The 60,948-nt window shown below is 33.1% G+C and overlaps 3 protein-coding genes across 6 annotated transcripts; 2 read left to right on the top strand and 1 right to left on the bottom strand.

The window, feature by feature from the left end:
• Positions 1–29,894: 29,894 nt before the first annotated feature.
• On the top strand, positions 29,895–34,698 carry LOC112697086 (LRR receptor-like serine/threonine-protein kinase RPK2). Its single transcript, XM_025750088.3, has 2 exons — positions 29,895–33,527; positions 33,998–34,698. Exon 1 carries the CDS (start codon positions 30,275–30,277, stop codon positions 33,458–33,460), a length of 3,186 nt encoding a protein of 1,061 aa, XP_025605873.1. The 5' UTR covers positions 29,895–30,274; the 3' UTR covers positions 33,461–33,527; positions 33,998–34,698.
• Positions 34,699–38,451: 3,753 nt separating this feature from the next.
• On the top strand, positions 38,452–51,110 carry LOC112697087 (AUGMIN subunit 3). Its single transcript, XM_025750090.3, has 17 exons — positions 38,452–38,932; positions 39,026–39,132; positions 39,979–40,174; positions 40,767–40,833; positions 41,910–42,013; positions 42,845–42,929; positions 43,576–43,630; positions 43,975–44,106; positions 44,759–44,828; positions 45,943–46,000; positions 46,123–46,178; positions 47,929–48,081; positions 49,012–49,123; positions 49,230–49,371; positions 49,777–49,852; positions 50,084–50,179; positions 50,761–51,110. Exons 1-17 carry the CDS (start codon positions 38,720–38,722, stop codon positions 50,890–50,892), a joined length of 1,854 nt encoding a protein of 617 aa, XP_025605875.1. The 5' UTR covers positions 38,452–38,719; the 3' UTR covers positions 50,893–51,110.
• A 163-nt stretch (positions 51,111–51,273) lies between these two features.
• On the bottom strand, positions 51,274–59,708 carry LOC112697088 (uncharacterized). 4 transcript variants are annotated; one of them, XM_025750092.3, is made up of 16 exons: positions 59,590–59,708; positions 59,175–59,309; positions 58,415–58,509; positions 58,204–58,317; positions 57,469–57,573; positions 57,286–57,357; positions 56,135–56,247; positions 55,084–55,215; positions 54,385–54,453; positions 54,231–54,318; positions 54,051–54,122; positions 53,851–53,951; positions 53,361–53,478; positions 52,685–52,744; positions 52,198–52,308; positions 51,274–51,568 (listed from the first exon to the last, which is right to left on the bottom strand). In XM_025750092.3, the coding sequence occupies exons 2-16, from the start codon at positions 59,290–59,292 to the stop codon at positions 51,458–51,460; spliced, it is 1,479 nt and encodes a 492-aa protein (XP_025605877.1). In that variant the 5' UTR covers positions 59,293–59,309; positions 59,590–59,708; the 3' UTR covers positions 51,274–51,457. The 4 variants fall into 4 exon arrangements, with proteins under 4 accessions (XP_025605877.1, XP_072053472.1, XP_025605876.1 ...); XM_072197371.1 differs by lacking the exon at positions 54,385–54,453; XM_025750091.3 differs by lacking the exon at positions 59,590–59,708 and having other exon boundaries at positions 59,175–59,577.
• Between the last annotated feature and the right edge of the window lie 1,240 nt (positions 59,709–60,948).

Consider the following 60,948-nt stretch of genomic DNA (forward strand, 5'->3'; position numbering starts at 1 on the left):
TTAAATTGTGAAATTGGGCCGGAGGCCGTAAATTTTGGGCCGGAGGCCGAAAAGAGGTAAGGGAGGTAAGTTGATGTGTGCATTGTATGATGACACAAGTGATTGGATGAATTTCATGTAATGAATATATGAATGATTGGGTTGGTTATTGGATAATGAGGTTTGAGGAGTTGAAGTGTGGAAATTGGTAATTTTGGGTGAAATTGTATAGATGAGGTATGTTTGATTTTGGTTGAGATATATTATGTGGTCATATATGTGAGTATGATTATTGATGCCTTGATGGTATGATAATGCATGAGAGATATGTATGTTGTGATATATGCTTGAGAAATGATTAAGGTTTATTTGGGGGTGAAACCACGTGATAGTGAGTATGATATTGGTTATGTATAGTGATGGTTGGTTGGAAATAATATTGTTGGAAAATTTGGATGAGGAAGGATGTATGGCATGTTGATATGTTTGTAATTTAGCCATTCGTTTGAAATAGGTAAAGATGGTTATATGGCGGTTTGTGAATTGTGGCAAGGTATTAATGTATGAGTTGAGGAGGCTTGATGTTGATTTTGGTATATTTTGATTGGTTTCAAAAAGGGTTGAAATTGGCATGTTTTGGTTGATTTTGAAAAGAGTTGAAAATGGCTTGTTTTGAAAATGGCACTTTGTGGTTTTATATGAAAACATAGTTTTTGGGTATACTTTGACGGGACATAGCTTGGACTACGGATCTTTGTTTTGTGCCAAATCTGTTTAGAAATGAAATTGGATCCGGGATGTCCATGCCGTTCGAAGAACGGGTGAAAAACGATTTAAAATGAGGAAGTTATGTCCGTCGGAAGATTGGGGGTTGAATCTGTGAATTCTGCAGTTTTTTTAACTTAGAAAATTTTTAGCAGAATAACCCCTTGCGCGTGGGCGCACTTGGCGCGTATGCGCCGATCTTCCAGAAAACGCCATCCACGCGTGCGCGTGATGTGCGCGGGCGCGCCGATAGTGCTGCACCCAATGCCCAGCCATTTTCCAGAGAGTTGTGCCAGAACTGTGCCAGTTTTGTGCCTGGGGCACGAGAGTATCTACGCGTACGCGTGGTTGACGCGTGCGCGTCGATTTGGCAGATTTTTAAATACACGCGTTAGCGTGCATGATGCTTGCGCGTCGATGAGTTTTTAAGGACATCCACGCGTGCGCGTGGAGTACGCGTACGCGTGGCATTGTCTTCATGCCAAAGTTGATATTTGAGTTTTAAAAGCCAAATCTCATACTTCTAAGCCTCCGATCTCACCACTTATATCTTAAATCTTTATGATATGCCTAGCTATTAGAAAAGGGCTAGTGAATGAGATAACTTGCGAGTGAAGCAAGGGGAAAATGAATAATCAATGAGGATCATTGAGGATTATGTGAGATGGGGAGGATGATGGTGGAAGTGCTTGTTATGCCATTGGCCGAAGGGCCGTAATTGTTTATGAATTGGCTGGTTCTAGATTGAACCGTGAGCCGGAATAGCTGTGTATGCTATGAATATTGGCTGGTTATGGATTTAACCGTGAGCCGGATGGCTGATATGGATGTTGATCCATGGATGAGAATTCATGCATGTTTATGCTGAATTATTGATAATTGTGATTTGCACTTCCACTATCTGAGTTACGAGTTTCCCTGGGTAGTAGCAGTGGCTAGTCCACTTGCTCCGGGTATGAGACGAAAAATGATGTTTATGATAAATGAATTAATTATGGAGTTTTGAATGAATGTAACTCAGATACCTGGGTAGTAGCAAGGGTTGTGGTTCGTCCCGCTTGCTCCGGGTCAATGCTTGTGTTTTCTCTCTGGTTATAAGGGTGACAGGGCACCGATACCCTCTAATGGCGACAGGGCGCAGATACCCTCTAATGGCGACAGGGCGCAGATACCCTCTAATGGTGACAGGGCACATATTCCCTCTAATGATATTAATACGCAACAGAGAGACTGTGCCCGGGTTAGCTACCGGACACGTCGGGTTGGCTTGATAACCGACAGATGATATCATCAGCCATAGGGCAGGCATACATCATTTGCATATGTTTGAATTGTTTGGGTTTGCCTATTTGTTTTGGATTTCTATATCATATATGCTATATTACCTGATTACATGCTACTTGTTCTACTTGTACCTTAGTTGTGTATTACTTGTCTGCATTGATTGTGTTTGTACAACTGAGAGATCCCTCATGATGGTGTTGGTGGATGTTGGGGGCTGTTCTTGATGAGATGAATTGATAATGCGATTGCATAATGATGATGATTTTTGAATGAGATCATTTGAGCCCCCTGGGTAGACGCAGTGATGTGATTTCACTAGCTCCAGGCGAGGGTATGATGTATTGATATAAAGTTGCTGAGGCAGAACAACTGGTAATGGTTTTGCTTATGATTCTAAGTCTGATTTGTGAAAGAATCAGCGAGTTGGGAAACATGTGTAACATGAACTAGATTTAGTATCCCCTTACAACAGATGCCTATTTATGGATTAGTGAGAATCTAGGCTGGATACTTGGTGAAAAGGAGTTTAGGATGCTTAGTGAGTTTTTGTTGCAGTGCATTGTATTTATTTGGCACTTTTACCGTACTGGGAACCCATGGGCCCGGGGTTCTCATTCCGTATATATCTCTTGTTTTTCAGATACAGGTCCAAGTGCTCAGAAGTGAGCTGCGGTTCGTCTGAGAGCCGGCGAAGATCTTCATTTTCTCTACTTTGTGTTTTGCTTAGAATCTCTCCACCTTTGTTTTGAAGATATTATGTTATGTGTTGAACTCTTTTGGAACTTGCCTATAGAGGCTCTTATGTTTCCTTTGGGAGAGATTAGGATGCACTGTTGTCAACTACTTTCATATTGTACCCTAGCCGGCCTAAACTTCGCGGGTCGCGACTAGTGGCTATTTACTTATGTTATATATATCTATCTGTTATCTATCTCTTAATCTCCTTTATGCCTTGTCCGTATATCGCTTTCGGCTTCGCGGTTTAACTTTTCGTTGTCGAAACGTGAGTGATACGTCTTCGCGATTTTATTTCTACTCCTTTCAGGCTTCTCGATTAATACTCCTTTCGAAATTACCTATATTTTATATATTAAAAATTCACCTGAGAGTCGTACCACCGTAATATCATTGACTTATGACTCAAGCATAAGGATTTGAATATTAGGGTGTTACACGTGACCCCCTGAAGACACTCAAAATGCTAGCATTTCTTCGGATACTACACTAAATTCTAGTATAGAGATGAGTGAGAATGATAGTATTATGATTGAAGACCCTATGAGCAAGTAGAAACAAACTCAAAGGATAAAACAAAGTGAGTTGAAGAAAAATAAAATGGATAGGTATTTGGAAGATAAAGTGGCGGAAGATTTTAATGAATTTGATATATTGAGGTGGTGGAGAGGAAAGACTTTGAGGTATTGTGTTCTCTCTTATATAGCTAGAAATATATTAGTCATTCCTGTTTCTACTGTGGCTTCTGAGTTAGTTTTTATCACGGGAGATTGTGTTCTTGACCTTTATCGCAGTTGTTTGAGTCCCATTACTATAGAGGCTTTAATTTGGACTCAAAATTGGTTGAAGCCTGCTAAGATATTGGTTGAGCTTGACGAAGGAGATGCAGTTGTTGATTCAGGTATATAATAAATTAGTTCATTTATATATTTTATTATTCGTTTTTTGTCTTTCATTTTAGAGCATTGGCATACCATGACATATTTTGTTATTGTTGAATTGAATAGAATTTTCTAGAGTTACTAGTGTTAGTGTCGGAGATCCTGAAGTTCAAAATGGAATGCAACCTCATCAACCATCTTAGGTATTCACTAGTGCTTGTATTGGTATATAATAATTTATTATTCTAACATATTTTACTAATTTTTCTCATTTGCTAAAGAATGAATGGTTACTAATATAATGTCAATTGGAAGATATATGTCAATTGGAACTTGTTGAGTTGCTGTTTTAGTATGTTTTAATATGCTGAGTTGCTGTTTTAATATGTTTTAGTATGTTGAATTGCTGAGTTGCTATTTTAGTATGTTTCAGTATGTTGAATCGCTGATTTAGTGTGTTGTTTCACCAAGTGTTGTGTCATGAAATTTTAGTGTGTTGTCATAAATTTTATGATATCTTATTTTTAATTTTTTATATTGTACTTTAACTTAGAATAATTAAACTTAGATCTTGTGTTATTATTTTTTTTGTTATTCAAGTGAACTTTTATTTATAATACTTTAGGAATAAATAGGTTAAAACAGGTGAAAAAATGATTTTTTTGGACATTTTTTTGTAAAAACAGCCAAACAAGGCCTTAAACAATTTTCTGAATTATGCAGATATACCCGATATCTGATCTGCAAGTATGCGAATTAGATCCGACCTGAAAAAACGCGAATATCGTATCCGATCCGATGGGAGTAGTGCGGATCGAATAGAATTTTAGGCTATGTCCGATCCGATCCGTGTGTAGCCCTACTTAGCAATTAATATTGGAAAGCTATAACAAGACTTTTTAGTTATCTCAAAAAAAATTATAAACTTGGAATTATATTATAGTAATTATCCCGCATTTTTGGAAGGTTACTCCGACGCAAGTTGGATTACAAATCTAAGTGACTACAAATTCACTTTAAAATGGATTTTCACTACAGAAGAAGAAGAAGGATGACTTAGAAATTTGTTATATGATATAAAACTATGGTCGTAGCAGTCAACAACCATTTCAATTTTCTGTGATAGTGAATCAACCATGTCTCAAACATATAATAAGGTTTATAATGAAAAGTCTAGACATATAAGTTTGAGACATAAATTTGTGAGGCAACTAATAGATGATGGTATCATTACCATCACTTATGTAAAATCTCAAGGGAATTTAGCGGATCTTTTGACTAAAGATTTTTTAAGGGATAAAATTAAAGAAACTACTGCTAAAATAGGATTAAAATTTACTGTTGTTAAATGATAAAAATTCAACTTTATTTTAGTAGATTACTAGTTTCAAGATTTAATGGGTAATAACAAGTTATTTAATAATTGGAGCACTAAAATATAGAATTTAGTGCTATGTACAATAAATTAGGAGGATGAGTTAAAAATTTTAATAAAATGATAATATTATTTATTAAAAGATTTTATCCATATAAATATAAGAATTGTGTTGTTCTAATCGAGAATTTTAGATATTTTATTCTCATAAAGACACCTATTATTTTATCAGAATTTTAAAAAATTTACACCGAAAGAATATTTAATTTTAGTGATACATTTTTTATACATATATTTGTATAATATTTGAATTTTATAAATAACTAAGGATTAAAAGATATTCACAAATTAAATATAATATATTAATAATTAATAATATTATTAATTATTTTTGTTAAACCGATATTAGCTAAACAGTACTCAAATCACAAAACGGTCATATGACGGTTTGTGTGTAAAATAGCAGTAAGTTATATTCTTTGAGAAAGGGAAGAAGAGTCACATCCATTCAAGTTGAGTGACACCCATTTTGGCGACTAAATAGAAAAAAATAAGAGTAAATTATTGTTTTTATCCTCAATGTTTGGGGTAAATTTTAAAATTGTCCCTAACGTTTTAATCGTCCTATTTACGTCCCTAACGTTTTTAAATTGACTCAATGTTGTTCTGTCGTTAGGGATCCGTTAATAAAATTAACGGCGGGACAAAATTGAGACGATTTTTAAACGTTAGGGACGTAAATAGGACTAAAACGTTGGGGACAAAAACGATACATAGAAATAAATTTTAATTTTATTCTTCAATAATATCAATTTTTACTGTATATAGTATTCAATTATTTTTAATCATATTTACACTTAATCACCTTATTTTTATTCTAAATAAATTTATTTTTTTAATTTTTCACTTAAAGTAATGTATTTTTTTATAAATAAATAAATTTTATACTTTTATTCTAATAAATAATGTAATGTGATTAGAATGAAAGTGTAAAACTATAAAAAAAATATAAGTAATGTGATTAAGTAATGAAAGTAAAATTACATTAAGAAATTTCTGGGTCCGATTTGTGTACCTCTCAGAAATCAAACGGTCCGATTTCTACTTCTCTAGTTAAACGATCCCACATTTAAGTATAACACCCCAATAATCCACATTTAAGAAAAACACCACTACCACTCCAATATTAAAAATAAAAAATTCACAACTTTTTTACTGTGAAATATAACAATTTAGTGTGTTAATTATTGAGAGTTCTCATATTTATTTGTTTGAGAGTTGAAAATTTTTTATTATTGCTAAATAAAAAAAGATAAATTTTATTATATTCTAAAAAAATATTATCATCAATTATATAGCAATTAAGTATAAAAATAAATATCTCTCTAAAAAATAATCTAATCATCCTTCAAAATCACAATATAATTAAGTTTTGTCATATTTTCATCTTGATATATCCAACATAATTCATATGAGTTTTTTCTTTAGTCCTTCTAATAATAGTTTTAGATATTTAAATTCAATGAATCAATAACAATAAAACTCAAAACTAAATAAAAAACTGGTATATATTTTATCATTTAATTTTACGTTCAAGATTAACACATAAAAATTTATAACTAAAAAAAATAAAAATACACATAACTTATAACATAAATATAAATTCACTTTTAAATTCATAATTTTCAACCACCAAAAGAAATAAATATAACAAAATTTATAACTTGAAAAACGATATTATCCGGATTAAATCATAATTATCATGAAGTAATCAAAATCCCTATCATACATGATACATGATATATGGCAATCCAAGATCATTATTTTTAGAGGTATCACTAAAAGAAGTCGTATCCTTGATTACAATATTACGTATATCCACGTCAATTTTTATATCTTTTATCTTTAGGTTAAAAAGAAGTAATTATCTTAAATTAAGAAGAAGTAATTAACCATTAGTATTTTTGTTGTATGAAGCAAGATTAATTGTTTTGCTAGTTTACTCAGTACTAGTATATGAAGACACAACATCATATAGGTATATGTCAATAATATTAGTAAACTAAGGGTAAATGATTAGCAGATCGTACCGTTTAGCCTACCAAAACAAATGGGTAGCTAGGGTATTAAATTTGAGCCCGCAAAAAATATCCGCCAATTAGACCAATTAGTTCCTATCACTTTTTACCTTAAAAATTGTAACACGCTAAATTGAATCTATTATTTAGAATATTACAAGAACGTCATTTTGTTTTAGATTTTTTTTTTTTGGCTGTTGAAACACACTTTCTGAAACACTAGATCATAGAGTTGTTATTTTCTGTTATTCATTTTTTTGTTTAGGTCAATGCGAAACTGAAAAAAAAAAGTGTATGTTCTAAAAAAAAAACTTGTTTCTACTCAAATTTTCGTTTTATAAAATGTTAATCTAAGTTTATTTTTTAAGAAAAAAAAATCTTTTGGCCGACTAACCTGTCAATCCAACCAAAAAAAAGATGCTGGAATTTTGTAAATAAAATAAATTTTTATTTTATATAATTAATTCCAAACATAATAATAATTTATAATTTAATTCAATTCACATCTCAAATCAATTAAAAATTATTTTATTCCAAATACTCCCTATATAAAATTAATAAAACTACCACAAATTAAAAGGAGACAGTCCTTGATGATTAAGTTGGTGTCTTACTCTTATTATCTTCACCATAAAAATAATAAAAAAAAAAACTGAAAATTTTAATTAAATAATAAGAGGAAGCCGGCCTGGGGTGACAGACATTCAGCTTGATTCGAGGATCAAATGGTCCTAATTCATGTCCCCGAGGACACGCTCGACTCCCTATTTCAGCATGAGACTAAGTAAATTAATGGCAAGTCCTTTTCATGTAACATAAATAAACAGGAGAAACCAACTAAACCCTAAAACTTATTTTCTGATCTTTCAGGAAACTTGACATATATAATATGAAGGTGTTTATTATGGTGTCTAAAAGGTATTGCCTAATTATTAAAATAGATAAAATAATTAATTTTAAATTTAAAAATATAAAGTTAAAAAATTTTAAATATTTTAGAGTTACTATTAAAGGTAATTTAGGCAAAAGTTAGACACCAAATAAAAAACATCATAGAATTGTTCTAATATGAATCACAATTTAGGTAAACTTAAACTATATAGAGACAATGTTTACTAGATTTGTTGTGTTCTTGCAAGTATTCAACACCTATTAGTTAGTGTTGGTAGAAAAATTTGGATTAGTTGAGTAATCAATTCATTCATCTTCTTAAATAAATATTAAGAGTTTGACTTGTATCTTATACATACAATAATATATTGATTATTGATAAATCTTTGAATAAAATTCAGATAAAAAAAAAGTTAGTGTTATTAGAGGAAAGAGACAAATTAAAGATAAGAGTTAATTATTAAAATTATTTTTAAGTGATATTTTCTATTTAAAATAAATACAATAATCTCAATTTTATAAGAGAATTTATTTGCGTGCAACTAATTATAATAGCAAAGAAATTTGATAATTGTTTTTGTTAATAAATACTAAATAAATCATATTTTATGAAATAATTTTTTTGTAGAATACTCATTTACATTTGACGTTTTGACTCTGAATATAAATTAACAATTGTTGTGATGATACATGAAGTAAATGTCCATTAATATTTGGATGACTAACTTTTTTAAGTGAAAAATTCACATTATCAAAATAAGACCGAAGTTAATTACAATAATTAAGTTTAGTAATTAAACCTTCCATCATTTCTCTTTTTTATTATTTCATAATAAACATGGAAATAAATGCGATAAATTTCACTCATAAAGACAAGTGATTTTGTGAGCCGTTTATCTTAAGGTGGTGATCCTTAATTAAAAAATTAGCATTATTTTTTAAATAATTATTTAAATCAGTCTTTGAGATTTTGAATATCAAATATTTTAGTCTTTTTAATTTTTAAAATGCATAAAAAATTTCTTAAATTTAACTCTGATATAGACAAATTAATTCCTAGTCTTATTTTTCCGTCAATAACAAATAAAAAATATTGATATAGAGACCTGAATTAACACACATATTATATTGTATGATTTTCTTTAATTTATTTTATTTGCACATATAGACAATTAACTGTCACATGTGTTAATTTAAATTTCTATGTTAATATTTTTTGTTTTTTATTGACAGAAAAATAAGATCAAGGATTAATTTGTTTATCGGAATTAAATTTAAAAGAATTTTTTATGTATTTTAAAAGTTAAAAATTAAAATATCTAATTTTAAAAATCTCAAGAACTATTCTAAATAATTATTCTATTTTTTATTTAAAAGTTCTATGCACATCAATACATCGTAACATCAATTACTAAATTAATTATTATTTATTCGTGTATGAAAATATGCATTGTTTAGTGATTTTATATTTTAAAATATATTTTATATAAATAAATAACTAATTAAGTAGTTAATTTTTTCTATACACTTAATATTTATAATATTTGACTTAAAAACATCATGTTCCCATGTCATTTATGTACGATGCTAACTTCAACTACGTGTGTTTGTTGAAAATTAAAGAAAGAAAATAAGAAATATTTAGAAAGATGTAAAAAAAGAAGAATAATATTGAGATCACCAATGAAATTTAGTTTGATAAAAAATTTTATTTTTAAAAAATAGTTTATAAAAATTAATTTTTAAAAGATAAATTTTAAAAGTTGTAACAATTATATTTGATAAATTAAATTAAAAATAATTTTTAATAAACATAAATAATAATTATTATTTAATAAAATTATTTTTAAAATTTAAAAATATTATAATAAAGATAAATATAAGAGTTAAATTTAAAAATTAATTAATGTATAAAGTTATATTAGACTTTTTAATTTTAATAAGTTCAAATAAATTGTAAAAAGTTCTATCATAGATATTTTTAAAAACATCCCTATCTTTTAACAATAATATTTGAGAGATAAAAAATTAGTCCAAACAACCAAAACTTACCTTATTTAGTATTTATTTATGACAATTAATAAATATTAAATAAAGTAAAATTGGATTGTTTTGGCTGATTTTTTATTGTCTTCCTAATATTACCGTGTTAAGAAATTATTAATTTACTAATCTAATTATGGGTAACTGATCGCGGACTTTACAAACCACAAACAAAACACCGGCAAGTGCACTAGGTTGTATAAAGTAATAACCATTATTCTGAAAACCAAACCAAACCAGCCAATTCAACTGGGTTAACCGAGAATCGGTCATCTGGCCAGTTCGGGTGATGTCAAAAATTGTTTGGCAAAAAATCGATAAAAAATCGGTCTAACCGGTGAACCAATAAAATCGGTCAGTTTTTTTACGGTTTTCAAAGGTTAAAAATAAAAAAAAATTAAAAACCTATATAAAAGCTACCCACTACCCAGTTACCTCTCTCTCTCAGAAGAAAACCTTAATACCACCCTTTCTCCTTCTATGAGTTCCAGCGCCGCCATTACCCTTCTGAGTTCTAGCGCCGCCACCATCAACAGTAGCGTCACCTTCTCAGCTTCTCTGTCATCATGGTGTTGTCAATCCCGCCTCTGTCCTCGTCCTCGTTGGCCGCCTCTCTTCTCCTCCTAGATCCCTTCTCCTTGCATCGCCAGGTCTGCTCGGAGCTATTGTTGATGTCGTCAAGCCACTTCTGTCCATGTCGTCATCGGCCTCCGTGAACTTGTCTCTGTCCTCATCGTCTTTGCTCGTCTTTGTCTTCGATCCCTTTCTCTGTCGAACTCACAGCGTAGTTCGAACGTTTTTCTGCCGCCGTGGACTTTTCACTCACTCTGCCGCTGTAGAAAATTACAGAATTTGATTATGTTGCTCCCCCTGTTTCTTGAGTTCTTCGGTAGTTTAATTTATTTTTTTATTTTGTTAATTATAATGATTATGATTTGCTGTTTTTTATATTATGGATTCTGATGGTTGGATAGATTGAACTCTGATTGTTGTAATTGTAAAAGAAAAAATTCAATTGGATTAACTATTTAACTCTATTGATTAACTGATGAAGGAAATCTGGTTGCTGCCTCTTTTGTTATTCTTTTGTTTTATGACTTGTTAATGGTTGCTGGTACTTTTGTTAAATTTTTTAGAATAATTTTGTTGATTTTAAAAAACTAAATTATACATTGATGCCAATAACTACAACAAGCCTTTTTGTTAATTTGTTACTGTAATTTGATTTCATAATCTGTTTGTTTTGATTTCATATATTTTTTGTAATTCTGTTTGTTTGTTCAAATTATGATTATGTTTGTTCAAAATTTAAATTATGATTATGTTTGCAAATTTAATGGTGAGTGGTTATTACTGATTTGTTTCAATTGTTTGTTATTTTTTATTATTAGGTTATAGATTGAAATTTTAAATTTTAAATTTTATTAGGTTAAATTTTATTGAAATTTAAATATTTAAAATTATATATTAAACTTTTAGTAATTTTATTTAATATTTAATTAAACCAGTTGAACTTTGGTTGAACGCCGGTCGAACCATTAAACTAGTGAACCAGTCACTTCACCGGTTTATTTACCGGTCTGGTTCTTGCAACCTTGGTAATAACTCATGGTGAGTGAGTGTCGATCCCATGAGAATTAACGGATTAAGCAAGCAAAATCAACTAATTAATCTAGTCAGACAATCAAATTAGGGTTTTGAAAAGCTTTAAACATAAACAACAAAGGCAAACGTAAGAAAACAGTGGGTGTGAGAAATAATATGAATAAAAGAGTTAAGGATTTGGAGATGTTAAAACTTTTGAATTAATACTTTTCACTTTCTACCTTGATCATGCAAAGATACTTTTATGGCAAATCATTAGTAATCAAACCTCAATTTCTTGGTGATTTAATTTCTCTTTAACCTAATTAATCACTAATTCCTTAGTCAATTACTTAAGAAAAGAGTTGAAGAGTGTTTGCTGATTTATAAAGCCACACAATTCATGAGAATCTTTCCTGGTTGATTTTATGTCACTTATCAATCCAGTTTCAAAACTTAAGAATTATGAGAATCCGTTTTCAAGCTTAATTTAATTAATCAACTTTTTCAAGAAGTTAAAAGAATTCAAATTAAAGAAGAATTGTTTCCCAACACATTCAAACCCTTTAAGATGAAGAACAAAAACCTATTGTTAAAAAGAAATCAATGCATAAATCAATGGTGTAAAACGCTAAACCATTAATCCATGAAATCAACAGGACTCCTAACCTTAACCGAGGAGAATTAGAAACTCATGTTCTTCCTTGAAATCCTTGAAAAAATAAAATTGCCGAAGCAGCCGAGAGTCCCTAAACAAGAGTCTCACTCTACCTTAAATATTAACTCTAATTTAAATTCAAATTCAAATTAAAACAAAATTAAAATCAAAATATAATCAAATCTATCTAATTAATGATTGCCTCTAGCATAACTTCCACTCTTTATCTCCTTGGAATCTTCAATTAATGTTGTGATTAGTGGACTTTAAATTGAACCTTGAATTAATGAAGAATTGGACAATTAGGTGGCTTGGATTTAGGTCTGGGAGTATTAATTAACCTCATGTAGTACGTGAGATCTTTAACGTTGTACGTGAAGCCCAATTTCTTCAATTGTTGCATTTGACTGTGCCCTAGCATTGTATGTAGTGAATTTCACGTACTACGCAAAAATCAACTTGCATGTACGCATGCATTATGCGTATGCGTGTTCGCCCAAAAATCTCTTGTTGTGCGTACACATGCATCATGCGTACGCATGACTGCTGTATTGTACGTGAGATCTTCAACGTACTACGTAAAAAGTGATGGTCATGCATACACGCGTTGCATGCATATGCATGACATGTGAAATTCCTCCAACGTAGTACATGATGCCCTTTTTTCTTCTTTCTCCTTCTAGAAAGCTTTCTGTCCTTCACAAAAAGCATTCTGCTTGTCACTGTTTGTCATAAAAATATTTTTGTTTGTTGCACCCCATCCTCTTTTTTGTTTTTTTCTTTCTATTTATCTTCTAAAACTTTCTATAATCAATGAATTTTAATTAATCAAAATAATGTTCATTCTACCCTCGAATTCATTGCTTATTTAATAGAAATTCTTAATAAATCAATTGCAATCAAGAAGGAAAAAGACTAAAGATGCAGATGCATTAGCAATACATATATCAACCATAATCACAAATTAAGTTATTTTATATTAAATGACGTATATCACGGTGATATTATTTATTATCATAAATACTGAATTGAATAAGTCATTATTACTTTTAATTTGGAATTAAATGAGAATAAAACTAGATATACTATTTTATTTGGATTTTAGGGTTTAATGGGTGCCACATTCAAATATAAATAGTGACTTCAGGAATTTTGGTCCCCAACATATCAAAGCCGCATCCATCTTTCTTTTTCTCATCAAAGGAGTTGCGATTCATCTCTAATAGGGATCCATAAAACTTTAGTTGAAGAAGATCAAAGAACCAAACTCTCTCAATTATATTCACGAATTCAGGTATGCTTTCGCGTTTTCAAGTATCTCTTTCTTAATAATTTAACATGGATGATCTTAGGATTAAGGAATCATGAAATTTCTAATAAGTGATATCAGAGTCATTCATAATTGGGTCATTGAAAATTTTTGTGTCTTCTTTGTTATTTGAATCTTTTTGTCATGGATTTAATTTTGAATTAAAGAAAGAAATTTACATTTTTCGTTTGCAAATATATGTATAACTAAGAAGGTCTCACAATATTACATGATTCTTATATATTGTGACTTATTATTTACTTATTAATTTTTGTGCTATGTAACTGTCATGAATTTGTTATATAAGAAAATAAATAATAATTTGAATTATTATACCCATTTATTTTATAAAATTTAGTTTTAGAATAAATTAGTTGAATATTATACTATCAAAGTAGCCTGTTTTGTGAAAATTAATTTATTTTGAAATATTAGAAATATGGTAATATGTAATTCATGCGAATATTAGTCAATCCAAAAAAATGTCTATATTTGGCAAAATTACATATACATATTGTTGGTAACTATATGCTTGGGAAACTAGTTAAACTTAAATCAATGCTTATTATTTATGTGTACAATAATTGGCCCAAAGAAAGTTTATTGTTTGGCCAAATAATAAATATTGAACCTTATATATTTATTTTCTATTTAAATATGCAACTACTAATTGGCCCAAATGAAAGTTGGTGTTTAGCCAATTGATAGAAAATATATGCAGTAATAAATAGGTATAATTATCAAGTTTTTATGTGAACAACGAGTCGATCTAAAGATAGGCTTATTATTTGATGGTGAGTTCTATGGTGCCTTTTACTATGGTGTCTAAATTACCTAACTTGCTTTTAAAGGTAAAAAATAAAATGTTTAAAGCAAAAAGTAAAATATTTAAAATTTATTAAATATCATATATTTACCTTTTTTGGTAAGTTAGGCACAATCTCAAAGGCACCATATCATTTGCCCTGTTTGATAGAGTTTTGTTGAAGAATATTTGGTAAGCCGCACTAAATGAATTTATGTGTGCGTAGTTTATGCGAGTACAGATAAGCTCAAAAAAAGTTTTGTACTTGGCCAAATTACATGCGCATTTGTGGTAATAAACATGTGATATTTATTTGGCTCCATGTGAATAATAAGTTTGTCCAAAGATAGACTTATTATTTGGAGGATTTATTATCAATGTTTGATTACTGTATTAAAATATCGCTTACAAATTAATATTTCTGTCCAAAGACTAAATATTTCTGGCCCACTATTATATGAATTTTATTCATATGATATATAACTTGTGTGAATATATTATTTTACTTTAAAGTTATATCTGCTAATTTTAGTTTATTTTTAAATTAAATTTTTAATTTTTTTAGAATTAAAAAAAGAGACTTTCTGTCATTAGTAACTTATATTTCATCAAATTATTATTTTATATGGCCTTTTGAGATAAATGTGGTTAATGATTTATATCAGCTCAGTGGGATTAAGTATATTTTCACTATTCTTGTATGTCAGTGGCATGTAGAATTATAAATAAGGTTATATACTTAACTCTAAGGTAGATAAGTATAGTCTCATTAGGTGCTTCAAGAAAGTTATAAAGTTCAAAAGTGCATAAGGTTTATTATGCTTCAACAGTAGTCTGATAGATAACAAATGTGTACATTTACAATTATTGTGTATTTTATTGGTATCTTTGGCATATATTTGAATCAGTTAAAACACGATCACTAAATAATAGACAAACAAGTTTTGTTATAACAAAACATTACATGTTCACACATATGAAGTTAGAAACTAAAATTATATATTATTTAGTATTCAAATTCTGGCTTTGTTGGATGTCAAGACAATTTTGATCTATTAGAGGTATATTCATATGCTCGTTACAAGAGTTCTTTAAAAAAGTGTTGAGAAGATAATTATTACTCTTTTCACTAAAGCACTTGAGTATAAAATATCTTTTGAAGACATTCAATTAGGTGACAATAAACATGTGTCACAAATGAGAGAGCTCAGAGTATTTAAGTGTCTAATGAGCAAATTAGCACAAACTCCATGAATGCATGCATATTTGGTTTATAAGAAACAAACACCTAAGGTCTTTCGTATGGATACTATTTATATGTATGTCATATCATTTTATGATATATTATTTCAATGAGAGTGTACATTTGGATGCTCATATGGTTTAGACAAATTTAAGAATATAGATATTTCTGCAGAAATAAAATATTTAGTTTTGTTTTCACTCTAACTCATGATTTCATAAAGTTTATTAAAGTTAGACTAGTTGAAAATAGGCATGCATGAGATCATTTTTGCATGTTATTTCTGAATTTTCTCATCTAAATTTGATCTATGTCATTGAGTATATTAGTATGGTGATCATCGTAGTTTTCTCGCAACATTAATATGATAAAAGTTGCAGTAATTCCATAACTGATATCTGAGATGGACCAGATTGTTAATGTAATCAGAGAAATAGCATTTTGATGCGCACGTAAAGTTTACAAGATGTAATTATCTCAAGAAAACGTATATGTATAGTCCAAGTGGGAGATTGTTAAGAAAATATTAATTTTCTAATTAATTATGGACAATACATATATCAATTATAATTACAAATTAACCTATTTCACATTAGATGACTTATATCACGGTAATTTCATTTATTGTCATAAAGACCGAATTGAATAAGTTATTATTGCTTTTGATTTAGAATTAAATGAGAATAAAACTAGAGATAATATTTTATTTAGATTTTAGGATTTAATAAGTGCCACACTCAAATATAAATAGTAATTTTAGGATTTTGGTCCCCAACATATCAAAGCCGCATCCGTCTTTCTTTTCTCATAAGAGGAGTTGTGATTCAGCCCTATTAGGGATGCATAAGACTTTGGTTGAGAAATATCAAAGAATTAAACTCTCTCAATTATACCCACGAATTCAGGTACGCTTCAGTGCTCTCAAGTATATCTTTCTTAATGATTTAACATGGATGGTCTTGGGATTAAGGGGTGGCAGTGGAGCAGGTTTTTATCCTAACCGGTCCTGTCCCACCCTCCTTTTACTTTACTACTACCCGCCCCATCTAGTAGACTACTCTATCCTAACCCGCCCCTGTGGGTACTCGCGCCGCCCCTACCTTCCCCTAAAAAATTTAAATAACATTTTAATTTTTATATATTCATATATAAATCAAGATAAAAACTTAAAATTTATACATAAATTAAAATACAAACATAAGATTCATACAATGTTAAATAATTTGAAATTAAAAAAAGCTAATGTTTGATCTTTACAAATTTAACACCATAATAAAGAAATTACAACATTAAATATAAAAGAGTCTTTAATCTTTATTCTTGATTACTTTTTCCATATTCATCATCATTAAAAGTTTGAATGTCAAGATTCAAACCTGAAAATTAAAAGAGATATCAGTTTAAAAAAAATTCAAGATTTCACATAATTAAAGTTTCATAAATTGTTAACAAATTTAACATAACTCAATACAATGAACTGAAATGTATAATAACACAAGAAGAAATTTAAGAAAATATCAAAATTTTACCTAATTAAAGTTTCATATGTTATTAACAAGTTTAAATTCAAGATTTTACGTAATTAAAGTTTCATAAGTTGTTACCAAGTTTAACATAATTCAGTACAATGAACTGACATGTATAATAGCACAAGAAGTAATTAAGAAAAATTCAAAATTTCACCTGACTAAAGTTGCATAAGTTATTAACAAGTTTAACATAACTCAATGCAATGAACTGAAATGTATAATAGCACAAAAAAAGTAATTTAAGAAAAATTCAAAAAATGATGTTTAGAATAGCAAAATATTACAAATAATATGATCAACGATTATAAGATTATAGTACATAGAAAATCTATCCAAAAAATGTACCTATAATTATACTATTAAAGCCTTCTATTGAGAAAGCAAAGTCATCTACTTTTACATTTAAGATGAGTCTAAAATTTTTTCCATAAAAAAAAGTATAACAAAAGTAAATAGGGGTGAAAAAAAGAGAGCATTCAAAACACTCGTATTAGATACTCTAACTCTTTTTATCATAAACAGGATTTCATTATAAACAAAAATACTCAAACTCTTTTAAACATATAAACCTACTGCACAACATATATATCAACAAAATTATATAAAAAATTGCAGAACTTACCAGCGGTCAGAGAGATAGAGAAAAGGGCTCTAGTGACAGACTCACATGCAACGGCAATGGTATGGCTCAGAGCAACGGTGACCAAGCGATGATCTGTAGAATAAGAAGAGAAGAACTTAGATCGACTAAGTAACAGACTCACAAGTCATAATGTGAGAGAGAGAGAGAGAGAGAGAGAGAGAGAGAGAGAGAGAGAGAGACATAGCAAGAGAGAAAGAGAGAGGGAGAGAGAGAGAGAGAGAGAGAGAGAGAGGGTGAGAGAGAGCGACGGTGATGGGATCAGTAGCGACGGAGAGGGGCTCAACGAGGAAGTCACCAACGAGTTAGAGGAGAGGGACTCACTACATCGACATGAGAAGATGAGCAGCGACGACGAGGGATTGAGCAGCGATGGTAAGGGGCTAAGCACCAACAACGACCAGAGCTGGGCTGCGAAAGAAGAAGATGAATATGATTCTCTCTTCTTTGGGTGAGTTCTGAGTATTGGAGGCACAAATGACTGAAAGAAGAAGCCTTAATTCTTAAAAGCATATATATATATACTCTGGAGCGAGTAGGGATGGGTACACCCTAAACCCGTCCCTGCCCCCATTTCCGGTGGAAAATCTGCCCTGATTGAAACCCGTCCCTCTCCAAGTCGGATTAAAACCCATTCTGATCGGGTAGGGGCGGGTCGGGTACCTGCGAAATCGGGTACTCCTGCCAACCCTATTTGGGATTAAGGAATCATGAAAATTCCAACATACCAATCTTTTAAAAGGTGCAAGCATAAGCACACGATCTTTTTTATTTACCAAACACAAAATGAAAAAATTATATTTTTGAAAATCATAAACACCTTTTCAAAAAGATTTACTAAGCTAAGCCTGAGTCAATAGTTTAAAAATATTCAATAAAATAGTTTTCTCTCTAAATATACAATGTAAATCAAGTTAGTTTTTCGCCAATTTTCTTCACGTAGTGAGTTAGATGTCTGTTTCAAAATAATAATTGCTTTCTTTTTTGGTTTCATTAAAAAATGAATGTATATTATTGCTTAGTGAAAAATTAATGTATATTAATTATCCAAAAAATGAAAGCGACAATTATTTTGAAACAAAAAAGTACGTATCATGAGATGTGTTATCCAATTATCTAACACATCATTAATTTACATATTCAAGTTAGTTTTGGTAAATATACACAAAAGTTTAGAATGTTGACAAATTTACCTAAAAAATAAAATTGATTTTGTAGTCATGAAATATGGGTTTTGATGAACAAAATCACTAAAATCATAAAGATTATATAAAATTTTCAAATTACCTCTTCATGACGTAACTCAGTTCCAAAATTTCAATCCAATTGTTCACTGTCACCCCACCCTACCAATAGTCACCAATATATCAACCTACCCCATTATTATTTTGCCCTCTGATAAATTACTATTTTATGGTTTATCTTGTGCTAATTTGAGTGGTTTTTATCAAGCCTTTGCACACTTATTCATACTATTTGTATGGTTTTACAATTCCTTCCCAGAATTTGTTCTATGATTAAAAACTTGATTCCTAGAGTCTTTAATTTGTGTATTTTAATCATCTCTTATTACCATTCGATTCCTTGATATGTGTGTTAAATATTTTCAGGTATTACAGGGCAGGAATGGCTTAGAGGATGGAAAGGAAGCATGCAAAAATGGAAGGAATACAATAAGTTGAAGAAATTGCTAAGCTGTCCAGCCTGACCTCTTCGCATTCAAACGGTCATAACTTGAGCTACAGAGGTTCAAATGAGGCAGTTCCAGTTGCATTGGAAAGCTAACATCCGGGACTTCGAAATGATATATTATTTGTTATAGTTGCCATGAGGATAGATGATGCGGACGCATGCATCACGCGCACATGTCGCATCTACAAAAATCAGCGTGGCAGAATTCGTTCTCAGTGATTTTTGGGCTGTTTCTGACCCAATTTTCGGCCCAGAAAACACAGATTAGAGGCTATAAAGTAAGGGAATACATTCATTCATAAAGACAACATTCATTATACATAATTTTAAATTTTAGATGTAGTTTCTAGAGAGAGATGATCTCTCCTCTCTCCTAGGTTTTAGGATTTAGGATTTCTTCTTCTCAATTTCCAGGTTCAATGTTCCTTTTATTTATTTTCCCAATTTAGTTTATGAATTCTCATGTTTAACTTAATTTTCTATTTAATGCAATTTGAGGTATTTCAGATTTATGATTGCTTCTTCTATTATTTGTTATTAATTGATGTTCTAAGTTAGATTCCAACTTGATTTTGGAGTTGATTAATATTTGGAGACCCTTGAGTTGAAATACTCAAGAGTAAAATTGTAATTGGATTTATTGTTGGCTGGCTCTCTAGTCACTAACACTAATCCTTTCCAAGGGAGAGGATTAGAACTTGTGAATAGAAGTTGACTCCCAACTTACTTGACTTTTCTTTATTCAGTAAAGGATAACTAAGTAGAAACAACCATCAATTATCAATTGATCTTGAGAAAAATCAAACAAGGATAGAACTTCCGATTAATCTCTCCTAATCAAGGCTTTTCATTGTTATTATTTTATTTCCTCTGCCATTTGTTATTCTTGCTTTTTATCTTAATCCAAAACCCCAAAACCCACTTTTCCATAACCAATTATAAGCATACTTCCCTGCAATTTCTTGAGAGACGACCCAAGGTTAAATACTCGGTTATAAATTTTATTAGGGGTTTGTTACTTGTGACAACCAAAACTTTTGCATGAAAGGATTCTTTGCTGGTTTAGAAACTATACTTACAACGCGATAATATTTTTATAAAAAAATTCTTTACTAGCAAAAGTCCAATCGTCACCCTCCCATCAATCTTACCATGACTACTACAATTTCACTGTAAGTTTTCCACCTACCTTTCTCTGCCATTTTTTCTAAATAACTATTCTTTCTCCAAATAACCAAACACTTATTATCTTTAGGGAAGGAAAAAGGTCAGATGGCTTTCCAGAAACTTACGGACTGGCCTGACCTCGCCTATCTTGACAGAAAATAAATTCAAGTACAAACTATTTCAAAAACTTAAATTTTTAAAAGGCCAGGTTTAGGCTTATGAAATAGTCGGCCTGAACTTGTTAAGATATATAAATACATAATTTTATTATATTAAAAAATAATGGTGAAATCTTAAACTTATATCATTTATTTTAGGTTTAATTACTCTATTGGTCCCTATAGTTTCACCAAATTTTCAATTAAGTCCCTATACTTTTTTTTCCTTTCAATTGGGTCCCTATACCAATTTTTTTTAATATGGTCCCTACGGTGACAAAAAAACGTTTGGACTAACGAAATATTCCTTTCCCAAATTGGATATACCAAGGTAAAAATGTTTAGTGTAATCTTCAGTGACTCTAGTTATTCCATGTTGACGAAATAACCCTTACCCCTCTTCCTCCCTTTTCACTTGGGCAAAAAAAAAAAACCTTGCTCTTCATCATTTTCCTGTTTCAGATTGTGTGGATCTATTAACACATTTTTACTCGGCATTGTGTGATCGAAGCTGGTTATTCTGTATCGTGGCCTCCATTATTGAAGGAGTTGTTGGTGCCGTTGTGTTCAGGTACGAGTTAAACTTTTTTTTCTCTCTTCACTCTTTCAAAATTTGTTGAATGTTGTGTCTTTTACATGACTGGTGTTATTGTTGATGTTTGATTAGGTATTTACTATTTTTTCTTTTTTGTTTCTTGCTGTGTAGTAATGGAAGAATCAAAGTTCATAATAGAGCTCCATCACGGTGGAAAATTCCTTGACATGGGACATTGGCTAAAATATTTAGGTGGGGTGGTTGTGGAAGACTTGCATTATGAACTAGATGAAATGGTCTCTGCAAGAGATAGTGAGTTTGCTAAAGGGTTTAGGCTACAAGGGATATGCAAATCTATGGTGGAATGAACCTGGAGTGGACTTGAAGTTAGGTATAAAATAGTTGAAGTCAGACGAGGATGCCATTAGAATGGCTAGGGCTTTAGTAATGGATTCTATGAAACATGATATATTGTTTGCTGTTGATGGTTACAGAGAAGGTAATGGGGTTGAAATTACATCAATTGATTCAGATTATGTCTCAGATGAAAGTGAAGATAGTGGGCTGATAAAAGTAGAAGTGGATGCTGAGTCAGAGCCCTCTATCGAGGAGGATAGATTTGATGATAGTGCTGATGATGGTGAACATGAGAATTACTTTAGATTTGATGTAGAGGATGGTGCTGATGGTGGACAATCAAATTCCTTTTCTAGTTTTAATGGCCCGTTTAATTAAGAAGGGACTACAGAGATGGATGCTGAGGATAATCAAGCTTTTGCGGAGATGGATGAACAAGTTTGAGACATTTTTTATGGTTATGAAACTGAAGACATTGATAGTTACGAAGGAGATTTTGATGACATGATTAAGAAAAAAAGGTTTCCTAAGTATAATGAGGTAGAAATGTGTAGAGAGTATGAGTTTAAGGTGGGCTTGGAGTTCAAATCACTTTTTCAGTTTAAAGATGGAATTAAGGAGCATGCCTTATTGAATGAGAGAGACATTAGGTACAAGAAGAATGACAAGTTGAGGTGCAGAGTGGTTTGTAAGGGATAAAAAGAAAAGTGCAAGTGGATGTGCTCTGCAAGTAAGGTAAGGGGATTTGACTATTTTTGAATAAAGACCTTGAATGGCAAGCATACCTGTGGGAGGAATTACAGTGGTTGGCTTGCATCAAATGATTGGATATCAAAAAAGATTGTCAACAATATTAGTCGTGGGGGAGAAATGCGACTGGCCACTATTATTCATACCATTCACGATAAGTGCATGGCAAATGTTAGTATAAGAAGGGCTTATTGGGCAAGGAGGAAAGGAGATAACCCTAAAGAGTATTGCAGCAACTACTATAGCCTAGCAGCATACCTTACAACATATGAAAAGGCAATTGCTCCAATTAATGGAGAAAACATGTGTCCCAAAGTCAACTGTAATACCATTATACCTCCAATATTCAGGGTTAAACCTGATCGACCAAGAATGGTGAGGATTAGAGAACCTGATGAAAATAAATCTCAAACCAAATATAGAAAGACGGGTACCTCTGTGACATGTAGCAACTGTGGCTAGTATGGACATAATAGGAGGCACTGCCCAAATCCTATTGTGACAGATACTTTTAATTTTTTATTTTTCATAATAGATTATTACAGCTGTTTTTTACGAAATGTTGTTTCATTTTGGTTGATATTGAATTAACTCCTGAACCAACTACTGCTACTGCTGAATCTGGTGCTGCAAATGACTCACCTAGTGCTGAATCTAGTGCACCTACTACTGGAGCCGCTGCAAGAGGAAAAGGCAGAGGAAGGGGTATGGAATTGGGTAGAGGAACGGGTAGAGTAAGAGCAATACCGCCACACCAGCCAACTCACCCAAATCCTATTATGATAGGTACTTTTAATTTTTGTTGTTTCATAATAGATTATTGCAACTATTGTTTTATGAAATGTTGTTTGGTTTTGTTTGATATTGCATTAGCTCCTGAACCAACTACTGCTGCTGCTGAATCAGGTGCTGCAAATTGTAACACCCTACAACACAGAGTCTTATGCTTACGTCATAAAACAAAGGTGGTGAGGTATTACGACCTCTAAAAGTTAAATTATATATATAATATAGTTGAAAAATATTTATATTTAAGAGCCTTTTTAAAGAAGGGTTAAAACAAAGCGTAAGTAGAACAGCGCGTCACTCACGTAAGCGTTAACGTAAGGAAGTAGGATAAGAGAGTTTCAAGATACAGATAACAAGGCTCCTGACCCGGATAGCAAAGTTGAAATCGGATAGAGCATATAAACATATATACATGAGAATCCCAAAATGACCCAAAGCAGAAAAATGATAACCTATTTTTCCGAGTCAACCTCTAAGAGGGACAAACATAAAATACAAGGTGGAGAATCTATATACATATATAAATATAAACAAAATATATCCCTGAGTCCCAAGAGTTTTTTGCTTCATCAGAGTCCCCAGAATATAGAGTGGTGCTTCTCAACCTGCATCTGAAAAATAACAATATTGTATGGGATAAGAACTGGGGATTCTCAGTATGATTAAGGTGTCCACATATATAACAAATAAGGTCCTGAGAAAGTCAGAGGCAATCCTAGAATGCCGACACCCTGATTATAAAACTTAAAGAACTAAAACAAAAACCATAAAATCAGGGTGGTTCTCTAAGGTTCTAAACTTGATCAAAACCTAATCAAAACCCTTAATCCTCCACCTTTCCTCCAATCCTCTAACTCTGGTGAACCACATGCAAACAAACAGACAAGTGAAGCATATATAGAAAGCATATATAACAAGTAAGCAGTTAGCAATTAACATGAATAAACAATTAAGCAAGCCAAGGCAATGAACAACAAGCAAATCAAACATATGCACATGATGCATGCCTGTCCTACGGCTGATGAGTCTCATCTGTCGGTTATAAAGCCAAACGACATGTCTTGGTAGCTAACCATTGGACAGAACACCAAACACAGAGTAAGTGGGACAACGCCGCAACCCTTGCATCTTACCCGCGTACCCAGAGCAAGGACAACTTCACCCTGCCTCTTACCAAGACAATGTTACAGTTCTCGACTTGGAGCAAGCAGCGACAAAACACAGCCCTTGCATCTTACTCGAAGCCTTGAACTTTCCCAGAGCAAGTGGATAACACTAGTGCATCTTACCCGGAGTCACATTCAGAAGCACATTTTCATTATCATTACAATTCATTCTCATTCATCCATTCCCTCTCAATTCATACCTAGAGCAAGTGAATAATACCACTGTATCTTACCCGACATTCTCGCCTCTTACCTGGAGCAAGCGGATAACACCACAGTGTCTTACTTGGAGGCATATTAAGATCAAATTCAAGTTCATTTTTATTATTATTCCAATTCATTAGTTCATCTTCCATACCTTCTCAACATCTCTATGCTTCCTTAACATATACCTGGAGCGAGTGGTCAGTGCTACCGCCTCTTACTTGGTCACATATATTTCAAACAATTCATTCCAATTCAATCACCATCATAGCTTAACGTCATCATTATCAATAACCTATCTCTAACTCAATTGAAATTCACTATTATCATCATCATGATTACGTTAGTTCGGTCAACACTTAACAAGTTTGAAATCACCACTACACAATTATAATTCGTCATTTTCCAAGCTTACTTCACCCCCAAACTACCTTTCCTTTATAGTTTCATCTTATTACTAGGTATACTACTAAGGTCTAGGGATTAAAAGAGTAAAAATAGAGGTTTAGAAGTTTAAAATCATGTTTAAAACACTAAAATCCCATTTGCTGAAAAATAGGGGTCACGTGTATGCGTGGGAGTGCATTTTGCCCATCACGCGTACGCATTACCTTGTTCGCGTACGCATGCATGCCAACCAGAAACACCCATCCGCGTATGGAGGGGTTCGCGTACGCATACATTGCAGATTAGTAAAAAATGGCTAAGTATGCAGAATTTCAGTTTATAATATCGAACTTCTGACGCGCATAACTTTCTCGTTTTAAAACATTTTTCATCCGTTCTTTGAACGGCGTAAACTTCATGAACTCAATTTTCATATGAAATAAGTTGGAAGCAATTTGGGGGTCCGAAAGCCAAGTTATGGCTTGCCAAAATTTGGCAAAAAATCAATTTTTACACAAAAACTCTCGACCTCTATTTTCCTAACAAAATCAAACTCAAACCTCAATATCCCATATCTATAATTCAGCACCACAACATACCAATCACATTAACACAATAACCCACACATTTTCATCACCCATCGTGCCTCATTTTCACAAAACTATCATACATAAACTACACAATTATACCAATCAACCACCAACATACCATCATATATACATATTCATTATTGCCAACTTATCACTCATCATCAAACTATCATTTATCATTCTAACTCCATCATAATCAATAAACACCAACAAATGCGCAATCCATATCAACAAATATCATCAAAAGTACTAAACAATTCACATACTCATGCATTCATTCCTATCCTATGGTCATCTAACCTAAGTTTTCACAAGACATTATATATTAAATAGAGAAATCAAAATCATACCTTAGCCAATTTTTCGATAAACCCGAAACACCTCAAACGTTCCTGCACCATAAGTTTCCAAAATTACAAAACCTCACCAACGAAACCGGGCCTCCGAAACTTGACCTCAAGCTTCCAAGTCCTCACTTTGACTCCAAACAATAATCAATTCTCAATCTAACATCACAATTATCACTATAATTAATATGACGTTCACTAATTCCACATTTCACAAAGGGTTTGAGGGTGCTTACCTTACCCACAACTCAAGCGAACTAAACTTGATAAAACCGACAAGCTAATTCGAACCTAAACACTAAAATTATATAAAATTCAACATGCACTCACATTGAATTTCGAAAATTGGGGAGAAGAAAACTGAAACTGAGAAGTGAGTTTCATACCTAATCAAGAACTGAGCTTTGTAGAGCTCTTCGCATGGCTGCAAACGATGCGACGATCGAAACTCCAGATCAAAAGTTATAAGGATTTGAAGATTAAATTGGAAATGAAGTTAAGGTTCTTACTTCCCCACTTCTTTGCAGCGTGAAATGAAGTTATGGTAATGTTGCTTTATGGTGGACCACTTTTAATGGTATATTTTAGATGGAGTATTTATTGTGACTATATAAGTTGGACCACTTGTCTTTTGTAAGGTGTGGAACATGTTAAAGACCACTTTGATACATTATATTATTCTAAGCATGAATGTCTTGTAGTAATTGTTTTTTATTGTACACATTGTTATTAAAGACCACAATATTATTATATTATAGTAGGAAACAAAAAACACTTCATTCCATTCAATTTAAACAACATAAAATACACTTTTTGTAATTACACTCTGTTTAAAGCCAACAGTTACCACTTCATCAATAAATCTTTTTACACAGTACTGCAACTATTAGGATTACAAAGAAAAGGCAACCCATCATTTGCATCTTGATTTGCTTCTTCATATTTTTTTCCAACCTTCGAAGTTGCTCTTGGACCGAATTCAACTCAACACAGATTCTTCCTACACAAGCATCTACTTATCCAATTTCCACATTCAACCTCTATGTGTCAACACTCAGTTTATCTATCCTTCTTTCTTGTGCATTAGCATCCCTGATTTCACCGTCTACCCGACCAAAGTGATGCTGTGAAGCCAACAAGAAAACATCGCCAACCTTCTTTTTTTCATCAACCCACTCAAAAAATTTGCATCTCCTACTTAGGCAAGAAATGAATATTCTATTTGGATTCTTGGGTATACCATAACTTCTGAGAATCAGAGTGTCTCCACAGAAGCAACGAATTCTCCTTTCCTTTTGCTTCAACCACTCACTTTTCATATCATCATCATTATCAATCCACTCAAAGAAACTGCATCTTGGCACTCTTTCACAAGCTACATATCTCCATCCATGGCTTGACACTTTCAAAGAAGACAGAACAACAACTGTCTCTCCACAATAACACAGATGTCTTCTCTTGTTGAGACTTCTTGAATTCAAAATTCTCGAAGAGAGTTAGGTAGCATCCATGCAAGATGAGATAATTTTAGAAACAAATAGAAAAGAAAAGGAGGAGAAGAGAAGAGTGAACAGAATAAGGTTCAAGAGTGTTATAACGATTATGTAGGGTTATAGACACATGTATTTTGGTCAATTAAACACATGTAAACGTTTTATTTAACGTCTACTTCGAATAGGGACCAAATTAAAAAAAAATTGGTATAGGGATCTAATTGAAAGGAAAAAAAATATAGGAACTTAATTAAAAATTTGATAAAACTATAGGAACCAACAGAATAATTAAACCTTTATTTTATTTAAAACTTTATCCACTAGGCTATTTGTTTCTTTAGTTTCATATATATATATATATATATATATATATATATATATATATATATATATATATTTTAAAATATATTTAATATCTTATATCTTTGATTTTATTTGATTATTTATTTATTTTACTATTTTTTTTAAATTATCGTATCTTTTAATAGGTTTCAAGTCAGGTCAGACTTGTCAACAGATCATACTTAATGCTTAATAAATAGTCCAAAAAAAATTACAAGTCAAACTCAAACTAATAAATTTTATTGACTTATTGTACGCCTGACCTGTTAAGGGTTAAGCTTGGCTAGCATGACCTGTATTCACCCTACTTATCTTCATACACTAAAGACACAAAATTGAAAATTCACACACACACAAAAATGTGCGCTTATGCCTTACAATAAAACTAAAATTGAGTAACTGAGTAAAGAGAAAAGAAGTTTAGAGTGGTATTGAAACAAGAGTGAATACTCTCTTCGGTTCTTAACGATTTACTTGAAAAATAAAGCACTCGTTGATAATTTTAAAATACCAAATTGGTCCCCAACCATCAAAGATTTTGGTTAAATTAGTCTTTGTAATTGGATACCAAACAGTTACTGCTGATGTGTCGAATTAAGTGACGTGCCACACAAGAAAAAATAGTTTAAAAAAATATGGACTAAAAAGTCCTTCTTATTATTTATTTTATTTTCTTATTTTTTAAATTACTTTTTATTATTAATAATATTTTCATCTATTTTTTTCCTGCACGCACCATTAACCATCTAAATAGCGTTAAAAATATCATTTTCGCATTTCCAAATTTTCAAAGCATAAGAAACAAATAAAATCAAAGGCATAGATGTGGTTGTAGAGATCTGACAAGACAAGGGTGGAGCACAACATCTATTCTCCTAGTCTCTTTCTCTCATTATATCTTTCGTTCTCTCTTCTCTCATCCGCAAGCAACTCAGTGGCTTCTCTCGTCACCATAACTCTTTTTTTCTTTCTTTTTCTTCCGCTCTTAGTTTTTTAGATTACTTGCTTTTCAGTTTGAATTTTTAAAGTTAATTTGACTTGGATTTTACCTGAGCTTAAAATTTTGAATTTTATTATAATTCTTGTGATAAAATTTTAATGAATACGCGATGATTAGAGATGTTTTTATTGACTCATATGCATTTTTAATAAATTTTAAATCTCAAATTATATTTTACTTTTTATTTTCTATTTTTTTAAAAATTGTTAAAGAGAAAAATGTGTGTGAGCAAGAGTGAATGAATGTGTGAGTGAATGTATTATGTGTATTTTAATTTGAGCCAATAATAAAACTAAAAAATTGTTCAAAAAGTTTTGAAAACTAGAGATTAAAAAAATGAGAGAAAGGATGTGTACGAAAGGAAAAGATTTTAAAAAATTATATATAAACAATCATGGATAGGGTGGATTAAAAATTTGAAATTAAATTAAGTTTAAAAAAAAATTAATTTAAAAATTTTGTATAATTTTTAGAATTTTAATAATTTTGTTCATTAAAATTTATTTTTTATGAGTATAAAATTAATTTTATTTTTTTTAGATTTACCAACATTATAAATTTGTATGAGTAAAAATAATAATTTATTTTTTAAAAAAATAAAAGAGTGAGTCAAATTAGTAAAATCACTTTTATTTATCTTAAATCTTAATAAATTTTGAATTTTCAATATTTTTTAGTTTTACTAATTTTTTTCATTTTTACATTTTATCTAAACAAAAAGTTTTTCTCATAAAAATAGAATTTTTTAATAAATAAAATAAATTTTTTATTTATCAATATATATAATATAATCCTACAATTATTATCATTAATAAATTTAAAAGATTTTTTTTAGCAAACTAATAATTCAACGATAATTGTAGGGTTAGTCTAAATAATTTATCTTCTCCAATTTTCAATAATTAATTAAGAGAGGATAAAAATGAATTGATTAAATAAGTCTGTAATAAAAATTTATATTAATAGTTAAAAATTATTAGATTATTTAAGATATTTAATTAAATTATTAATAATTATTAATTTGTACCCGTGAGTGTTCACTTAAATATATATTAAAAAATGGCCAAAAAAAATAAGTATATACTAAAAAGTCGAAAAGGGAAAGAATATACTAATTTAAGGACAGAAATCAAAAGAGAGACAAATCTTACCGTTTTCGCTCCAAGTGATCTACTCTCTTTTCAACGTAATTTCGTTCTCTTGTCACACGCTATACTCGGCTCTACAAACACGCCCTTTTTTCTTCCTCTCTCTCTCTCTCTCTCTCTCTCACTGTCTCGTACTTCTCACTCTCACTCGCCTCCGTCACATCTTGCCGGAGCTCCATTTCCCGGCCAAACCCCCGCCGGCGAGATCCGTCCGGCACACCTCCCACACTTCCCCCAAAAAATGGTTTAACAAACAAAGCTTCCATCTCTGAAAAGAAAAAACAAAAAACAAAAAGAGAAATCTTCTCTCTCTCGTTCTCTCTCTCTCTCTCTCTCTCTCTCTCTCAAATATGTGTCGTTTTCTTGTTGTTGTTGTTGTTGTTCTACAGTGTCTTCTCTTCCACACTTTCGCACTCACCGCTTCGGTTCCGAATAGTAACGACGCACTGTCCCTCCTCGCTTTCAAAAACTCCGTCTCCTCCGACCCCTCGAACCTTATACAACAATGGAACAACGCCACTTCCTCCACCTTCTGCAACTGGCGCGGCGTTACTTGCGGCGGTTCTGGCAGAGTCACTGCCCTCCGCGTGACCGGCCTCGGCGGCGGCCAATTGTCTCCCTCCCTCGGAGACTTGTACGAGCTTCGCGTCCTTTCCCTTCCCGGAAACATGTTTTGCGGCGAGATTCCGGCGATCCTTGGTAACCTCCGGCACCTCGAGGTTCTCGAGCTTCAACAGAACAACTTCTCTGGGAAGTTACCCTTTCAGATGAGTTACCTGCATTCTCTTCAACTTGTTAACCTCTCTGGTAATGCTCTCAGCGGTTCAATTCCGAGTTGTTTCGTTGGGAGCGTGAGAACCGTTGATTTGTCGAACAACCGGTTTTCTGGTAAGATCCCAGTAGATGGTTTAACCAACGGCTGTGATTCGCTGGACTACTTGAGGCTTTCGCACAACTTTTTGATCGATGAGATTCCACGCCAGATTGGGAAATGTAGGAACTTGAGGTACCTTTTTCTCGATGGGAATATCTTGGAAGGGGGAATCCCAAATGAGATTGGTTTCGCTTCTGAGCTTAGGGTTCTAGATGTTTCTAGAAACAGCCTCACCGGCAGGGTCCCCAAAGCGCTTGGCAGTTGCTTGAAGCTTTCGGTTATTTTGCTAACTGATTTGTCTGATGATGAGGAAGAAGAAAATGAGGGAAGCTTGGGTTATAATGATAGCTTTAGAGGAGAGTTCAATGCGTTTGTTGGGAATGTTCCTCACGAAGTTCTCTTGATTCCCAGGTTGCAGGTCTTTTGGGCGCCAAGGGCGAATCTTGCTGGACGTTTGCCTGGCCGAGGCTGGACGGATTCTTGCGCGCTGAGAGTGCTAAATTTGGGGCAGAATTATGTATCTGGTGTTGTGCCGGAGAGTTTGGGGATTTGTAGGAATTTGACATTCTTGGACTTGAGTTCTAACAGTTTGGTTGGATATTTGCCTTCACAGCAGCTCAGGGTTCCTTGTATGGTGTACTTCAATGTCAGCAACAACAATATATCTGGCACACTTTCAGGGTTTGGGAATGGAAGCTGCGGTTCAACTGGCACCCCTGCTGCAAAAGACCTTGAATTCCTTGAATGGGAAGGATACAATGGTACATACTTTAGTATTCCTGTTTGGAGATTTTTGAAGAATCCTCTACTTGGATCAGGTTTAGAAGATAATAATAATACTGTCATTAGCCATGATTTCAGTTGGAATAGGTTTGGTGGATTGTTACCTATGTTTTCTCTTGGAGATAATCTTTTTACTGCAAATCATAGAGTTTCTTACATGCTGTTTCTCAATAATAATGAGTTCAATGGGTCTTTATCAAACCAGCTTGTTTTGAACTGTAATGATCTTGAGGCATTGTCAGTTAACTTAAGTATGAACCATCTGTCAAATGGGGACTCGCCAGCATTACTGCTGGACTGTCTACGGTTGACAGTTTTTGAAGCAGCATACAACCAGATCAGTGGGTCAATTGGAAAGGATATAGGTCACTTGATGATGCTTCAGCGTCTTGATTTGAGTGGGAACAAACTATTTGGATCTTTGCCTGATGAATTAGGAAGCCTGAAAAACATGAAATTGATGCTTTTAGCAGGAAATAATCTCACCGGGGAAATTCCTTCCCAGCTTGGTCAATTGGCTTACCTTTCTGTGTTGAATCTTTCTCACAATGCTCTAGTGGGAACGATTCCAGCAAGTCTGTCAAATGCCACTAATCTTGAAATTCTACTGCTAGATCACAATAAGCTTTTTGGGGAAATACCTTTATCCTTTTCGACACTTTCCAAACTTGTTCAGCTAGATGTTTCTTTCAATAATCTTTCAGGTCATATTCCTTACCTTCAGCATCCAAATGATTGTGGTTCCTATAAAGGGAATGAACACCTGCACTCTTGCCCTGATCCATACTCTGATTTGCCTGCTTCCCTTCCAGTCCCTCTTGAAGTCAAAAGTTTGCACAGACACAGGAAATCGAGGACGTTGGTTATTGCCTTGGTGTCTTCTGGTTCTCTAGTTATTTGCATACTTATGGGAATCGTATTGATGATCATTTTTGGGAGGAGTAAATTTGGTCGCCTCAGCAGTCTTAGAAGAAGACAGGTGGTGACTTTCCAGGATATTCCAACTGAATTGAGTTATGATGGTGTGGTCACCGCAACTGGAAATTTCAGCATTCGATATCTAATCGGCACTGGTGGTTTTGGGTCAACTTACAAGGCAGAACTGTCTCCTGGTTTTCTTGTTGCCATAAAGCGGTTGTCAATAGGTAGATTTCAAGGAATTCAGCAGTTTGAAACGGAAATAAGGACATTAGGTAGAATTCGGCACAAAAATCTTGTGACTCTTATTGGCTACTATGTAGGAGAGACAGAAATGTTCTTGATTTACAACTACCTCTCTGGCGGAAACCTTGAAGCCTTCATACATGACAGGTCAGGGAAAAAGGTGCAGTGGCCAGTTATTTACAAGATAGCGAAAGACATAGCAGAGGCCCTCGCTTACCTTCATTATTCTTGTGTTCCCCGCATAGTTCACCGCGATATCAAGCCTAGCAACATCTTACTCGATGAAGAACTTAATGCCTACCTGTCTGATTTCGGCTTGGCAAGATTGCTCGAGGTTTCTGAAACCCATGCCACCACTGATGTGGCAGGCACATTCGGTTATGTTGCTCCTGAATATGCCACCACTTGCAGGGTGTCTGACAAAGCAGATGTCTACAGCTTTGGTGTAGTGTTGTTAGAATTGTTGTCTGGAAGAAAGTCACTTGATCCATCATTTTCTGAATATGGGAATGGATTCAATATCGTACCATGGGCTGAGTTGTTGATAACCGAAGGTCGTTGTTCTGAGCTATTCTCATCTGCTTTGTGGGAAGCTGGTCCAAAGGATAAGTTGTTGGCACTTCTAAAGTTAGCACTAACATGCACAGTAGAAACACTTTCCATTCGGCCATCGATGAAGCAGGTTCTTGAGAAACTGAAACAACTGAAATGTTGAAAACTTTAAGCAATTGATGCCAAAACAGCAAGAGATGCTGCTGTTTGTAACGATTGACAATACCAAGGTAAGTGTGATCTTATATAACGGTTTTATCTATCTTATCATTCTGATGGTATTTTTACCCTGACATACAACTAAAATAAAGTTCTCTATGGCCCATATGCACATGGATGGACTAAAGTGTTTGAATTAGTATTTATGAATAGAATTAACATTGGTATCTAATGTCATGGATAATACCTATTCTTTTGTTTTAGTTTTATGGTATTAATTTTGTCCCTTATAGTTTTTGCATTAATCCTGTTTGATCAGAATCACCCAGAATATATTGACACCATACCCTGTATAAATCTCGATGCTCAATAAGGGGCTAATTAAGAAAGAAATTTAACAAACTCAATAAGGGTCTAATTGATAAATGTATAGAATATCAGTATTTTCACCTTCGGCGGGTCCATCATACTTTGGTTTATGTGATCATAGTGAATTTTTTAATGTGCTAATCATGTTTCCCAATTTTATCATGTTGAACAGATGAGTTGCAAAAGGGTTACTATGTTCAATAGCTGCAAAGATGACCAGTTTCTTTCTCGTTACCCGGGATTCATGATCATCATGGGAACAAACAAATGAGCGGTTACTACAAAGCCTGTGTTCCCACACCATTCAATGGTGGTAAGGATGTGAATCGATCTGGTGTATGCACAATTTTATTCTAACAGTTTTCACACCAACTGAAGTGTTCATCTTTTCGCTTCCTCTGAGGCCATGTGAGTTGCATGATGGAATCTACCTCTTAATGAGTTTGAGACTCTTTTCTATCGAAGGGGTAGTTACGTAACCGCGTGGGAGCTATGAAGATCCAAGATTCTTTTATTGATTGGTGACAAAGCATATTTGTCATCTTTCTTAAAAGGGTTTGAACTTTGAAATTCTTGCTCAGTGAGTGTTAGTGGAATAGATAGATAAATATGCCAAAAAGTACAAGTCACATTTTCAAAATTTGTAGATGTAAATGTAAGTCGATCATTAATGTATTGATGTAGGTAAGACCTATGAGAAATCTTGGTGCTAACTCGGCAGAGTAGGATGCCAGGATGGTTCTCGATCTTTGTTTTTAGTACTTTTTTCGTTCCAAATGTAAATAGAAAATAGACAGAACGCAATGCTGAGCAGTGGGTAGGACAGCACATCAATCGCCTAATTCAATTATTTAATTGTTTTTTTCCCCAGAACCTTTTTCGTTAGAATCATTTTGAGCGGATTAGTAAATCATACATTTTAACGGAAAAATTGATACACATTTTCTTAGCCGTCAAAAAAGTTTAGATACTAAATTTCAGCTATATTAGACTAATATTCTAGGGAGCTGTAATCTATTTTCATATATTGGGTGATTATTGTATGTAGATAAAATCTTTTATCAAAATCTCTTCCTGGTAAAAGTTAGCATTGTATGGCACTATAGTGATTAGCGCTCAGGAAACTCTTTGAATAATGAATACCGAGAAGATTCAAGAATCAAATTGTTTAAGTTCTGTCACAAAAAAAATTAAAAAAAAAAGAAATTGCTAATTTAAGTTCTGAACTTTTACAATGTTATTTAACTAGAATCAGTAGTAACAACTAACAAGTGACAAATTTTTTTGACTATTGAACTAAGAGTCATAATAATTTAAAGTGACAAAAGGAATCTGCTTAGGAATATTTTTGGCTGCAAGAGAGAATATTCGGTCAAACAGTTTTCAATATATATGCTCCAAAAATGTTATTTGTGCACACTAATATTATATTTTACACCCATTCATTTCTTTTTTTTTCTATTTTAATTGTTTTTCTTCTCAATTTATTTTATTTTCCTTTGTTATTCATTATTTTCTATTATCCCTATCCCCAGTCCTATTTTTTTATTATGAAAAATGTTATTTGCATATTTTTGTAATATGACCTTTTTTTTTAAAGAAAATCTTACAATTAAAGTTTGCTCTAATGTGTATAATAAAATTTGTTTTACTCTCTAAAAAAAATTGAACAATATATATGTATATACATAAAGAATGATGCAATTATTATTATTATTATTATTATTATTATTATTATTATTATTATTATTATTATTATTATTATTATTATTATTATTATTATTGATACGTAACTTATACTTCGGCCACCAAAAAGTTTGGAGTGAAACGATAAAGTCGGACCCGATAACTTGAAAAAGAAGACGTGGTCAGTAAAATTTGCTCACCTCAAACAAAACTCGATAACTGACCCAATATCTCGGACATATCCGTACAACGGGCAAAACATCATCTATAAAGCCGAGTACACAATCTCGGCTAAGGATCAGGTTCTACTCTCAGTTTTATATTAGCTTAGCACATTCATTAAATCTCCTTATTGACTTGAGTATCGGAGTATCTTTTGCAGGTATTCCCGCCGCGATATTCAGTCCAGGCCGACGTATAGCTCTCTCTCCTCAACGACACATTACTCGGAAACCACTATAACTCGACCACTCTTGTTCGGACGAATCACTTGGCACCCACCGTGGGGCCGGAATTTATCTAACTCCACTATTTTTTTTGCCTAGCTTTTTACTCTTTTTTGCAGGATTCCCGATCCTCAAGTATAGCCGATAATGGGATCCAACAACCCACACAAGCAGAGCTCCTAGCTCAGATTGCTGAGCTTCAGGCAGAAGTTCGGTGGATAGCCGAGCTGTCTTCCGCCAATAATGCTGAAAAGCATGAGGAAGGAAACTCCAAAAGCTCGGCCCAGGGCAATACAGACCCCCTGAACATTAGCCTGCCAAAGGAAAAGCTGACCTTAGACAACCCTTTCTCCGAAGAGATCACCAATTTTCAGATGCTGAAAAACTTCGTGCTGCCCACCGCCCTTGAGCCATACAAGGGGTTTGGTTATCCCTGTGCTCATGTTAAGAAATTCCAATCTATGATTTTTTTTAATGGCACTAACAATGAACCTGTGATTTGTCGAGCTTTTCCTACTTATTTTGATGGTGCTGCATTACTCTGGTTTTCCAAGTTGTATGCAGGTTCAATTTCTTTTTTTGAGGAGCTGGCGAGATCTTTCATCGATTACTTTGCCGCATCATGAATATATGTGCACGGATCAAACTACATAGGCACAATCAGACAAGGACAACATGAAAGCCTAAAGGACTACATGACTCAGTTCGCTGAAGCAACCATGGAGATTCCAGACTTAGACCCGGCAGTCCATCTACACGCCCTTAAAACCGGCCTCAAACCTGGCAAGTTACGGGAGACAATTGCGGTAACTAAACCAAAGACACTAGAAGAGTTCCGAGAAAGGGCTACAGGTCAAATGGAGATCGAAAAGCTTCGTGAAGCCTAGAAAACAGACAAACAATCGCCCATAAGAGATGAGGAAAAGGTTTTCAGATTACCGAGCAACAAGAAACCAAAGAAATCTTTCAAGGTCACACCAAAATTCAATACCTACACCAAATTCAACACGAAGAGGGAGAACATAACCAAGAAGATCCTCAATGCCAAAATAGTAAAACCCCCTGTCCGAGCAGGAAGTTACCAAGATCAAAGGTTCGTAGATAGAAGTAAGCATTGCGCTTTTCATCAAAAGTTTGGACACACTACGGACGAGTGCATAGTAGCCAAAGACCTACTTGAAAGGCTAGCCCCCTAAGGGCTCCTAGACAAATACGTTGAAGGATGTAAAACCAAATAAAATAGCTCGAACCGAGATGAGCATCCACGAGCATCGACAGACAAGGACAAAGGAAAATGGACATTACCCAACCCACCAAGAGGCATCATCAACTACATATCAGGAGGCTACGCGGGTGAAGGCGAAACGACCTCGGCCAGAAAACGGAGTTATCGGGCGATGCTAGCGATTGAAGGAACAACACACCTCAGAAGAGATCCAGACGTCACAATAACATTCAATTAATCAGACATCAAATCAGCAAGTTCTAATCTCGACGATCTAGTGGTAATCTCCATTCAAGTTGGAAAGTTGTTGGTAAGAAAAACATTACTAGATCCAGGTAGCAGTGCCGACATTTTATTTTATTCTACTTTCAAAAAAATGAAATTATCAGAAAAAACAATGCAACCTTTCTTTGGAGAGATGATCGGTTTTTTCGGAGAAAGGGTCCCCATTATGGGACATATATGGTTAATGACAACAATGGGAGAGGACCTCATGTCAAAATCAATTGATATCCAATATCTGATAGTAGACTGTTATAGCCCTTATAATATCATCATCGGAAGACCTGCTCTGAATGCATTTAGGACAGTAGTCTCTACTTTACATCTGTATGTTAAGTTCTCCATGCAGGAAAATAGGTTAGCAATAGTGTATGTGGATCACCAAGAAGTTCGGCAGTACTATAATGCCAGCCTAAAGCAAAACCCGATAAAACAGATACGTCGATCACAGGTGCAAGCCATTCACAATATGGCCGAGATCTTGACATTATCCGAACTTGATCCAAGGGAGAATTTCAATGAAAGACCTCAACCAATGGACAACCTCCAACGAGTAATGTTAACCGATAATGACAAGCAGTCCACACACATCGGAAGAGGAGGAGGTATCCATAAATTTGAAAGGAAAAAAAAATAATGTATGTATATGTATTTGAAAAAAGAAGAAGAAGAAAAAGCAAATGAGAGAAAAAAAAGAAGAAAAAACAGGGGTAGAAAAAGAAGAAGAAAAAGTGCGTGTAATGACACTATTTTAATAAGAGTAATTTTTTTTAATATTAGACCTACTTAAATAAACTTAAATAAAAAAATACTTAAATATATAACCATCCTATTTTGTTATATTCAGGATTCTCAATATAATAAAAAAAATTTAGAAACTAAATATACAACGCAAACTTTTTTACGAATCTATTTGAGTATATTCTCTAGTTTATATTAAATAAAGTATATCACACTCTTTATTAACTAGACAAATTTTAACTTTCTATTTTCTTATGTTTTATATGAATTATTAAAATTTAAAAGAGTAGTATGCCAATCACATTAATTTTAAGCCTTTAACAGGGGCGCGATACATTAAATTCTGAAAAATACTGCAAGAATGAAATTTCAAATCTTTTTGGGCCCTTAGAAAAAAAAGAGGTTCTCGCTGCGATTGCCGCCGAGGCTGGAGTTGAAGCAGTGGCACCAACAGGCAACAGCGACATCCACTTAAATGAAGACGATCTTGAGTTGACAAGGAAGAGAAACAAAGATGAGCGGGTCACGACTGTGCTCCTTGCTCGTCGAATTAGGGTTTGAAGATTCCGAATCGTTGGACCCTGACAGCTTCGAATGGCCGTTCCAGTACGAACAAACTCGCCCCGTCCTCCACTGGATCTGCTCCAGCCTCCGCCCCTCCAACATCCTCTCCCTCTCTGATCTCTCTCAGTATGAGCAATTCAAGAAAGAAGGGAAGCTTTTGGAGGTGAATTCGATACATTCTTTGAAAATTTTCATCATTGCATTGCTGAATTTGAAATGCCGTACTGAATCGTTTTTGTTGAATGTTGATCAACAGGGGGAAGATTTGGACTTCGCTTATGATAGCATTTTGGCCTTCTCTGACACCAGAGACAACCAGGAAGCCGTCTTTGGCGCCGCCGAAGAGGGATTGAAGGATATAAGGTTCTCTATTTATATCCATTGCCATATGCGTTTCTGTGTTCATGTTTTGGTCAATTCATGGTTGCTGAAGCTAATTTTGCTTGATTGCTAACTGCAAATTTAAGTTGTCGAAAGTTGTCTAAGTGTTGATGCTTCTCAAAGCCATTTTTGAGTGTATGATAAATGTTAGCAAGAAGCAAATTTGCATAAGCGATGGGCTATGAACTACTGACACAAAGTAAGCAAGGTTTTGTGTCGAACATGTGTAGTGTGCAATACTCAAAGACATCCACACATGTCATAGGTGCAATCATATTTGACCAATTATATTTTCCCTTTCAAGTTCATAGGCACTTCAAACATGAGTTAGATGTAGTGTCATTAGGATCCAAAACACCAGTATTATTTGTTTGAATATTGGTAGTAGTGAATAACTGAATAATGGTAATTTTACATTTATAAATGCTCGATTACCATATAAATTTTGAAACTTTATATATCTATATCCCATGTCTCTGTCTTGTCATTTAAAAAAAAATGGTGTGTCTACCTGTCCGTATCTGTGTTTTGTCAAGTATCTGTGTCGATATCCATGCTTCGTAGGTCAGGGATGCTTTGGCAATATCTCTTTTCATAGTATATTTTGGGCAGATGATAGGGTTTTTCTTTTACTTCTGAAAGTAACATCTCAAGTGCAACAGAAACTATTAGTTTGCACCCACTTTGCATCCAAATCAAATTCAGCCTGAGTGCGTGTTTGGGTTTCCATTTGCTCTTGACATAAATTCTAACTATTTTAACTTAATTTCACTATAAATGCAATAGGCACTACCTTGTTACCCTTTTTTAGCTTATATTTTTCTTCAGGGAGGCAACTCTGGCATATAAAGCTGAAGCTTCAGATTTGCAAAGACAGCTAAGGCAACTGCAATCACAGTATGATTTGCTTACAAGCCAGGCATCAACTTTAACGCAAGGAAGACGGGCACGAGTTGCTGCAACATCTATTGTAAATGGACACCTTACAACAATAGATGATAACCTTTCAGTTAGAAATTTACAGGTGCTCCACCAAATTCTTTGATCTTAAATAATGTGTAAGATTAGGTAAACATGTATGTGTTTATCAACCTACAGATATGGATACTTATGCAATGTACAATATTAAATGCAAGAGGAAGACACTAAACAATCAGTACCAATGTACGACAAAACTAAGCAATAATTAGCTAGCCAATGAATATGTAAAAGCCATATGAATAACATGTGCTTATAATCAGGTGATTCCATGCTTTATGTTCCTGGCTTTTTCAGTTTTTTGAATGTTTGCAAGTAAAAGTTTTTTTTTTTTTTTTTTTTTTTGTCGTCTGGATAAGTTCTTTAGGGCTTGTTTGGGTGAGATTTTAAGAAAAATTAAAATAATTTAGCGTGTTTGGTAAATTTCTAGTAGTAAAAGTAAAAGCACTAGAAAAATAAAAAATATCTTTTTTTATCAACTTAATGGCACCCAAACAAGCACTTAGTATAGATCATATGTATTACAGCAAGGCAATAGGTTCAACAATATTTCTTAGCTGATGTGGGTGTCTATATTTCAGTTAAGTATTGTCTCAACTCATGGTGTTTTGTTTATGTGGTATTGCTTTATCATTTAGATGAATGCAGTTCTTGGAAGAATTGCTTCCACAGCACAAGAGTTGGCTTGTTATCATTCGGGAGATGGTAATGTTTGTCTTTTCCACTCTGAGCTTACTTCCTTGAGCTTCTCATTTTATAAAATTTAATTTTGTTTCCATTATCTGATCCAAGATAAGTGGGTGAAAGATATTTTATGAAATAATAAAAAAGTGAACAAACTATTAATGAAGTAGATCTCTACAATATCATAACATATCAGAGGGAATTTCATCTAAAAGGGTCATGCGCAGAGGCTAAACATATATTCTTATACTACAAAGCATGCTAGTTTGAACATTTGTCATTGGAGGTGAAAGAAATATGTTCTGACCAAAAACACCCAATAGTGGCATATAATAAACTTGCTCTTTCCAAAGCATCCTTGCTGACCTACGGTTGGCAGCACGAGCTCAAATAATAGCACCCCTGGTTTATGTTTTTAGTTTTGGTTATTGTGTTTTGTTACATGGAAGAGCTTGACCAGCATCTGGTTTCCAAGTAGAATTCTATGTAGCGAAATGGTGTGATTTTAGCATGTATATAGCAAACTCCACTTAGTGAAATAAGCTTTGTTTGTTGATGATGATTTGTGTAGTATATTGAAAAATCATAACCCGCAGGCTCATATACATACTGAAAGTTGACATGTAATTATAGAGATTGCTAAGGAAAATGGAAGTTTATCATTTGAAACTTTTAAAGACTTTTAACAGATAAGGATTCCGTTGGGGGACGAAAACAGAGGGTATATTTACACAAAATGATAACATTATGCAACATTTTTTTTTCTTTAAATGATTTAAAACAATATATCTTTATTTGATTTTATTTTCATGCAAGGTAAAATAGCAAACTGCTGGTTTCTTAGTTTTGTTTAAACTTTTAATACTGCATAAGATGCTAAAACTTTGATACTGTGATTTCAGAAAGAATTAATTTTCATGATGTATGTTTGTCTCATACCCCACTATCACTTTTTTACTTGAAATTAGGACTTCACAATTTACTGGCAGTTCTCTTATTTTTTGTGTGTATTTATTTACTTTCAGACTCTTTATGCCATTGATATGGTTGATTCCATTCTTCTTAGTTCTGATAAGTTGAGATACGTTGAAGTGCAGAGGATGGTATATATTTGGCATACTCAGACTTCAATCAATACCTACTTGGAGACAAATCTTGTTTAGCTGAGCTAAATCAGTGGTTTGCTAAGCAACTGGAAACCGTATGTTGGCAGAATTCTTTCCTTCTTTATGTTTTCTTCTCATTCTGTTCTAACAAAAGACACTGCTCTTTTCCTTATTTAATATTTATTAAAATCTGAAGTATTGACTTGCTCTTGCTAGGGGAGGGCGTAGTTTTTCATAATAGTTTTTCTTGCTGAGTTTTGCCTACTAGTAAAACAATCTAGAAGTCTAGAATGGTGAAAGACAAAGAAGTTTATGAATGGACATTTAGAATAAACATATTCACTTCTTTACCTTTATGTCAAATCTTGTCAGTCCTGAAGCTTACTTTTAGAATAAAACCTAGTATATACATGTTAGGTGTTCATACTCATGTAACATCATGTAACACATCCATCTTCTCAAGTGGTTCCTCCAAAAGAAGAAATTTTATAAGATTCTTGTTGCAAACTGAACCACTACTGAAAATCCATTGATGGATACTTGAGAGCTTTGCTCTCTTCTCAAGATGTTTGTTACCTTTAAGGTATATTGATATGATATAGTGGTATTTTATTTAATATTTCAAAGGATTCAGAGCTTGATGTTTGTCATGCAAGATGAACTTGTTAGATTAAAGTCCTTTAACATTTTTATCTAGATTGGAAAATGAAATCTTGAACATGATAATTTATTCTTCTTGAACTCTTTCTGGTGTGGTTGATTGATCCATGTGGCTGAACTTATCTTATGGGACTAAATTATTTTTGGTTGTTCTTGTTGAGCTTTTTCTGTTTTGTATATTTTTTAGAAAGTGATGTTTGAACTTTCTGTTAGTTATATATCTATTTGGGTCTTAATGCCCTTTTATGTTTCTTATGTATTATCAGGGTCCATTCCGACTTGTTGCTGAGGAGGGAAAATCTAAATGCTCTTGGGTGAGTCTTGATGATATCTCAAATATATATGTCAGAGGTATACCAGTCTTTCACAACTTGCTATTACTTTTCCCCACTCCAAATTTAATTGGAACTCGTATCTCCTTAGTAATAAGGACTTAAGTTTTTCTTATGTTCTTGTTAAAATTTTTATTCCACAAATATAAATATATTTTGTTGTATCTATAAAATAATGATTTTCTACTTGATGATTCCAAAACCATTAAACATGTAATTTTCTTTGCTACATTGGTGAGTGGTGACAATGAGGTTCAAAACTTGGACCTCATATATATATTACTACCTAAATCTCTCACCACTAGACTAATCTCAGTGGATCCTTAAGCATATAACTGAACATGCTGTCTTCTTAGAAGTTCTTGCTTCTGGGCTCTGGCATTCTGTTACAACCCTTCACACCTTATAGCTGCATTCCAACTTGTTGTAAACTTTTTTCTCACAAAAATCTGTACTGAACCAGTCCCTGTATTTCATGCAAAACGAATGCTCTCTGTATTTTGTTATGTATATTAAATTCAACCATGCTGTGGCATGCACACAGATATAGCATATATGTTTGCTTGAAGTAGCTTAACATTAACAGAACTTATTTTTATGTATAGTTACTATTCAGATTTGCCAATAGAATAAACGAATCATTTTCTCGCTTTGTGATTGAGCAGATTTGGAAAAATCACACCATCAACGTGTATCTGAGTTGCAACGGCTTCGATCAGTGTATGCTCTTTATCCTATAAGATTGCAACGATTACATGCTTCTGTTATTTGTGAGAAGTTGAAGTTCTACCCAGATCTACATGTAAAAGTCATGCCTACATTCATTGCCAGTTCGTTATACAAATTGTTCTGCTTTTGATGTTCTGGTGATGACTTGACATGAAATCTTGATTATCCTGCTTTTATTCCAATTTTGTCTTAATACCATTTGAGTTCATATTTTGTGGGGTAGTTGATGTTTTTGGGTACTTTTTGATCCATTTAGACTGGATACTATTGCTAGTCTCTTTCTGAGGTTCAATTAAAAGTTTGACTGGTTATATTGTCTCTAACATATCACACAGATTTGGAATAAGTGAAAGGCAATGGGTGGAAGCACAAGTTGAAAATGCCAAGCAGCAGGCTATTTTAATGACACTTAAATCTCAGGTTTCATCAGATGAAGCTCACATTCATCTTGATCTTCATTCTCTCAGGTATCCTCAACATGATTTATTTATTGGCAAGTTGATAAAAATAGGAGAAAAGTTTCTCGAGTTTCTGGTAGTTGCAGTGTTAGGACTCATTTGGCATGCTTGATAGGATAAGCATTGACAAGATAAATCCCTAATAATATAAGGTTCGATTGACAATTGTATATTTCCTAATAAAATTTTAATTTTAATACTATACATATATCAAAGTCCAATCAAAATTTGATCTCGTATTCCAACATATGGTCAAGTTATATTACTATTTTTATTGTATATAACTAAGTTTATATTAAATATTATTTATCTATGTAGCCGACCCCTCCTAGTGGGATGTGCCTTTGTTGTTGTTGTTGTTGTCGTTGTTTGTTTGTTTGTTTTTTGGAAAAATTATATTGACCTTCCCTGAGGTCTTTTTAATTACATTTACAACCTTTAATTGTCAATTACCTCCCCTCGCCCTTTAATGACAGGTAAAATGATTTTTTTTCCACTAAAAACCACGTCTTTAATGTGATTAGACTTGAATGGATGGATAGATAATGTTAGAACTGTAACTATCTGTAATGACTTTAAATTAATTATAGCCGAGTTATTTTCTAAATTTTGTGTTTTTTTTAATTGTTTATGTAATCATATCATCTGGTATAATGTTCAGGAGAAAGTATTCTGAATTGAAAGGAGAACTTTCGAATCTGTATAGCCGTGAGGAGAAATTGCTATCAGAGGTTGGTTGCTACATAGATTCCAAGGCTTGTTCTGCCTTCTAGCAAATATTGATATCGCCAATAGAAATCCTTGAACTTTTCTAAGATGCCACACCATTAGCATTTAGTAGTTTTTTTATGTACTATTTGCATATTGGAGGCTCAATGTTTTCATTCATCCGGTATTTTGAAAATTTGTCCCTATTCTAGCTACATTTTAAGAACATAAATGTTAGTCAAGGCCTAGAAACTAATTTAGTGTTGTGCTACTGTTAATGTTTCCAACTGCAGTTGAACACTACGATTCAAAAACATTCATTTGACATGCATTGTATTTCTCCTATTGAGGTTTTCTTTTTTATGCATGATGATTTTCACCAATTCACCATATAATTATATCACATTATCTTGATAATCAAGCTTACCGGATTTGAAAAAGTTCGGCATCAATCAATATGTAATTCAATAGTCACAGTTGCTTGTATTTTTAAAATTATAATAAACGCAAAAGTAAATTGCTATGATGACATGTTAAATCAATTCCACATTTTATAAAATTTTATTACATTAATATATATAGTGAGATGTTCAAATTAATAGTTGGATTGATGAAATTTATTGTGTATAAGAAGTTTTTCAACTATGTAAGGCAACAAGACAAGACTTACACAGGGTGAAATGGATCCTACTCTATTATAAATCCCCTGTATATTGGTAGTTTAATTCAGTTTTTATATGCATGTTGAATGATGTGTTTTTTATTCAGTTTCTAACGTATGTGAACTGCAATTTCAATTTTTAAAATTCATTGAGTTGTAATGTTCATTTCTGTCTTGTGACAAGTGTCCATGTTACTGTTTCATCGGCTGATACCATTCCCTGGAGTGTCAGGAAAAAAAAAAAAGAACACCGGATTCCTTAAAGTGAAAAAGAGAAATGTTTTTTCTGAAGAATCTCAACAATGTAACTGAACGGTAACTCCAATCGTTAAGTTAAAACAATGCCCACTCAGGAAATTTCTTATAATTTATCTGAATATTTATCACTTCTTTGTGCACAAAATGTTTCACTATTTATAATTGTTTCTCTTTACATTTACACCCTTTTATCTAATTGCACCTTTTACCCCTTTTAGACTATTCCAGATTTGTGCTGGGAGCTAGCTCAACTCCAAGACACATATGTTTTACAGGGTATTATGAACTTTTTACTCTCAAACTATACAGATCAAATAATTCACTTTTACTATCTTAGTCTTTACTTTTACATGACTCCTTGTTCAAATTTGCTATGATCCAATTTTTCTGCACGCTAGGTGATTATGATTTGAAGGTCATGCGCCAAGAGTACTACATTAACCGGCAAAAAACTGTAAGCTTAGCTGCTGATTGCTAATTATGAATACTTCTTGTATTTATGTCTTTCACTATTGGATGTATTTGTATTCATTTGTATTTACATGAGATTGTTCCCTAAACTATAAGCTATATGGCAGTTAGTCAAACATTATTTTGATGCACAAAACATTGGATTTGCATAATTCCACTAGGTGAGGTTGGCTAAATGGATTAAATGACACCATTGGTCTTCCTTTGTCTCTAGCCACTGTCTGTCTTCCATCTAATCTATCCTCTTTGACTGGATGTTCTATCAATTCCTGGTCTTCTTCCAACGTGTTTAAACCATCTAAGTAGATTTCACTGTCCTTTAAACAATAGGTGTTACTTCAACTTTCTCTCGCATATCTTTGTTCCTTATTCTATCCATGCGTGTATAATCGTTCTTCCAGATTTCGTTGATGCACTCATCTATGATCAAAATCTCATCATTCCTATACATACGCTCTTTCTTGATTTGCTTAATCCCATTTTTCTCTTAGCCGTCTTATACCTTTCCCAAATTTCCACACTTTTGTCACAAAGATCACTCTTTAAAGCATTCTCTCTTTATCTTGACTTTCTCTTGCACACACTTGTGTCCCACCACCACAATTCTTTATCTCTTGTCCCAATATCTTGTTTGCCAACAGTTTCTTTGCCACTTTACTGATAACTTCTATCATCTCACCCCATATCTCTTTAGAACTTTCATGTTCTTCGCACCTTGCTTTCTGTCTTTTGGAGTCTCTTTGTTTCTCACCTTTCATTTGCCATCACCTGATCGTTGGGTTCCTTTCTTGACGACTTATCTTCATCTTTCGCTGGGCATGGAAATCCATATCAAGCACCCGATATTGGGTGGTCAAACTCTTGAAATAATTTTGCAGTTACTAAGAAATTTTCGGTCTTATTTTCTAAGCAAAAAGAAATCTATTGGAGAACTTGTCATCCCAGTCTTATAAGGTGTTTGTTTTGCTTGTCATACCCTGTGTTCACTATTCTAAATCCATGACCCCATGCTCATTTAAGTCTTCTCCCAAGAAAATCTTATTTTCTAATTTCTTGTATTAAACCTTCCATATTTTCCCAGAACCTTGTCTTGTGTTTCTTTTTTTTTTTTTCAAACCGACTTGTGGTGCATAGGTACAAATTTCATAAAAGACCTCCAATTCCACCACAAGTTTTAGTGGTGATGATCTGATTTCCTACTCTTTTAACATCTACCACATCTTTCTTCTAGTGCGTATCAATGATAATGCCCACCTCATTTCTATTCTTCGCCATCCTGTATACCAAAATTTAAATCTTGAAGTGTCCAACTCTGTTACTTTTGCCCCCACCCATTTCGTTTCTTTTATGCACATAATGTTAATCTTTCTCCTTGTCATGATTTTCACCATCTTGATAGATTTTCCTTTAAGTGTGGCTATAGAGCATGTTCCAAATTCCTCCATAATTCCACATAGGAAAAACAAAGATAAAAATCAATGGTAGATATATGAACATGACAAGGTTGTGTTCATAGAGGATCAAAATTCTTCTGAGCACTCTCCTTCCTCCTTATTCCTGCAATTTACGTATTCCTCTCTTTTCACCTAATGGAAGGTGTTACATTTATCATTAAAGACAAATTTTTAATCTTTAACTTGATCGTGTATAACATTGTGCATAATTATATCTAACATTTGAACTTTTGTATATGTATCCAACCTTTCCTAACGGGCTCTCATTTTTTGTGGCAGTTCATAAACCATCTTATAACTCTACTTGCCAGGCATCAGTTGTTAAAGATAGCCTGCCAATTAGAAAAGAAGAACATGCTTGGAGCCTATTCGCTACTGAAAGTCATAGAGTTAGAGTTGCAAGCCTATGTGTCTGCAACAGAGGGACGGGTGGTATGTATCCCTACAATTTAAATTTCCTATTGTTTTCATTTTTTATTTGCTTTATTTTTTCTGTTGAGCTGTTATTTGGTTTACTTATCGTGTTGTTAACTGCAGTTTATTTGTTTTAGGTAATGGTATTTCCTTAATTTGGTTTGATTTCTCCTTTTTACTACATAACCTGTCTAAATGTTTGCTGATGCGTTCATCTGGAGATAATGCATGATATTTACGTTTCTTTTTAACATATGCATTTGAAATTATGTGACGTGTTAGTAACTTAGTATATCTTGTCTTTACTCAAAAATGATGAGGGCAGACAGGCAAACATTATGTTGTATCATTGGTGAACTGCCTGTTGCAGTTGGTGATTAAAAAGAAAGAGTTGGAATGTATTTTCATGATGTGATGTTAAGGAGTATGGATAATCTTTTTAAATTTTATAGTAGAAAAAGAATTCTTTTGAGAGTTTGAGACTTGCATAGAAGTTCAGAAATAGAAAAATACTTTGTTCCAAACACTCTCTTAGTCAAATCTCTGAGAAAAGGTTGAGCTTAGCTTTGCTCCAAGTGATGCAAGCAACCAAATTTTTTCCTAAATTAAGTAGTGTGTCACAGAAATCTTAGGGATACAAGTATTCTTTATTTAGAAGTTTTGACCTCTCAAAACCGTGAATCTGACCCTCAAGAACTGGTCCATGAAGCTTGGACACACACACCCCCAACATTCATCAAATAAGACTTTAGTACTTAGTAGTTTATGAAATAAAAGTACTTTTTCCCAGTCAGCATTGAACTTAATTAACCTAAATCTATATAGGGATATGGATTTGGTTAACTTGACATTTCCTATAATTTACATCAAATCCCAATAATCAATATCATATTATGGTGTACTGTTGAACTATTTTTACATTCAACTTCATTTTGGATTGTTTTGCAGTGTCGGTGCCTGGCCCTTATTCAAGCTGCATCAGATGTTCAAGAACAAGGGGGAGTACATGACAGTGATAATTTCTTGCATGCTATTAGAGACCTACTAAAAGTTTATTCAAGTGAGTATTTTTTTTAGTGATCTATTCGTGTTATATTGGATTCATTAGCCTTCTAATTTTATACGTGTCATTGTCTAACTGTGTCATTTTCTTTTTTTTTTCCCAGATACTCAAGCTGCATTATCGACATATGTATCAGCACCAGGCATTGTCCAGCAGATATCAGCTCTCAATTCAGAGTTGATGACCCTTCAGTCAGACCTTGAGAATTCTCTCCCTGAAGACAGAAATAGGTGTATTAATGAACTGTAAGTATTTCTTTTATTTATTTATATATTTAAGAAAATGAATTATGCATGTGAAGGTTTCCTTTCAAGTTTTGATGCCTTTTGATTTAACAGAGAGACCTTTGTATGTTACTGTATCATTAAGATTTCTTAGGCCTCAGTTGACTAGTGCAGACAGCAGTATACTTAAGGATGCAAAAGCATAATCTTTCCATTTAGGGAGGATACATCGACACATTATAAATAGAAGCTACCCAAATATTGTATTCCCATTCATATTAATAGTTGCTGAATGCTTAGTGTAATATATACACAGAAGCTTTTCTTTTTTTTTTCCCAAATAATGGTTATGCGTTTCCCTTTAGTTCCCTATTTTTTGTTGTGATTATTATGTTGAATGTGAAGGAATTTTTGTTTTCATAATAGGTGCACCCTCATTCAAAGTTTGCAGCAACTGCTCTTCGCATCTTCAACAACAGCCCAGCCTATTCTAACCCCTCGGGTATGACTTTCAGATTTGACTGGATGCAGTCTTGATTTCGCTGTTGCCATATTACAATTAGTTGTCTTATCTGGATTTAGCTTCTCACATTTATGAATCATTGTATAAGTGGTTAATCTTATTGAACTAATCTTGAGATTTTGGATCAATAGTTTTTTCCAGTTCATCTGAGCTTTTCGCCTTACCTTTCGATCTGAAATTATTCCGCTGACATTTGTGATGTTGCATCAGCCATTAATGAAAGAGCTTGACGAAATGGAAAAGATGAATGGAAAGCTCTCGGCTGCTGTGGAGGAGGTCACACTCGAGCATGTCAAGAAGAATGAGGTAATGTGATTTATACACACTACAAACTACCTTTCTCTGCAATTATCATCTGTTGGTAATTTTCTTAACTTAATTCCTAGGGGTGTTCATGGATCGGATCTGATTCGCATATTCGTAGCGTTTATCCGAATCCGATCCGCAAGGCTATCGGATTGCGGATTTTGTGTGGGTATCCGCATATCCGCGTATCCGCAAAAAATAAAAAAATAAATAAGTAAATATTCTTTTTATGTTTTATTTCAATAAATAATTATCATATATGTTGTATTATTTTAATTTATTATTTAAGAAAAATGTTTAATATTATTATAAGAGTAAACATATTTAAAAGAATAAAAAAATAGATTTTTAATAAAAATAAGCTTTTAAAAATATTTGTGTTTTGCGGATATATCCGATATCCGATATTCGATCCGCAAATGTGTGGATCAAATCGGATCGAAATTTTGGCCATATCCGATCTGATCCGTGTTCACTCGTATTAATTCCTGTTATGTTTAATAATAATGTCATTGAAACATTATGTGTTGAGTGGTATTGAACTCACTCATTCTCACATTGTGTTGACTAATTTGCACTAGATTGTGAAACATCATTCGCAAGAAAGTGGACTTCAAAGGAGAGTCTTCGTTGATTTCTTTTGCCACCCAGAGCGTTTGAAGAGCCAAGTCAGGGAACTGAATGCTACAATCAGAGCCTTACAAATAACTTAGGAAAAAAATTAATGTAATTCTTGCTAACTAAACTATAAATGTATAAATACATCGTGTTTGATTAAGAGTAATTTATACAGCTCTATGGATATATTCCAAAAGTACCTAAAATTAGTATTACAAATAGTTCATTGTTATTATATTATATTTTATTTCGAAAAGAATAGTTACATGTTTAGTAAAAGTGAAGTACCTTAATAAGTTCCTAGACTTAAAAATTTTGGTTCCTTTACATTATTTCTGTATGCATGCCTGTCTTTGTAATAATTTCACAGCTATTAAATGAAGGACACAGTTTCGGCATGCTGACCCACACATGGAAGAATTAACGTCATGCTGTCCTTGTAATAATTTCACTAAACTATACATTACTTTTGAAAATCATTAAAAAGAAAACATTCAATTGAGTGCATTTTAGAATCAGGGACAAGGTTTTATGAACAAAGAAAATATTGAAGAAGTAAACATAATACAGAATACACACATTGACATAAACTTACACGACAGAAAGCAGAAATTAACATGTACATAAGAGAGATAATAAAGCACACTTTTGGAAACACCATCAAGGATTGATGGCTCCCTGTTTTGCCTTAAGAACAAGCTCTTCTGTTGTAGTGCCAATGATCTCATTGGCCCTTTTCAGCCCAACACACTGATACCTTCCAATAGTATCCTGCATTTTCAAGGCAACCCCACCATTCAACAAATAATAAAATCTAATCACCAAGCAATCATAACAGATAACCAAATCCATCAAGCTAGTAGCTGTTGACGGAGAAGTATTCATAGCCAGAAAATCTAACCAGTCTTTGCCAGAAATCAGTGGCAATTTATATGATAAAATGTTCTTGGATCCAAGTTTTCATCCAATGACCAAGGAAAATGTCACTTTATTATGACAGCAAAGTTCTAGCAAAATTTCTGGTTGTCTAGTATTTTCCCTTACCGATACTGGAATGAAGTCACCAGAGATTTTGCGGCTAGGGGGCTGGAGAAATCTCCTTAAGGGTGTTGGGATTTTAACACTACAAGACTTGTTTTCCCTTCCCCTCTCCCTTCCAAATTCTTACTCACAAACAACCCCTAAGGCATGTTGGGTTTGTGAAAATGTTTTCTATTTTCATTTTCATTTTCATGGATTTTATTAAAGAAAAGGTGAAAGATATAGAGAGGTGTCTAATGAATTAGAGATAAAAAGAAGTGTAAATAACGGAAACAAGAGAACAGAAAATAGAACATTCCTGCATAGAGATATATGAGATAATCAGTTGAAAGTTTAGAGAGAGTGAATTTTAATCTCACCCGCGTAACGATTCCCAATTTCTCTAATTTCCCAACTGCATCATCCACATCAAAATTACAATCCTCCCCGAACTCTTCTTTGATTAATTCCTCACACCATTGATCAAGATCCTGATTAACATCATCAGATAGCATGCCAGTACTCAAGTAATGCATAAAACAACCTTGGTCACATAAGTACAAATTGAGTTTCTAGATAAAAGAACAAGGTGGTTGAGACTTGAGAACAGGAGGAAGATTGCTAAAAGGGTGCTTGGTTTCTCTTTTCAATTTCCATTGATATGCTTTAATTGAAAATTCAACATGTCACATTGTTTTCAGTTTTGTTTCATGTTCTCAAAGTTAACAAATATGGAGATACCAAGACCTAACAAAACCCCCCAAAACAGGAATAAAAATAAATGATAGCATTTTTGTAATCATTAATGAAACCACACTACTCAAAATTAAAACGGAAAACAAACCACCTTATGTCAGTATAATTTACCTGTCTTGTAGCTTTGCCTTGTTCCATCAAAATAAAGAATGATACTATTACCTCTTTGACCTGCAAATTTAAGAGTCTCATATTAGCAGCTGTGCATGGTTACAAGTGGGATTAAACCTCAATTTGAGGCTAGCAGTATCAAATGATCTTCCAACAATATGGCACAAATAGTAGATAGATTAAGTTACCCTTGTGTTAAAAAACAAGAATAGCATATCGGTATTGACCCCAACCTCTATGTATGGTTATTCATAAAATTTTGATATTTTTATTTGTAGGGTTATAAATTTCAAAACTAATACATATTTAGCAAATATCAATTTCGGTTACAACTTGATAGATATCTAACAAAAATTTGAGGAAAACTAACTTATTAGTGACTCCAACTAAGATGATGAACAGAAAACAATTTAGTTTTGTGATGAGCAAAAACTTCAGGAAGTGAGGTTAAGCCTTTTTTAAAGTAAAAAGCTATGGCATGCATGAACTGGCTTAGCACTGTTGCGGCCCAGTTTGGGCAAGTCCAGACTTACTTTTGGCCAATCACCATTATCAAGTGTTATTAGAATTGCCTAGCCGTCTTATTTTCAAACAATTCTAAAAGGTAGAATCACTAATGAAAATTATCACTATACTATGACAAGTAATGAAATTAAAGCATTAAGGTAGCATTTACCTCCTGTTGAATGACGTCATCACACAAATGGAGAAGGGTGCCCTTTCCACTGTCTAGTTGTTTGTCGTACATCGACTGTGTAATCAAATTTTGGTACTGAGCCAAGTTTGCCTGAAACCTATGGGAAATAAAATCAGTAGGCACAATGGCTAACAAAATTTTTATGGAAGAAAAATGCTATGCTACCAGAGGACAGTGCCAGGTCTTAGTGAACAATTTTGATAACATATTAGTTGAGTGGACCAAATTGTATCTTTCTTCCTACTCCTGATTTCCTTATTTTTACACTTCTACATTGTAGTCTTGACACATCATTCTATCACACCATATTCAGGAAAATTTCACATTCTAGATGTATAGCAGTGATGTTTTTAATTGCATTTACTACCATATGATAACTTGATAGTGGAAATAACAGTCAACGATCAATGTGATTAGTGTGTAACGACTAATCCAGTGAAAGGAGAATAGAAACAGTTGAAATATTTACGTGAAGTATGTCTTGGCGATATAACCAACAACTGTGGAAAGAACAGCAATAATGACAAACCAATCAGCTGTAGGCATTTCAAGTGAACTAACTACGGCAACCTACAAAGAAGAATATCAAAGATTCAAAGTGCATTCGTTCAGGATGAAGAGAAACAATAAGACTGATCAAAAGATGCAATTGAGATCAGAAAAACTAACCAGCCCAACAATAGCTGATCCAAGAAACTTAACCCAATCCATTGGAGTTAATCCAGGGTTTTTCTTTTCTGGCTGTCAAGTAAAAAGTTCTTGACCAGGGTCACCATTTGGTTTATTGATAATTAAACACCATCAGAAATCAAATTATTCTTAAAATGTTTTATAGATGAGGTAACTCACAAGAACTATCTCCATATCAGCCATTGGAATGTCTTTAAAATGCTTCACAAATATTCCTCGCTCTGCTTTTGATTTGGTGCCAGCTCTCCTGAAGAAACAGTCTCTTTCTTAGATTTTAACCTTCTAATAGAACTTGAGATATAAGGGGATCTACCTGTATACTACAATTATCTTATCAAATGTTGGTTCTTGAATCGTGGTCTTGCCCACCAAATTGCGGAAACTGGCAATTGCAGAAAATTGTTTCATGGGAGGCGACTATCTCCGCACATTCAAAATTTATGCAACATAGAAACATGAGCATAGCATTTTCATGAGAAGAACACGCACATTCAAAATTTATGCAACATAGAAACATGAGCATAGCATTTTCATGAGAAGAACACGATCACATATACTTCTACACAAAGGAGCAGATAGACTAAATATAGGTGGAACTTTCAGCCATTTGAATTGATTTGTAAACCCATGATCAGATCTTAAAATGACCTTTTCAAACATGACTGAAACTTTATTCACCATGATAAACTTGCTACTTTACCAGTACATAACTAAAGGAAGACTCAGACGCTCAATCTAGGCTGACTACTAGCTTAGAAATGATCATTACTTGTGATTCCAGAACATCCAACATTAAACAAATATTTAGTGATATGTAGAAATTAATAAGAATTTAGATCTTCAGTTGAATGGAAGCTTCCAAAAATTAACATTTACATAAAACTGAGATTATGAGAAGCAGCAGATAAGAGACCTTGCCTGGATAGAAAATAACATAAGAGAGTAACAAGGAAAAAGAAAAGGATAAACAGTAACAGCAGCAAGAAAAATAGGAGAGAAATGATAGTAGGACCTTAGTTGCATGTTTTCAAGGCGTATCCGTTCAACGAACAAGTCTACCCCATTTTCAGAGTTAATTTCATCATCCTTCTTTGGATTTGTGTCATTATGCCTTTTTGGCTTTCTTGATAAAAGTTTTTCCAACCTACAAGCACCATACCGTTAAAAGTGCGTCCTTTTTTGGGAAAAAGACCAAGAAACATGAAATGTATATTATAGTATTTTCACATGTATAGTTCCTAATATAGTATTGAAGTATTGAACTATCACTGCACATGAAGAGTTTATGGTTGTAGGGAGTAATACCCCAAATCAGTTCTCAAGAAATTTTTAGTCGGACACTTTAATCATCAAATTTTAATCACCAAATCAATCCTGACATCAAATTTTGGTTAAAAGTTAGACAAATCTGTCCCTAAAAGTTTCTAAAATTCTCAGATCGGTCCCTACATATTGACGAACAATCTGATGCAGGAACTGATTTGTTAGAGAAATAAAAGTTTGGAAACTGATTTGGTTATTAAAATTTGTTTGAGGACTAAAATGTTCCACTAATAGTTTTTTACGAACTAACTTAGGGTATAGGAAAGCCAGGAGAAAAGTATAGAGTAAGTTAGAGAATAATATCGGATTGATATTCTTAGTTTCATGTATTGTGTTACTGTGTTGGTAACAGAGAAAAACCTATCTCCAATTATAATAATGCTAGACTCGTAATCCTAATTAAAAGAAGGGGAAATTTCATGCAGTAAAACAAAATACAACAACGAACCCTAAGAGATCATCTAAGATACTACATGATATTCTATGATATAATTACAATAAAATGGGATATTCTCGTATCCGAACATTATTGACTATAACTCGTACAATAACAACAACTTGGTGATATAGATTAGACAAGACTATAGTATCACCAAAACGCATGCAAGTGAGAAAATAAGCAGTGTACTTTTAATGGTTTCATTGAGATAAGTTACTAACAATCAATTTTATCACTTATGATAATGCATGAATATTAGCAACAATTTAAGATATAGTTTCCAATCCTAGAGTTTGCTTACCTAGTTATCCTTAACAAGTATGCCCACAAGCGTGCAATGAGCATGTCCACTTTCTCCATGATAAAGAGGTCAGTTGTTCGATCAATTCCAATGCCACGACGAAAGATAACATACTAGAATAATAGAATGTATTAGCTTGTAATTTAACGAACTTTGAGAAGCAAAAGAAAAAGTTTGGTATTTGAATGTACAGCCCACTTGTTTTGGCAAATTCAACCTTTTAGATCCAATGACTAATACTAATAACAATAGTTGTTGACCAGCCTTTACAACATATTGTTAGAGAGAGGCATAAGGCATAGATATGCTGCAGTCAGTCATCAAATAAGTAACAAGTGAACAATATCTAGTGATCCAAACAAACACAATGAACATTCTTATTCTAAAAACTTAGGTCTCAAGTTGATGTCTTCAAGAGTCGATGGCAACATAACATCTCGGTCAATATGATTTCATGTTGGACTGCCAATTGTCATATCTAAGTGCAACTCTGCCAACATTTAGAAGATTCTTCCTTTCGTGTCAGAAGAACTAAAAATACATCACTATAAAGTGTTATAACCCAAGGAGTAGCTACTATGGGTCATTTTCATTTTTCAAGAACGCCTAGTCATCTTTACCTCATTACACAATGGATTCAGTAACATTATCCTATTGAGTCAAGAAGTGGCTCATGCAAACCACTTGCATTGCCAAAAGACCAAATAGAAATTATTTTCTCATCCATTGCCCTACAGCATTTTAGATTATCGGAAAAGGTGTAATTCCCTTGTCAAAACCATCATTAATATAGATACCTCCTAAAAGATTTTTATTTTTTCATTACTCAATTTTGGCAGCCTAAATTTGAAATGGGACCCCTAATTTCAAGTATTAATGCATCCTTAAACCCCCTCTCCCTGCTTTTATTTGAAAAATCAAGACTTTTCTTCTAAAATTAATATCTAGTAATCAATCAGCATAAAATAAAGATTTCAATTTGCGGAAAATTCAAAACACCATTCTACGAACAAAAAGAAGGCAAAGCTTCAAACACCATTCAACCTTCAATTCTACACACATGCACCCCCATCCTTCGTAGCCCAGATAACAAAATAATAAATACCGAGAAGCCAAGAAACTTTAGATGGATAAGTAATTCAAAGGAATACCTTATCACAGAAATGTGGAAGGTTATCGTGAGGGTGGTTTTCAAAATATTTCTTCAGAAGTGTCTTGTCAAGCTTTATAAGAAAAAAAAAAACAGACATCAGCAACAGTTAGCACTTAGCAGCATTTAATCAAGTTTAATAAGTCAACCCTTGCCTACTAAGTAGAAGATATTATGCACAAACCTTAGATTCATCCACTTTAATGGGAAGGTTTAGAAGATACTGGCCTGATTGTGCAACCTCAATCTCATCCTCACTTACTATCTTGAAGTTGCTCTTTTCCATGACCTGCATGAACAATAAAAGAATCTTCAGATATAATTGAAAAAATATTTTCAAATATGGTAATGGTACTTTATTTCGCTCAATCCCTAGTAACTACGACTAGATGAATCTTAATTGTCAAATGCATCTTCCTTCTTTTGCATTTTCTTGAGAATTAGATATGCATTGTGGTTAACTGGTTACTCAAGTTATACCAAAATCTTAAGTCATGTCCAAACCCTTTTGATGTATCCACAATGGTTAATAGGGGAAAAAATTTCAAACCCATTACTTTAGCTCAATAAAGAGAGTGGACTAAACAAACAGCTGAAGGTAGAGGAAAACCTATTAAAACCTAAGGTGAACATATTAAAATAGATTTAAATTAATATTTTCAAGTTTAAACGTATATATGATTTTTACAATAGAACACTATCACGTCGTTAATCCATATAGACAATTTCACCTGGTAAACTCAATGCATACAGCCATTTCAACAAACTTCTCTACTATCTCATCTTTCATCCACATCATAAGTTGAGTTGTTCATACATTAATATATCATGTTACTTGGTTTTCAGATGTATATCATATTAAGATGTTCCCTAGCTAATTGTCAGCATCAGTAAGTAATGCGGGAAGTGGCAAGTGTACCTGAAATAGATACGTCAAGAAATTCTGCTCTAGTACATCAATTTCCTGGTTAGATAACTTCTGCTGTTCAAGCTTCTGTGCCCCACTTACAGGGTCAAAGAGGGAGTAGAGTTGCTGAAGGTAGTAGATACAAAGAAATTAGGCTCTACGCCTCTACAACAAGAAGATATTGATAACTGTGTCAAAAGAAAGATCAAGCAATGAATGATACCATCAAGTCCTCAAATTGTAGGAGGTACCACGCTCGAATCGTGTACTCTACTCTCTTGCAGAGCTTCAAGAACTCAGCTCGATCAGAACTGTGCTCTATGTATATTAATCAATAGACTCAAGTCACAAAGAGAACATCAACTTTGGAAAAAACTGTTGCTATATTTCTACATCAAGATAGAAGATAACAACTAATGACTACAAAAAATCAAAATATGAATTAAGTGTTAGAGATATTAAACATTTATGTGCCTCCTTCTAGCAGCTTAAGTTTTTAGGAAGTGGTACCATGACATGGCATTAAAACTTATATGACCGAAAAATCTAGAGTTCGATCCTTATTAGGCCCCAAAAAGAACTTAGCGTAAGGCAAAATTAAGAAGAAAAAGAAAGCCTATACAAAAATTAAGCAAACCAAAAAAGGCTCTTGCTTGAAAGAATGTGTTAGAGATATAACTATTCGCGTGTATGTTTCTTTCAGCTTAAGCTTTTGGGAGAAGTAATTTTAAGACAACAAGACCACTAAAATGCAAAATCAAATAAAGGGTACACATTAGTATTGAATTTCATCCGAAATTATAGTTGTAAAGGGGAGAAAGCAACATTCGTTCTATACTTCTATCTCAAGACAGTATTCAAAGGATAACCCCAAATTCAGAATACCAAATATAGCATCACAAAGTTAACTTAACGCACACAAAAAAAATCCTTTATGACAGCAACAGCATAGAAACAAATTCAGTTACCAACAAGAGTAGTACCAATAAGATTGGCCAAAGACATGATGAGCCTTGGCTTCAGAATTGGAATCACAGATTCACGCTCTAAACGAATTACATCTTTCTTCTTCTTCTGATCCGTTCCTTCCGAATGCGCCATTTTTTGTCACCTTCAAGCTACACTTCTAGCAGTTTCAGCAAAAACACTCCCAAATCCCCCAAAACAAAATAAAAAGCCAAAAAAAAATCGAAAATTGAAGCAGTGAAAGAGCAAGGAAAACGTTTTGATGCTAGAGAAAACCCGTTATCATGGACTTGGATTTCATGCTTCACATATTGTAACGTAAAAAACCCCACAACTAGAAATGGAAAAGAATCTTATCTTTACTTTTAGGTGGGTCACACCCAAAGTGCGGTTTTTGTGGAATCACACCTTGGTTTGTTCCCGAAACCTTACCTTTATTCAGATGGAGAAGCCACTGTTCTTCACTCAGTTTGAAGCTTGAGGGAAGGGGACAGACACAAAAACGTCATATATGGTGGAGTAATTATAAATTTATAATTATGGGGGTTACCGTTCATATTTTTAAATTTTTGTAACATTTTTTTATTTTTTAAATTGAAATATATTTTTTAATATTCAAAAATAGTAAAGTATGTTTTAGTCCCCAACGTTTGGGGTAAATCCTATTTGTGTCCCTAACGTTTAAATCGTCCTATTTGTATCCCTAACGTTTGTAAAAGCCGTCAATTGAACGCTTTAGTTTGAGTTTTAAAAATCTCTTCTTGAAGTTAGAATACAAATGTTTGGGATAGAGTCGATGATCCACTCCGAAAAATAGCTCATCAAAAGTTGAAACTAATTCCTACAACATTTACATAATTCACTTTTCTAGGGACATAATTGAATCTAAACACAAATAATGGGTATAATATTAAAATCGAACACATCCAAGTAAGACCTAATTGAGAATGAATACATCCCAGTGAGAATAATTAAAAAATATAATATGATTTGTTAGTATAATTGATAGTAGGATAACATTGAATCACTTTTATAAATATTAAGGATACAAATAGGACGATTTAAACGTTAGGGACACAAATAAAACTTACCCCAAACGTTAGGGATAAAAACGATACTTTACTCTTCAAAAATACTATTTTAATTTTAAGAACATTTTTTAAGTGTAATTAAAATTGTACAATTACCTTAGCCATAATAATGATACATAGGATAACATGTAGATATATATGTATATAATTTAATTAATTTAATAAGATTATATCCTCTTTATGTAATTATAAGGTGTTTTTTTTTTTATCAAAGGTATCATTTTTATAATTGAGAGGATCCCGCTAGGGAGACAATTGTACAATGACTATTGAGTTATGAGATGAACATCTCCTATACTATTTAGAATAACCATCCGAGTACAATGGATAATAAACATCTTTTCGAAAAATTAGTTTAATTTTTTGGTTCACCAAGGATCGAACTCTTGACCTTTCGAATTTAGCGCTTTAATACTATGTCATGATACCACTCATCCCAAAAGCTTCAGCTGATGGGAAAATATAACACTAATGATTATATCTCTAATACTCCATAAACCTCCATTGTATACATCGTATAAATATTTCATTGGCTCCTCATACTTTCCCTAATTAAAATTATCTCCCAAAAATTATTTATTTTTTAAATTAATCTTTAAAATTTTAATTAATTAAATTCATTCTTAAAAAATTTAAATTAATTATATTAGTCTTTTTGTTACTTCTATTAATAACTATATTAAAAATAACTGAGTAATTA

This window comes from Arachis hypogaea, chromosome 6 (assembly GCF_003086295.3).
Source record: "Arachis hypogaea cultivar Tifrunner chromosome 6, arahy.Tifrunner.gnm2.J5K5, whole genome shotgun sequence".
Taxonomy (NCBI): domain Eukaryota; kingdom Viridiplantae; phylum Streptophyta; class Magnoliopsida; order Fabales; family Fabaceae; genus Arachis; species Arachis hypogaea.

Bases quoted from the DNA above. Each gene is read 5' to 3' on its own strand.
- LOC112697086 (XM_025750088.3), top strand. From the start codon at position 30,275: ATGTGTCGTTTTCTTGTTGTTGTTGTTGTTGTTCTACAGTGTCTTCTC.
- LOC112697087 (XM_025750090.3), top strand. From the start codon at position 38,720: ATGAGCGGGTCACGACTGTGCTCCTTGCTCGTCGAATTAGGGTTTGAA. The intron at 44,107-44,758 runs GTATCCTCAACA...TATAATGTTCAG, and splicing joins CTTGATCTTCATTCTCTCAG to GAGAAAGTATTCTGAATTGA. The intron at 46,001-46,122 runs GTATTATGAACT...TCTGCACGCTAG, and splicing joins AGACACATATGTTTTACAGG to GTGATTATGATTTGAAGGTC.
- LOC112697088 (XM_025750092.3), bottom strand. From the start codon at position 59,292: ATGGCGCATTCGGAAGGAACGGATCAGAAGAAGAAGAAAGATGTAATT. The intron at 54,454-55,083 runs GTCCTACTATCA...TGCAATTGCCAG, and splicing joins CTTGAAAACATGCAACTAAG to TTTCCGCAATTTGGTGGGCA. The intron at 52,309-52,684 runs GTAAATTATACT...GATGTTAATCAG, and splicing joins AAGGCAAAGCTACAAGACAG to GATCTTGATCAATGGTGTGA.